The sequence below is a fragment of the Miscanthus floridulus genome, chromosome 18 (assembly GCF_019320115.1).
Source record: "Miscanthus floridulus cultivar M001 chromosome 18, ASM1932011v1, whole genome shotgun sequence".
Lineage (NCBI taxonomy): Eukaryota > Viridiplantae > Streptophyta > Magnoliopsida > Poales > Poaceae > Miscanthus > Miscanthus floridulus.
In genome coordinates, this window is record NC_089597.1 from 26,649,954 (window position 1) to 26,720,495 (window position 70,542).

A 70,542-nucleotide genomic window follows, 5' to 3' on the forward strand; every position below is an offset into this window, starting at 1 on the left:
TTCTTCAGATAGCGCCAGCGAATAATGACAAAAGTTATGATCGGCGCCAGGACGAGACATGTTTGACTCTACAAAAAGGGAAAGATTAGAGTCCAAGTTATCTTAAATTAGGAATGTTTTCTCTAGGTTTAAAAATTGTAATGAGTTGTGCTTAGATAGGAGTCATGCACAGGGCCCGGGTATAAATATCAAACCTCGGCTATTGTAAAAAGAGAACAATCAATCCAATATACAAGTCATTTACTTTTTTAGCTCCGGCCACCCCTTAGGAGTAGGAGTAGAGTAGATCTCAGTGAGTTCTTCAGCAATTATGGTTGCATCGATCCGGTCGACCTCCACTACTTGTTGTAAGTACCGTCATGGCTTATACCTCTGTTCATACGGCTGCATTAATCTGGTCGACCTCCACTACAACTCTGGTATAAGTTAGTTATCGATTCTTGCCTAGTTAAAGTATGGCTGCATCGATCCGGTCGACCCCCACTGCATGAACTAGATCAAGGTCAAGTTGTTGGCTCTACCTTAGAATGGTAGTCTTTGGTAGATTTATTAAGTTACCGATATTGCTTATTACTTTCATTATTTATCTAAATTATAGCAATATCACTCTACCCGAATAGGATTGATCTAGATTGGCATTATATATTGTTTAGCCCATCATTTGTTAATCTAAAACTAATCTAATCTGTGCATTAAATGATGAGTTATGTTTTATCGGTTGTTTTACATCAATCTTGATCGTGCATAGCGTGCGGTTAGAGCATGTTGCATCTTGAGTAGATTTATTGGCTAGCAAAAACCGTTTCGTGGCTCATTATCGAGTGCTTTCATGAATAGTCGCATCACGAGACCATTGAAGTAGAGATAGGTTGAAAGATGTGTTAGACCTATGATTTTATTATTGTATTATGGTCTGTATGATTCTGCCTCATGCTCCACTGATATTAGTAATGAGTTAGGGTTGTTAAGTCTATTGTTATTTCTACGGCCTACATAATTCTGCCTCATACCCCACTGGCTATAGCGATAGATGAGATCTAACATGTTCATTAGATTTATCTTTATTAAATGGTTAAATGGTGTTGAATTGTTTCTTTATATAAAAGTGGTTCGGTTGCTTGTAATCATTGGCTCAGCATAAACCAATCATTGTTGACATCTTATTGCCATTGATTAATATCTGCTCAAATAACGACATTTATCTTGAATGGTAGCCGATTCTTCTTATACAACCCAATGAGCTTTAACCGATTTATTCGCATGAATATGCTAGAATCGACTATTTAGTCAATCTCCTTACATATCGGCTCTCAAAGCCGTACATTCGGGACTATCTGGCAACACCGGCAAGTTCCACCCATAATTACTGATAAGCTTTCTCTCCCTGTCAATTATAGGGTCAAATTGACTGGCACATCTTGGGAGGAGTGCGCAAGATCGACCATCCCTGCGCTGAAGCTAGGCAGATCTATAGCTCCATCGGGCAGACCCTTCTGGATTGCTGCATGTGTCCTCGACATAGGACAAAAATTCTGTGTCGACACCAACCAAAAGACGATGCTGGTGAACAAGTCCAGAAGACAAAAATGATAGTTGATCGTGTCCTGAAGCTAAAGCCAATTAACTTATTGTTATGCAGTCACCCAGGCATGCCCCGGAGCATTCTAAGCCTCCTACCTCTCTTTTAAAATACACTTGAGTTTATATTTTGTATTGTGCATTAAGTATAGGTGTTGAATTGAAACCCATTGCTGCATGTCTTACCTTGTCTACAATATATATACCTGTATCCTTACTAGTATGTATAGGTCGCTCTATGCTTAGCTATGCTTAGACCGGTAGAAGTCAGGTGATTCCTGTCGCCTACGAGACATAGGTGGCTACTTTGACACGGTTGGCTATATTTGCTATCATGGAAAAGAACCAGGTGATAATGGATAACTGGAGACCAGATGGGATCCAGTGCTATTATGGTTGTTGTTGATGCCGGCTAGGCATGTATTCTTTGATCCCGTCTGTGTCATTTAAGGACTGCTTCGTTGTCGGACCTTGGTTGAGATTGAAGGTACCAAACACATAACAGGGGCCTGAGTTATAGTTGACCATGAAGCCGATTAGCTCATTCGAGCTGAGTATATTGGGCCGTTAGCATTGCTGGGAGGAGAGCCTAAAGGAAGAGGACTAGTCCAAGACCATGTTTGCTACGGGCTTCGGGCTTTGAGCAATTCATGGAGAACGCAGGATCATGAGTTTTGTGAAACAGTCCAGACTCACAGCCGAATGGAGTGAATGGTGACCCACGTGAGCTATTGTGGGCTCATACGGGTGTGTGTTTGGGATTGCCCAGCTGGATGTAATCGATTCGAATCGCCGTTTCTCTCGAATAGTGAGAAACTCATACCTTGCTCCAGTAATCGTAGTAACTGATGAAACATGATGGTTCTGTTGATCATGATAATTGAATATGGTTACTATGGTGATACTTATTAATCAAATGATAGTTACAGGATAGATGCAAACTTAGCTATAATTGGCTTCACTGAACTTGATGCTAAAATATTGAAAGTAAGGACTTACATAGTAAGCTCTTTTGCAAAAGATTATGCTATCCAACTAGCTCCATCAAATAAACCATGCATATCGTTGGAGTCTTTATTTTTCTCCTATCAGGTAAGTCTTGCTAAGTACAATTGAGTACTCAGGGTTTTATCCCACCCTGTTGCAGGTGAAGTGCCATGTCTACTGAAGGCGGTGACTAAGCACCGGTGGGCTCAGCTATTCTATATTTGCTTCTCATCTATGCTTTTGTTGGAGGGTGTCATTAGAGCGAGCTATATGATTCAAAATTATGATTTGGTAATCATTTCAAAGTTATGTTGTTTTAACCTATTGGATTTGAAACTGAACTTGTATTAATCACTTGTGACCCTATTGTAATATTATTTCCGCTACAAACTCTGTGTATGTGATATGTATTTGCTTAATCAAGTACGATCTTAGTTGTGAAGTTGATTTATTGAGGCCTTTGTGGTACTCGACGGACTACTGGGTTTATATAAATGATGGTATGCGCGTGTCAACATGTTTAACGGGGATAGTCATATTTAATCTTGTATAAATTGGGCGGTTCTGTCATAATCCTATTGTAGCAGATGATATGGTTAGTGTGTGCAGACAACGAAGGCCACTACACGAACACTTGGGTAGAGTTTTGCTTTGACGGTTGCTCCATCATCAACGTGGGTAGAGTTTTGCTTTGACGGCTGCTCCATCATCAATGTTATAGGCTGTTTAAAGGAGAACTCGTGGGGACTTGTTGTCTGCATACATCGGGGTGCTTCGGGAGACTGATCCCTCTAGTCATCAACCTGCCACGCAACACAGATGCAATGTATGGGGTGTGTTCATCGGTTGTGAGGATGACCCAAACCATCTACATGATCAGGATGTTGAAGCGCTCTGTGTGATTATTGAGTTTATGGGTGGTACCACTGCAACCAAGATTGAAGTTCCCACAAACCATTTTATGACAACTTATTGGAAATGCATTAAGGTATAAGTCGTCATCTTCTGATATGTTCCTTCAGGAATCTTTGAGTGTAATATCTTAATTTGTGCTGCAGGATCTAGCTAGTGGGGAAACTCTTTATTCTCCGATCCATCTGTTTCGATGCTGCAGAGGTAGTTACAAATCCAGTTGAAGGAGCTCTCTGAATCACCAGGTGAGAAGAAACTAAAACTTCGACATATCTTAAAATTTGTATGGTTACACTCCAATTTCATTTCTTACAATGATCCTCTGTTCATAAATTTAGTTGTCCAATAATCTTGATGTTTAAGGTCAAAAGCTCTCTATTGTAACACCAATGAGGCCATGAATGTATTGCTAGTTATTCCATGTTTAAAACATAACTACTGAGGCGATGGTGCACCCAACATTTATTCACTTCTATGCACTTGGTATAACAATGACTCACACTTGTTTTTTTGTGACTATTCTATGACACGCTACTCTTAATGGTGCCTTTATATGCTAAATGGGAGGAGGCTACCCCTGTATATATACACAACCATTGTATTGGTACAAGGTGGCAACCGTACAAACATACCACACAAAATATCCTAATTCTATAGCATTCCACACTTCACCATATATTATGGTGAACTAAATATCTATCTTCTATATTATTCCACACTTTGCCATGATCTTATCCTTATGCATGGTTAGATGTACACGTATAGTCTCCAAAGCCTTCTAAATTTCTAGTTTTTTCATCCTTTTATATGAAGTTAGCTCTAAAATTTTGCATGGTAAATATCCTTTATCTTGTAAGCTCCACATCCTTCTTTTTTTGAGGAAAATAGGAGGGGTTTCCACCTACTGGATTTTATTAAAATTTAAAAGCTCAATTCTCCAAGTGCATCTCATGAAACAAAAAATGAAACAAAGAACATAAGCAAGATTACACAAAGTTGTCTAGCCATAATTGTAATTGAAGGCCTATATCTCTCTTAGCTCTAAGCTTAACCCAAGCTAACTCCTGCTTGAAAACCAGCTTACAAGCTTGTACAGAGTGATGAAGATTCCTGAAGATGACATCATTACGAGCAGTCCAGATGGCCCAGAACATTGCAACAATGATTTCCATGAAGAAGGGTTTGTTGATTTGAGTTTTAAACAAATGAATTGAATCTAACATGTTTCCCTGATTTCCATGAAGAAAGGTCTGTTGATTTGAGTTTTAAACAAAGGAATTGAGCCTAACATGTTTCCCTGAATTAGATGTGCTAGTCCTAGCAAATTCTAGCAAGTCATGGCAAAAGGACAGTCCATGAAAAGATAATGGAGGGATTCCTCTACATCTAAATGGCATTGCTCCACATCCTTCTAGAAGCTTCCAAGTATGCATTGTTATTTTTCAATGGGAAATAAGCTCAACAGTAAGTATTCTCTACATAAACATGTCACTGTTGGATGCACTTCAAGTACCTACATACTTAAAATACTTTAAAGGTAGCATGGACAATAATAGAGAGTTGCCACCACCAAGCACATATTATATCAGAATGATAGAAGAGTGCAGTCCGTCTATCACTAATTAGTATTATCGGTGCAAAACATGAGCATACACCAAAGTGCTAAAATACACAGATCCCAAAGCAAAAAACCTTGGCCAAAATAGGGTGACCCAATTTGAACCTAATTTTCTCTCTTTGCTCCCAGGAAGGGGCAAACTTCACCCTTATCTTGCGATGGATGACTAAGTTTACAAGCAAACAAGCATGTTGCTTATAGTCAAGTTTGATGGACCCCTTAAGATATTACAACCTGTTGGCAAAGTGTCTTACAAGTTGCAGCTTCCAGAGTCATGTAAAATCTATTTGGTCATTCATGTGTCACAATGGTCCTTGTTTTAAGATCCATTTGGTTTTTTCCAAAGGCAGTTGTTGCTCATCTAAGGCTTCACTATGAGCTGACTGATGCATAGAGGCATCAATGGGTGATGTAATCTTGTACAGAGGCACACATCATGATGTCCATGAGTTTTGATGATAAAACACAGTTCATTGGAGTGATCTCAATAAACATTGTAGTTATTAATGAGCTTGATGGCCCATGTGGACTAGATATGGTCTTTCTTGATGCTCCCATGGCAGCAACAACTTAGATGGTAGTTTGAGCAACTATGGTCATCCTATGTTCAAGTGCTCAAACAACATTTGCTTCTACTTATTTGCTCATGACTCTTGAGTAGTGAATATTGTGAGTGTCACTATTTTTCTTATGAGCAACGGTGGGGTGGGGCACAATTAGGAATGACTTAAGGATAGAGGGGGCACTGGGCCACTAGCACTGCCATGCTTAGGGTTTCAAATTTTGGTTTACAAATGTATTTTTATTACCTGCGACGGCTGAAATTACCGAAGAATTCTGGTCCTAAATTTTGCTCCAAGGAAATAAAAAAATGGAGTGCGCAAAAGTCACCAAAATAGGATGGTATGAGATTTTATCCACACCCCTCAGTTTTCCACTAGACTAGACACAGTTGAGACAAAACCTATTCAACACCTAAATACTGGTATTTCTAACCGAAATCCATATTTTCGGTCACCACCGAATACATCGAATTCATGATTTTTGGCCGGTGTTTCACCAAAATCTCGAACCCTCTGTTGGTCTACCGTGTACGATAGCAGGACCTGGCACATAATTTTGGAACAATAAATCATGATTTCCTGACGAGCTTAATCATACCTTAGTAGGTTGGTTTTCTAGTGTTGGTTAAAAAAATTATATTATGCTATAGTGCGTATTACATAGCTTTAGTAGGGAAACCCCACGTTGGACGCCCCTTGCAACCTTATGGACGCACAATTCAATAATAAAGGAGTTATCGTCCCATCTCTCATGTTGGAGACACCACAATCACAAAGAGCATCTGCTGTCCAATGTTTGTGGTCATAGTCACACAGAAAGTAGATGCAATCCTCCTGAGCTCCACATTCAGAAGCAGTGAGAGACTTTGAGTGTGTGCCAACAAAGAGTGCTTGGTCACCCAAGGTATTGAACCTTCTCCACTTACGACAGGAATTGGTGGTCAAATCTAGCTCAAAGACTTGAAATGAAAGAGTACGACCATTCTCCATCCTATCTTCCTTTCAAAGAGTGGATAAGGCTCCAATTAGTCATCTTACATGCAACAATTTACCATTGGATTCAGCAAGATAACTCCAATATGTGGCTGTGTACGTCTTATCTGCAATGGATCGATATACAATCCCTGGATCCTTCATGGCTTTGGCTACGTGTTTCCTAGATGAGACTCTTGGCTTTCCTTCATAGCTCGAAACAATCTCAAAGGAGAAGAGCTTCTTGAGTGAGAGAGCATACAATTTCCCATCAAAGAATGCAATGTCAAAGATGTAATTAGGCATTCTAAGTGTAGTGACCAGGGATGAAAATGTTATATCCATAGGATCGATCTAGAGTAGAATCGAGGGACTTCTAGGTAACCAGTTAATCTAGATAAGCCCTAGTACATCTAGACGGAGAGATGGAGACAGAGAGATAGAGAGATAGGGGTTCGAACCTGAGACCGCAGGGGTGGAAGATCCAGTGGGCTCCATCAGGTTCGCTGGTGTAGGCTGCACACGGGCAGCGACGGTCGGGGAAGATGGCGGTGCCAGTGGCGCGGTGGAGCGCGGTGGAGTGCAGTGAGGCCGACGGTGATGATGGTGGCGTCTTCTCGTCGCTAGCTGCGCGCCCTTACTAGATCGGACTTAGGGTTTGTTGGTGGGGGGATTGGCTCACGGTGAACCTCACGCCTTGAGCCACTGGCCCCCACCACTTTATATAGCATAGTGCAACGGGGGCCCACCAATCATGTAGGGTTGGGCGCCCCCAATCAGGGCGCGTGACCAAGGCCCAATAGGCCATTGGGCTTATTGGCCGGGAGATCAATCTAACATTCTCCCCCTTGATCTCACACTATTACTTTTATCTTTAAAGTTTAAACTTCAATCCTTTTATCCTTACTCATTTCTTCACAGATGATGCATAGAGCATGTTTCATCGTCACAGTCAATCGCCGATAGATTTAACAGCTACAATGCACGTCTCTGATCTGAAATAGTTACTTTAACTTTTGGGCCCTTTATAGTCCAGGAATCATAGGCTTTCCCTTAAACCCATGCTGGCTATATGTTCTCTGAACACGTTAGGTGGTAAGCCTTTTGTAAGCGGATCCGCGAGCATCTTTTCGGTACTTATATGCTCAAGACTTATCATTTGATCCTAGACTTTATCCTTCACAACATAATACTTTATATCAATGTGTTTGGTAGCACCACTTGACATATTGTTGTGAGCATACTATACTGTCAGATTATTATCGTAGTATAACTTCAGTGGTCTATTGATGTTGCCAACCACCTTCAAACCGGGTATGAACTTCTTTAGCTAGTTCACCTGCCCCGTTGCCTCATAACATGCTACAAACTCGGCATACATTGTGGACGATGTAGTGACGGTTTGCTTTGAGCTTTTCTATGAAATAGCTCCCCCTGCGAGAGTGAACACATATCTAGATGTGGATTTTCTATTATTTCTTGCATAATCAGAATCTGAATATCCCACTATATGGAGTGAATCAGATCTTATATATGTCATCATGAGGCCTTTCATTCCTTGCAAATAATGCAAGACTTTCTTTACCAATTTCCAGTGTTCTATTCTAGGATTGCTCTGGAATCTGCCAAGTAACCCGGTAACAAATGCCAAGTCAGGGCGCGTGCACACTTGAGCATATTGCAAGCTTCCGACAGCTGAAGCATATGGAACCACTTTCATTTGATCAATCTCATATTGGTTCCTGGGGCATTGAAAATCCCTATATCTATCGCCCTTGACTATAGGAGCAGGTGAGGGACTACATTTGTGCATACTGAATTTCTTTAAGACTTTTTCTATGTATGCTTTTTGTGACAGTCCTAATACCCCTTTTCTTCTATCTCGGTGAATCTCGATCCCTAGAACGAACGAAGCTTCATTAAGATCTTTCATATCAAATTTTGAGGATAAAAACTTCTTTGTCTCCAGTAGTAGACTGACATCACTACTAGCAAGTAAGATATCATCCACATACAGGACAAGGAAGATAAACTTCCCATTCTTAAACTTTGCGTAGACACAATTGTCCTCAACATTATCTTTAAACTCAAAATTCTTTATTATCTGATCAAACTTCAAGTACCACTGTCTTAAGCTTATTTTAATCCATAAAAAGATTTCTTTAGGCGGCATCCCAATCGTTCTTTTCCTTCCATGACAAAACCTTTCGGTTGTGCCATGTAAACATTTTTCTCTAAGTCTCCATTGAGAAATGTCGTCTTTACATCCATCTGATGTAATTCTAAATCGTAATGTGCCACTAATGCCATTATGATTCTGAAGGAATCCTTACATGAGACTAGAATAAAGGTCTCATTGTAATCAATCCCTTCTCTTTGTGTAAAGCCTTTTGCCACAAGTCGGGCTTTATATCTCTCTATATTCCCTTGAGAGTCAAGTTTTATTTTGTAGACCCATTTACAGCCTATTATTTTGGTTCCTTTAGGAATTATCTCCAAATCCCAAACTTTATTTGCATTCATTGATTTCATTTCATCTTCCATGGCCTCAAGCCACTTTGATTAATGATCACTTTTCATGGCTTCTTCAAATGAGGTGGGATCATTGTCCATTTGAAATTCTTCAGTGTTGTACACTTCATAATCAGCAGGAATAGCTGATTTTCTAACTCTTTGAGATCTTCTAGGGGCCTCCTGATTTGGCACATTTTATATTTGAGGCTGTTGTTGCTCCCCCTCATGTGTGGCAATAGGTTCTATAGGATCCTGAGGAACAGGTTCCTCATCATCATTCATTGTTGCCACAGGCAGGATAACAACAGGTGTTGGCACCATAGTGTCTTGTACTGTCGGTGCAGCAACAGCAGGTAGTGAGAAAAATGGCTCATGAATGATCGAAGTGGGTGCATACACCCGCTTATCTTCAAGGTCAATTTCTCGAGCTACCATGCTCTCCCTCATCATTTCATCCTCTAGGAAGACAGCGTGTTTCGTTTCCACAAACTTTGTATGTCTATCTGGACAGTAGAAATGAAAACCTTTTGACTTTTCTAGGTAGCCAATGAAATGGCAACTCACTGTTTTGGGATCTAGCTTCCCAATGTTTGGGTTAAAAACTTTAGCCTCAGCAGGGCTCCCCCACACACGCAAGTGGTTAAGTGAGGGTACTCTTCCTGTCCACAATTCATACAGTGTTTTGGGCACCGACTTACTTGGTACTCTATTGAGAATATGAATGGCAGTTTTTAACGCCTCCATCCACAGACTCATCGGCAAAGTGGAGTAACTTATCATACTACGCACCATATCCATCAGGGTACGGTTACGCCTCTCAGCTACTCCATTCTGCTGAGGTTCGCCCGGTGTTGAATACTGGGCGACTATACCATTCTCCTGTAAGAACCTTACAAAAGGTCCAGGAACTTGTCCATATGGGGTATGCCGATCGTAGTACTCCCCCTCACGGTCAAACCTGACTATCTTAATCTTTAAATCATGCTGATTTTCAACTTCTGCTTTAAATATTTTGAATTTATCAAATGCTTCTGTTCTTTCTTTAATTGGATAAATGTAGCCATAACGGGAGTAATCATCTGTGAATGTTATGAATGAATCATAACCATCTACACTTTTCATAGGAAAAGGACCACAGATATCTGTGTGAATAATCTGTAGAATTCCTACGCTTCATTTGGCATCTTTCTTAATTTTCTTTACATACTTACCTTTTATGCAATCTCTACATTGTTCTAAAACTGAGAGCTCTAATGGAGGAAGAATATCATTCCTAACTAGTCTTTCTATTCTCCCCCTCGAAATATGGCCTAAACGACAGTGCCATAATTTCGACAACGCATCGTTAGCTCTCTTTCGTTTTCTGTTTGCATTGTTCGATGAGGATACATTCTCATTCACATCACATACGGAATTCACATTTTCACGAAGTGATAACAAATAAAGCTCGTCTTGTTGGAAGGCAAGACCAATACATCTATTATTAAACAATATCTGACATTTGCCATTTCCAAAATGGCAATCATAACCATCATGGTCCAACTTTGATACACTAATCAAGTTTCTTTGCAAAGAAGGTACATAAAGAACATCTCTAAGAAAAAGTATGAAGCCAGCAGCAAGCTCTAGCGGAAGATCGCCAACGGCCTCAACAGCTGCTTGTACTCCATTTGCGACTTTAATGAAACTTTCGCTTCTTTGCAAAGTTCTCATCGAACGGAATCCCTTTATTTTTCATAATCATCTTTAAGAAATCGGGACAATTCTTCTTATAATGTCCCGTCTTCTTACAGTAGAGACATTGGTCTTTATCCACTGGGAATTGCTTGTTCTAAGACTGTTGCATGGGACCTTTTCCAGATGACTTGGAGGAAGAGCTGTTATTATAGTTCTTTTTCTTATCTTTTAGGTAGTTGACAGTACCATCCTGTGAAACTTTTATTCTTTCCTCCTCCTGCACACACATAGCTATGTGCTTTTCTAAATCCTATTTTTCAGGCTATATGTTGTAATTAACAACAAAGGTGCCAAATTCTTTGGGAAAAGAAGCAAAAATCAAATGAATAAGAAACTCATCCTTGAGTGCAAAATCTATTGGTTTGAGCTTAGATGCTAAATTGCTCATTCTCAGTATGTGCTCTCTAATGGCCACTGCCATCACCAGAGTACCTTTCTGTGACCAGCTGTTTGATCAGCTGGGTTGCATATGTCTTTGAAGAGCCAATGAACTGACTCTTTATTCTTTTTAGGTACTCTGTGACCGTGTCACAGTCTAGAATTGAGCCTACTATTGCAGGCTCAATTGTATTTTTTATCATAGCTAAACATTTTTTATTGGTTGTGACCTACTTTCTATATTCAAGGTCAAAAGACATCTTTACGGGAGCAAAGTCCCGCTCTCTGTTCTGCTATGCAGCATCAGTCTCATCTGTCTCCCTCACCGGTGCCACAGGTTCTTTGGGACACGATGTGGTGACTACCCAGTCTACTTCAGCCAATATGAAGGCCAAGTCGATCTTTTTCTTTCATTCAATGTAGTTATCCCCTTTAAGAGTGGGGATCTCTTTGATACAACTCATCAAGTTGTATCCGCCTGAAAACACAATTCAAATAGTGTGAGAACACAAATAATAACAACAATAATTGCATGCCTTAGTTTAACATTGGTCAAAATTAAAACATACAATTATTTTATACATTAAATCTACATCACCGTTGGGCAGAAATAGAAATAATGCATAACAAAAAAAACCATAATAACATCAACATTATAATATTGCTATTAATCAACGTTGGTCAGAATAATAACAACATTATAATAACTGTAAAAATTATCTATGTTTCAAAATTAAATTCTCCCGTTGGTTCAAATTTAATAATGAAAGCAACAATTTTTAAGTATGCAGCGGAAACTTTAATAAATCTTTTAATTCTATTTTCCAGAAACTGTTACAACAGTTTACTATTCTCTGAACAAAATTGACGTTAGATCAAAATTGTACAGATTTCAACATCAAAATTCAATTCGAATTTATCAAATATGAATCAAAAGTTTCTGGACAAAATAAAATGAATTCAATTTCACTGTGTTCGGCAATTTTGGCCCATAGCAGCGCAACCGGCCCACGGCCCACTCCTTCTTGTGCGCTCAGGCCACACCCCGGCCGCAACCTGGGCCTGGGCCGGCAAAGTCCTGCGCGTCCGCGCGCCCGCCTGGGCCGCGACACTGGCCCATATGATCTGAGCCATCTGTTCAGATCCGACGGCCGAGCGGTGAGTTCGGACGATTAAAACCCGCCGTGGCCGCCCCGATCTGAAACCCTAGTTTCATTCTCTTTCGCTCTCTCTCTCTCTCTCTCTGACTCACAGCTCTCTCTTCTCTCCTTAGTACCGCAGCACCGAGTGACGAGCTTCGACGGCGAGAGCGAGCAGCGAGCCCCGGCGCCGTCGCCGGCCCCCTCGCCGGCGTGCACGCTCCCCAGCGGGTGAGAGCGCCGCCGTCGAGCGGCCTGGCCGCGGCGCCCCTGTGGCCTGTTCTGGCGAGAAGTACCCCAAGCCAGCCTTTCCCTTCCCCGCGCGCCGACGTGACTGCAGTTCCGCGCAACGGCGAGGTAGGCCACCCCCTTCGCTTTCTTCCCCTTTCTTTTGATTCGTTTGTTCGGATTTCATCTGATTTGCCGATTAGGGTTAGGGTTAGGGTTTGGGATGGCCACTGTTGTCTTTTCCCGAATTGATTTCTTGACGGGTTTGTCGTTCAGTTTTCAGTTGAAACCATGTTATTGTCCCAAAACCCGATCTAGGGTTTGGATGTATCTTTTCTTTTCTTTTCCCGAACCCAATCTAGAGTTAGGGTTAGATTTTCTTTCATCCGAACCTTCATCTAACCTCGATCCGAGGTTAGGGTACAACCGAAGCCCCTTTCTACATTCTAGATCCACACTGGATTTCTATTTGTTAAGCCAGATCTATACCTAAACCTTGGCTCTGATACTAATGTTATATCCATAGGATCGATCTAGAGCAGAATCGAGGGACTTCTAGGTAACCAGTTAATCTAGATAAGTCCTAGTACATCTAGACGGAGAGATGGAGACAGAGAGATAGAGAGATAGGGGTTCGAACCTGAGACCGCAGGGGTGGAAGATTCAGTGGGCTCCATCAGGTTCGCTGGTGTAGGCTGCACACGGGCAGCGACGGTCGGGGAAGATGGCGGTGCCGGCGGCGCGGTGGAGTGCAGTGAGGCCGACGGTGATGACGGTGGCGTCTTCCCGTCGCTGGCTGCGCGCCCTTACTAGATCGAACTTAGGGTTTGTTGGTGGGGGGATTGGCTCACGGTGAACCTCGTGCCTTAAGCCGCCGGCCCCCACCACTTTATATAGTGCAGTGCGACGGGGGGCCATCAACCATGTAGGGTTGGGCGCCCTCGATCAGGGCACGTGACCAAGGCCCAATAGGCCGTTGGGCTTATTGGCTGGGAGATCAATCTAACAATAAACGGTACGGATATTTTCCGACCGTATTCGAAACCGAATTCGTTTAGAGGGGTTGAGATCTGTCCGTATCCGAGTCCGGATATCCAACATCCGATACCGTATCCGTATCCGAATACTCAAATCGCATATTTATGATGTCGATATCCAATCGTATCCTATCCGATATAGTTGACACTATCCGTATTCGAACCAAATCCGGACAGAAATACGAAAACAAATGAAATATCGGTGATATCCGTCCGTATCCTATCCGTTTTCATCCCTAGTAGTGACAGCCGAGGGCCGGCGGCAAATAGAAATTACACTCTTAAAAGTCTTGGTCGTTATCAGTACAACAAAAAGGGAATCCGGTGATAGATGATCAAGAGTGGAGAGTGGAACCAGCTTGAGGAACACTAAATCTTCAGGATAGGTACAGGCTTGGTTAGGAAGTCGTCCAACATGGCTAGGAAGTTGCAGAAAAGGTCCATAAGCGCGAGCTCGCCGTGAAGGCGCTCGAGGAAGAGGCAGTTTCCTGTGGAGCTACAGAGAGAGGCATCCTTCTGTACATGCATGCGGACAAGGCCAAGAAGCTCCGGCAACAAGTCTGCCCAAGACGAGCAGTGTCAGGTAGGAATAAAAACGGTACGGATATTTTTCGATTATATTCAAAATCGAATTCGTTTAGAGGGGTTGAGATCTATCCGTATTCGAGTCCGGATATCCAACATCCGATACCGTATCCGTATCCGAATACTCAAATCGCATATTTATGATGTCGATATCCAATCGTATCCTATCCGACATAGTTGACACTATCCGTATTCGAATCCGAATCCGAATAAAAATATAAAAATAAATGTAATATTGGTGATATCCGTCCGTATCTGATCCGTTTTCATCTCAGTGTCAGGCCGCCGACGCCGTCACGGGCGAGACTGAGAGGCTCTTCTCGTTTCTCAACGAGCTGTTTCTGAGCGCGGCAAGGAACAGATCGGCAGTCGAGATGGAAACGGCGGTGGTACACGGTCCGTGTTGAGAGAAGCAGGGAGCTCCGGCCCCAACCAACCGGTGTCAGGCGGACTCGGGCGTCTCATGGAATCGGACGCTGCCGGAAAAAGTGAACCAGAACTGTGGGCGACCGATAGAAACCATCACAATTCACCGCGAACATGTGACTTGTGAGGAAGAATTAACAGGAGTTTCAGTAAGTTCAGACGTTTGCAAGAAAAACAGAACGCTGAACGCCGAACGGCACGGTTGCCGGGGATGCGCCGCCTCGAGCAAGATCCCCGAGGTGCCGGCCGTTTTTCTTTTTCGAAATCGGACTCGAACCTAGCTAGAAGATTGGAACGCACGCGTGAGTCGAGTCCGGTCTACCGTGCCGGTGCCGCTCGCGGCTCGCCCCATATTAGAACACCACGCCCCACCGTCCGCCCCTGTGTCCATCGACTCACCAAGCCTGTCTCTCGCGCGGCTCTCGTCGAAATCCGCCAGTTGCACCAAGTCGACTCCCGAAGCCCCTCTCGTCGATATCCGTCAGCTGCACCAGCGATGGGGAAGAGGAAGTCGAGGACCTCCAAGCTGATGGCACAGCCCAAGAAGAAGCCGAAGCTGGACACGGACTTCACCTGCCCCTTCTGCAACCACCCGGGCGCCGTCCAGTGCGGCATCTTCCTCAAGGGACGCCGCCCGTTCGCCGTGGCGTCGTGCAGCATCTGCAAGGAAGCCTTCGCCACCAAGGCCAATGCACTGACGGAGCCCATCGACGTCTACAGCGAGTGGATCGACTCCTGCGAGGAAGCCAACGAGGGCGTCATCGTCCGCCGGCCGCGCCTGGGCGAAGCTAGGAACTAGAGGAAGACGACTCGTGCTGAACCTGTGTTGAAGACGCATAGGTTGGTAGTACTTTTACCGTTCTGCAGGAGCCCGGAATTGCATTGCAGGGCAGGAAGGTGTAATTGTTTTGACATGTTTATCTGAAGATTTTTTTTTTTTTGAGAAACGGCAGATGTGGTTCTTGTAAGAGAAAGTGTAATTGTTATGAAAAGCTATTTTAGTTCTTGTCCACTTTTTCTTTCTTATATCCAAACTTGGTTGACATGTCCAAATTTTGTAGTCTATAACTGATGTAGTATTTCTACAAGTTACATCTCGGTTTAGATTTATATTTACACAAAATACAGGAAGTAGCAGGAACAAAACGTGGAAACCAAACCTGAGACTATTCACTACCGACTATATGAATTCTATGTGGCACTATGAATTCACTATAGACTACATACCTGAGACTATTTCATTCAAATTTTAGATTAATCCTAAGCAAACAAAGTAAACCATTACCTCCCAATCAAAAGTTCATTAAAATGAGGAAAAATCCAAGAAGAGGATACTACATTTAATATATATTCGAATCTACAGAATTTGTCTGAACAGAGCAGAGCTGCTGATTTTCTGAAACTATCTGAACAAAAATGAAAAGACAGCCAATTCTCGTGCTGTTGTTTCTGAAGCAGCAGCACTTTTGAATTCTGAAGTGATGAAATGTGAAGGGGTCGTCAGGAGTCCTGCCCTCATATACCTCTAGCTCTAGGGCTCATCAACATTCGTACCGCAACGCTTGAGCAGCTGAAATTCACAAGGGAACAAGGCAGTAAGGCAGCTACACAGCGAGCATCATGGTTACTAAACATTTGCAGATGTTCAGTTCCAGCAATCTTATTTTTACACCCGTGCACAGAAAATGAAAGAAAGACGTCTGACAAGTGAACAGCTGAAACTTGTGACCTGGGAAACAGAGAATTTGCAAATTAATTTTTTAAAGACTAATTTTCTGAACTGAAACATCTGAACATATGAATCCTGTCATTTCAATATCTGTAACATTTTAACATTTGTGGCTATTGACACACTAGGCAGTAGGCACTGTAATTGCAAGTATACTACAGACCTGAGATTATTTTCATTCGACCGTTTCTTCTTATCAACAGCATTTTCCGATCAATACAAGCCCAACAAATTATAGCATTTCAGCAAATAAGCACAACATAATGCTTGAACATAAATTTAAAAAAAAATCTGAGAAAAGGATACTGAATGCAGCAGCTATTTTATTGATCTTTTTGCGCCACAAGTTAGAACTGCACAGTTACTGCAAACTATGCTACAAATTATCAAGGTCTCAAAGTTGCTGTTTCTATGTCATTAGTATGATCAACTGAACATCTGTCACTATACGACCACTGCCAAAAAAAAAAATGCGAAGACTATCTCACCCGGTGTCCCGGCGATGAGGACGATGATGTCCAACGTCTCCTCCTTGCGAGGCAGGGGCAGGTCGACGACAAGCGGGGTCAGCCTCCCGTAGCGGCCGGCCCGGACGCACATCACGATGCGGGAGGGCACGAGCGCGTCGCCTGTGAGGCGCGCCACCTCCCATCTCAGGTAGTACACGGACCGGCCGCGGAACCGGAACGTGCCCCAGAGCATCGGGAAGTTGCCGTGATCGTCCACCAGCACGACCCGGATTGTCCGCTGCGGCTCCTCCGCTTGCGGGAGGAACAGGCCGCGGAAGACTCCTCGGTTATTCTGTTGCCAATGAATACACTTGTGTAATTGTGTTTAGGAAACCAGAACAAGTAGAGCACTAAGTTCTGAACATTGCTGGACGCACAATGTAACGGGAACGAAATGTTCAGACACAGGCAATCAGCTTTAATCGTGATCAAGTAAGAGATGACAAAATACTGAACGCAACGAAAATGGCTAAAGATTGATTCGAATATACAAATACAACACAGAACGCATCTTTATTTGACAGATCAACATTCGACAGACAGGAGATACATATATCATTGTTGGTTAGGATTCGAAGGGTCAACTCCTAAAGTTCAGACTACTGAAACGAAATGGTTAGGCGAAAAGGACTAGTATGGCCCAAAACTCCTCCCTAGGATTCAAGTGCAGGGGAGCAAGGATTCACGAAACCAGAAGTCCAGAACTCTAGCCCCTCTAGGAGCTGGACCGCCAGGAACGGGATTTAAAATTTTGAGCGAGAGAAGTGGTAATCTTGGCACAAAATTGAACCCGAGAGACTGGAGAAAGCAATAATCACATGTGGCAGTTCTTGAAAAAATCGACACAAACAAAGAAACATCCACGCCGGTGCTTCAAGGACCAAGTTCCACAAATCGGAATTGTATAGGCTCCCCTGGTCCACCCAAATCAATGCGAGGAGCCGAGGTTATAAGGGACGGGGCGGCGAGCTCACCGGAGTTGGCGCTGGAAGTACCGGCTGTGAAACAAATAGATAGATACATGTGTGTGCGTGTGTGCCATACGTGCAAGTCACGTTGTAACAAACCTGATCGAGATTTTTTTTAGACTACGTCCTTCTAGATTTAGACTGTTGCTATCTCTATAATCAAGGACGCTCTCTCAACAAATCTCGGATCACGATTGTATGCCACGGCAGAGGCTCTTTCTGCCTTATATTAACACACGCGGCCTCCACGGAGGTAAATACGCTTCCCACAAACTTTCTCATGGTATCAGAGCCAACCTCTATCCACTGCCAAGAATAATCGCCATGGCGACGAACTCTGTCGCGGGTGGTCTCCTGTCCTCGGCGCTAGGCCATCCCGTGACGGAGAAATTGACCAAGACCAACTATACCCTATGCAAGCCGCAGGTATTGCCTGCCATCCGCAGCGCCCAGTTTACTGGGCTGATCGATGGATCCAAAGCTGCCCCGGCCAAGGAGATCGAGGGCACCAACAAGGTCATGGAGCCAAATCCGGCTTATGCAACCTGGCTGGCATATGACCAGCAAGTTTTCGGCTACATCGTCAATTCGCTCTCCAAGGAGATGATGAAGCAGGTCTCTCACTGCGACACCTCGGCGTCTCTCTGGAAGGTGCTGGAGGAGCTCTGTGCGTCACAAACCAGGGCACGCGTGGTGAACACGCGTATTGCCCTGGCTACCACGAAGAAGGGGACCATGAGCATCGACGAATACGTCGGTAAGATGAAAGCGTATGCTGATGAATTAGCAACTGCAGGCAAAGCTCTTGATGATGAAGAACTCATCTCCTTCATCATTACTGGCCTCGACCTCGACTACAATCCGGTCATCTCCGCCGCCCTGGGACGTGTCGAGCCGATCAGCGTCACCGAGCTCACGTCGCAACTGCTCACCTTCGAACAACGCATGAATCTCTACCAAGGGTCATCCCCTTCGCCAAGCTTCTCCGCCAACGTGGCCTCACGGGGTCGTGGAGGCGGGCGCATGTCCCATGGTCGCGGTGCACGCGGCCGTGGCAATAACGGTGGGCGTGGACGCGGGAACTTCAACAACAACTCTAGCTCCGGCAAGCAGAAGGTCCAGTGTCAGATCTGCAAGAAGGTGGTCGTCCACACAGCATCCGAATGCTGGTACCGTTTTGATGAGAACTTTGTCCCTGAAGACAAGAGCGCCAACGTCGCCAATTATGGTGAGTATGGTGTAGATTCAAACTAGTACACAGATACTGGCGCCTCCGATCATGTCACAGGCGAGATGGACAAGATGGTGATCCGTGACCACTATCATGGTGGTGATCAAGTTCACACGGCAAATGGATCAGGTATGGACATTGAACACATTGGTCATGTCATCTGTCATGCGCCTGGAAGAAAAATTCATCTTAAAAATGTGCTACATGTTCCTAGTGCTGCTAAAAACCTTGTATCTATCCATAAACTAGCTGCGGATAACAATGCTTATCTTGAGTTTCATCCAAATTTCTTTCTTATTAAGGATCGCATCACGAAGAAAACTCTGCTGGAAGGAACGTGTAGAGGAGGACTCTACCCTATGCCTGCGGCTGCCTTCAAAAATAAACAAGCCTTTGCTGCATCCAGTAGTTCGCCGTCCCTAGAGATGTGGCACAATCGCCTAGGCCATCCTTCTTTTGATGTCGTTCAGCAAGTACTCAGTAGCAATAAATTGTCTTGTTCCTCGTACTCGAGAGAAACCATAGTCTGTGATTCTTGTCAAATGGCCAAGAGCCATCAATTGCCCTATCAAAGACCGTTGAGTAAATCTATGTCTCCGTTAGAACTTGTTCATTCGGATGTATGGGGGCATGCCATTGATTCTTTTGGGAATTATAAGTATTATGTGAGCTTTATTGATGACTATAGTAAATTCACCTGGATTTATCTTCTTAAACACAAGTCTGAGGTGTTTGATAAATTTCATGAGTTTCAACAACTTACTGAACGGCAACTCAACACAAAAAACCTAGCCATCCAATCTGATTGGGGAGGGGAGTATGAGCGCCTAAATTCCTTTTTTAGCAAGATTGGCATAGCTCATCATGTCTCTTGCCCTCACACTCATCAGCAGAACGAATCTGCTGAACGCAAACATCGACACATAGTCGAAGTTGGCCTCTCCTTAATGGCGCAAGCTTCCATGCCATTAAAATTTTGGGACCAAGCTTTTTTAGCAGCCACCTATTTGATAAATAGGATTCCAAGTCGTGTGATCAACAACATGACGCCTCTAAACAAACTTTTCCAGCAACAAGTTGATTATAACTCGCTCCGCACGTTTGGCTGCTCCTGTTGGCCAAATCTTCGTCCCTATAATACCCATAAACTTGCTTTCCGTTCGAAGCAATGTGTTTTTCTTGGGTATAGTAATCTTCATAAAGGCTTCAAGTGCCTTGATATACCCACCGGCCGCATATATATATATCTCGCGATGTCACCTTTGATGAGCATGTTTTTCCGTTCTCCAAGCTTCATTCTAATGCTGGCGCTCGATTTGCCAGTGAATCCCTGCTTCTTCCCTCTTCCAGGGGTGTGTCAATGCATGATCATGTGTCTGATGTCCTATCTGCAGGTGCTACTAATGCTGATCGAGTGTTTCAGGAACAATCAGCCGCCACTCCTACTGCAGAGGGCGGTATTTCATGTGTCCTGCCTCAGCTCCACATGGCAACACATCCCGGAGTTGATACGGCCAGTCTGCCGCTCGGAGAGTCCGGCGTATCGCTCTCCAATTCTACGCCAGCCGCTGCGCACTCAATGCGTGGCGAGAGCGCCGTCCGGCCGCCCCCAACTACTGCACCCGCCTCTCCCGCGCCAACACGTGGGGCGCGTGCCTCTGGATCCACCGGCGCCCGACTCTGGCGCGCGTGGGGGGGGGGGGGCAACGGTCTTGGGATCATCTTCTGAGAATCCCGTCCCTTCATCGCGCGCCACACACGGGGTCTCCGGATCCGGTTCACCGTCCACTTCTCACGAGGTTGATACAGGTGGGTTGAGTGTGGCTGCTGATCCTGAGGCCGCGCCTGCACCTGGAGTGCATGATGCTGTACGTGGTGCTGAAGTCCCTGTTGTCCTGCGACCACGAACGCGTCTACAAGCAGGTATTCGGTAACCCAAACAATTTAAAGATGGCACGGTAAGGTATGGCCTTCTCACCACTACAGGTGAGCCTAACAATCTAGATGAAGCTTTGGGGAATCCAAATTGGAAGAGAGCAATGGATGAAGAATTCATGGCCTTGCAAAGCAACAAGACTTGGCATCTTGTTTCACAGGTTCCAGGACAAAATGTAATTGACTGCAAGTGGGTCTATAAAATCAAGAAAAATGCCGATGGCTCTATAGAGCGCTACAAAGCCCGTCTAGTCGCCAAAGGTTTCAAGCAGAGGTATGGTCTTGACTATGAAGAAACATTTAGTCCAGTTGTTAAATCTGCAACCATTCGACTTGTATTATCTGTTGCTGTGTCTCGTGGTTGGAGTTTAAGGCAGTTGGATGTGAAGAATGTGTTTCTTCATGGCATTCTAGAGGAAGAAGTTTATATGCGACAGCCTCCTGGGTATCAAGATAAGAATCTTCCCCACTATGTGTGTAAGTTAGAGAAAGCATTGTATGGGCTAAAACAGGCACCCCGTGTCTGGTACTCTCGGCTGAGTGTGAAGCTTCAACAACTCGGTTTTAAGCCGTCTAGAGGTGATACATCACTCTTTATATTTAAGAAGGCGGAACTGACCATGTATGTTCTTGTCTATGTTGATGACATCATAGTTGCTAGCTCGGCTCCAGAGGGGATATCAAGGCTACTTCAGGCGCTCAAGTCTAAGTTTGCATTAAAAGACTTGGGTGAGCTTCATTATTTCCTTGGTGTTGAGGTATCACATATGAAAGATGGCATTCTTTTGTCACAAGGAAAATACAGTAATGATATGCTTAGAAGGACAGGAATGTTGAATTGCAAACCGTGCAGTACTCCAATGACAACTACAGAGAAGCTATCAGCTTATGCAGGGACTTCCCTTAGTGTTGATGATGTGACCAGGTATAGGAGTGTGGTAGGAGCATTGCAGTATCTCACTCTTACAAGACCGGATATTTCATTTGCTGTTAACAAAGCTTGCCAGTTCCTTCATGCACCTACTACAGATCATTGGACTGCAGTCAAAAGAATACTGAGATATATCAAGCACACTCTGCATATGGGCTTGAAAATCACCAAATCCATGTCGACTCTTGTTAGTGGTTTCTCTGATGCAGATTGGGCAGGATGCATTGATGACAGAGGGTCCACAGGTGGCTTTGCTATCTATCTTGGAAGGAACTTGGTCTCATGGAGTGCACGGAAACAACCTACAGTGGCTAGATCCAGCACTGAAGCGGAGTACAAGGCAATGGCTAATGCTACTGCCGAGATCATCTGGATTCAGTCCTTGTTACAAGAACTTGGCATACGATCTCCACCAGCTGCAGTATTATGGTGCGACAATCTTGGAGCGACTTACTTATCAGCTAACCCTGTTTTTCATGCAAGAACGAAGCATATAGAGATAGATTATCACTTTGTTAGAGAAAGAGTAGCAGACAAGAAGCTTCACATCAGACTTGTTAGCACCGGTGATCAGATAGCTGATGGATTCACGAAGCCATTGATGACCCGGAAGCATTATGAATATGTGAACAATCTCAACCTCAGAAATCCCGGTTAAGATTGAGGAAGGGTGTGAAACAGATAGATAGATACATGTGTGTGCGTGTGTGCCATACGTGCAAGTCACGTTGTAACAAACCTGACCGAGATTTTTGGTAGACTGCGTCCTTCTAGATTTAGACTGTTGCTATCCCTGTAATCAAAGACGCTCTCTCGACAAATCTCGGATCACGATTGTATGCCACGGCAGAGGTTCTTTCTGCCTTATATTAACACATGCGGCCTCCACGGAGGTAAATACGCTTCCCACAAACTTTGTCACCGGCGGCGTGGGGCTCGTGGGGACGGCCTCGACCGCCCAGTGCATCATCTTGCTGTAGTTGGCAACGTCGTCGACGGAGACGGCGTTGTTCCAGAGGGGGAGGCGGTAGTACCTGCCGTTGGCGCGGAGGAGGCGGTACGAGACGTGACGCACGACGACGTAGCCGCCGTCCGGCTTGCCGACGGCCATCCACAGGATGGGGTCCACGTTCTGGTGGTCGTCGTAGTCGCCCTGGACGACGCGGTGGTCGGGCGAGGCCGCGACCGCGAGGTACCGGCATTAGGCGGCGCCGTGGAGGAGGACGTAGGTGGAGTCGTCGTCGTGCAGGATCCGATGCACCCTCCATGCCGCGTTCATCGACGACCGCGCGCGGCGCCAGCCCAGGGAGAGGGAGACCCCTACCCCGTCCTCGTCGGCTTGGAGGTACCCTCCGAGCACGCGGCTCCGCAGCCGCACCATCGCCGCCTCTGTTGCGAGGGTACGGGTCACGGACTCACGGTGCGGGTGCGGCGGCGAGCGAGAAGCTAGCTTTTGTTGCGAGGGGAAGACGGTGGGGGAATTGGGAGAGGAGCAGAGGAAGTTCGTTGCGACGGTTGCGTTTGGGCGCCGAGGCGGGGCGGGCAATTTCAAGGCTATTTTCTCTCTGGGTGCGGTGGAGTGGAGTCGCAAGTCGCAACTGGCGAAGGGCGATAGCGATAGGTCGGTTGGCTGCGGAGCATGCCACATTGCCATCTGTGTGCTGGCGGGTGGGGCCACTCAAGGCGATGGACACTGGTGGAGTGGCAAGCGCAGCCGCGCAGGTTGTTTCCCGCATCCTGTCGCCACTGGCACGTAGGGCCCACAGAAGAATCCGACTCAATCTCTGGAGAGGAAAACATCATGTTTCTCTACCCATTTTCTCCTTAAAAACATCATGTTTTTCAACTCCTAAAAAGATACAGGGAGAGGAAAAAAGAAGCTCATCTCCAAGAGTACGCCACTGTAAACAAATTGGTCGGTCTCAGGATGTTTTGTATCAGGAACCTTGAATTTGTTTCTATACCCATTTAAACTATCCCACAACATTTTTCTCTCTTGCGCTTTTCTCACTTAACCCTGTCTTTCCTCATTTTTCCTTTCCCACTCCCTTCTTCTTCTCAGCCTCGCAATCGCAACAGAGCAGATCGCATGTGCGCGTGCCACCAAGCAACGGCCGCCGCCGACCACGCCCAGCCGCCCACTAGGCCCTCTCATCCGGCCGCCAGCCACCCCAAGCCAACCCGCAGCATCCCTCTAGCTTTATACTAGGTTTTACTACTTGATGGAAGAACCTACAGGAGACAGGGAGGATGGAAACGCGGCGACTGCGGTGCAGCTTGCTTTGCCGGCGTCCATGGCGGGCGGAGAGGGAGAAAGCGCGAGGGTGAGCGAGCCGGGGTCACGAGGCATATACGCGGCGGAGGAATCGCGTGTATCTTTACTCGCAAAGGGCTATGTTTTTAAAGTCCTAAAAGATTAGGAGGTGGTATTAGGAACTGATGGAGATGTATTTTTTCAATCTTGCTAAAAATTAAAGGATTAGAAGAGTGTTTTGGGAACTCTTGGAGATGCTTTTACGCCGGCAGCTAGCTATGAGGGCTTTGCGTGCTGCTGTCCTGGTGTTTACCTATGCATCAAGGTTTTATGTCATATAGGTTGGTGATCTTACGTACTCCCACTGTCCTAGAATAGAGGTCGTCGTAGCATTCGAAAAAAGTATCAGAAATGAAGACGTTTTAGCTTCTGTAGCTCTTATAGCAGAGTACAACACCAGTCATCCACCGCTTCTTGTCGTTCACTATGAATAAAAAAAAAAACAGACGGTGTGTGAGGAGGCTCCCAGCCAGAGCGCTGATCCCAAGCAACATGCTGCTGCATACGTCCGTTAGGTGCTAGATTCCGTAGAGGTTTCAGAGTCATTTTCCATCCACACTGTGTTCACTTGCTCGTGAGTCATACTTTTTTAGTTAATAAACAGTAGCCATGGCTTATCAGCCGAGCGAACAGGACACTTATCTCTGTAACAGCTTTGGAGACGTCTTTTAATACGGGACATAGGGAGTATGATCATGGTAGTATATAAAAGGACTATTGTCTTAACTAACAAAGTGCATAAGCTAACGTCAAAAAAACACATGAGAAAGTGGTGGCCCGAGAGATGAGAGGAGAAAAGCTGCCACATGTAGTGACATGCATGCACTTTTTCTCTGCAGGAGCAGGGGGAGAAAAACGAGAATGGATAGACGGTAGTCTTGACTTTTTTTTAATCGTGGAACTAACTTTAACAAGGGACTAATGCCGATGTATGTCTGCGTTATGCGTGCCCTCAGGATGATCACAGTATGGATGTATTTGGTTCCCTGGCTCACTCCCTATCTAGATCCATGGAGCCAGATTTGTTTGGTAGGCTAGACAAACCTCCTAACAAGTCCACAACTAGCCACCCATGGGCTCTAAGCCTGGCTTGCTAGAAAATAAAGGAGGTGGGCATGAAGAAGAGCAAGAACAACAAAGGGGTGAGGGGAGGTGATTTGAGCTAAAACCCACCTTCACCAGAAAATAGGTGAGGGAATCCAAGCTAAACAAGCATCCAAACACAATTTAGGCAAACGAGACTTCTTTGGTACAAGTAAACCAAACATAAGCATCTTGCATTGTGGGAGCCAGGCTAGAAATGTCCTGACTTAGCTTGCTAGCCATGCTAGGTCTTAAACACGAACCAACCAACACATCCTATGTGTCATCGTGTGCTGTGTGATGCATAGGTCGTTACGTTTTTACCATCCCGACGGAGCCCAGAACATAATCTCTTATTATCAAACCGGGGGAGTTTGGCCACCAGCCAGGGTGCCCACGTCGCCCGAAATCCCGCTCGCCGTCCGATCCAGCGATCCACGGTCCAGACTGCCTCCGCCGTTCGCTACAGTGCGCACCGCCCGCGACGAAACCCTCGCCTTCTCTCACCGACCCCGACGCCCTCCTCCTCTCCGCTCTCTCTCTCTCTCTCTCTCTCTCTCTCTCTCTCTCTCTCTCTCTCTCTCTCTCTCGATCCATGCCGCCATGGCGAAGCGCACGGAGCGCACGCCCCGGCCGGAGCAGCTGCGGCCGCCCTCCTCCTCCCCCTCCCCCCCACACTCCCACGACGTGCCCTCCCCCCCTCTCTCTCCTCTCCACTCGCTACCTATCTCTCCCGATGCGGCCAGGCCGCGCAGCCGGGGGCGACGCAGGCCGCAACCGCCGCCGGCACTTCCGCGGGAGGCCTGGCCACTGCCCTCTGCTGCCCGGCCGCTGCGCAGGTTAAGGTTCGCTCTCTCCCTTCCTCCCCCTCCCCTTCCCACGCCGGCGCCGGGGACGGACGTCCATGTAGCCTCGTCGGCTCGGTCTTCCTTGCTGGCGGAGGCCCAAACCGGCCGATCTGTCGGATCCGGTGCCTCCATGGCCGGATCCGTCTGTACTCCCGTCCGATCTGTGCAGGCAATAGCCTTCCGGAGGCCATGCCCGTTGGTGCCATGGTGGACGACCGTGGGCCAACGACGGCACTGACCACTGCCTCCGCGGCGGCGGCGCACGTCCTCCTCCTCCTCCTCCTCTGCCCTCTCTCCCCTTACTCTCCCTCTCTCCCCTTCCCTCCCGAGGCGGCGGTGAGCGTGAGGCGATTGCTTTCTACACTTCGGCTGCAGTTGGCATGAGCTCAGGGTGGCATAGTCCCACCCGCCAAGCAGGCTGCAAGCCTCCTAAGGGCACACATGGTCTTAAACATTTGATTTGATACATTCATGTCTTAATTCGATGGAACTCAAATTTGATTTCATACTCACCATTTATCTAGATGTTTGAGTTACTTTATAGAATAGTCTTCGCATTGATATACTCGGACTATATGCTGCATTCTGAAACCAATTCGCTACTTCAAATTGAGCTCAACACTGTTTCGTCATCATTTCCTGGCCTTGCCTCCCTTGTCAGTGAACTTCACAGGTCAATTTACTATCCATTCTTCCTATCTCAGCCCGCCTGGCAACCTCTTTTGACCATAATAGGTCTACTCACTATGATGATTGTTGACATATTTTAAAGATACAATTGTAGACTTTTTCAATAGTGGTACAGTAGTAGATGGAAAACTTGGTGCCCATTTCAGTTCTCCCTTGAGCTTATAAGAAAATCCGAGATGAATGCCTTTTACTTAGTCAGCCAAAGTGCTAAAAAGATCTGTTGTGTTTACATAAACGTTACCTACATTTAAATTCCAGACTATGGGTTATTGGAAGCTTCAGCTTATCACTACAACCATGAACCATGATTTTTTCATATTAGTTTTTAAGTCTCTAACTGTAACCTGTAACGGTGTGCCGCTTCAAAAATAGTCAGTATCTGTTGCAATGCTGCTTAGTTTCGCTTGCCTTGTTGAAGCAGTGAGCTTCTTTTGTGCATGGATTCCAGTCTCTATTGGAAATCTATTCTTACCCAAATGGTTTTATTGCCTGGTTGAGGATGTATAATAGTTTATTTTGTTATGATAATACACCACTTTTCCACCTTGACATAATACTGTCGTATTCTAGGAATGGAGAGCGAGGTTTCTGATGGAACAATCATCTGCAGTAAGCTGCCCTTCAATATCCTATCATTTAGTAGGAACCAAAAAGATCCAGCAAGAACTAGCAAAACCTAATGTTCTTCAAAGGTGATTTCGGTTTTCTCAGTACTAATGGGTGATTGGCTGGTTCATGTTCCGATGTTTCACAGGTGCACTAGGTTTTCAACAAAACAGATTACAGCATCATTGATCAACTGCCATTTTACCTGATAGTGTTGTAGCCTATACTTCAAATGTGTTGACCAACTCTAGGAACGGTCCCAGGGGTTGGTCTGGTTCACGCTCCATTCTCGCTGCTCCCAGCGCATTTTCCGGCGTCGTTCTGGAAACAAGCGTGCGAGCTGGCTCCTATCTTCAATGAGCTCGTGGATCGTGTCAGCTTTGATGGGGAGTTCTTGCAGGCTGCTTTGTCTAGGCAAGTTTTGAATTCTATACACTAGATTCTTTTGGTACCAATGTGGTGTACATATCTACAGTGAACTCCTAATATTATTTCCATGCAAATATTAAACATATTTTTTACATGCGCCTTAACCAGGTGATTTGCCGACGCGCGCGAGGGCGCGCGTAATGGAAAAATGGTACGTTTCTCCACCTCTTTTCCCTTTATGGAATTATATGTGTGTTTGGTTTACCTGAAATACAAAGCGACTACCAATGGCCACATGATGGCTTCTAGAGGTTGTATACTAAAATAGCCGCTTTTTGGGTTCTAATCCTACCTCTTAGGATTTTGACCGACATTGGGAAAGAGGTTTCTCAACTGACTTTGGAGAGATTTAGTCATCTATATTTCTTTTTGGTATTTGAACTAGATTTCGGTCCTTGATTTGTAGTTCCTATTCTTTTATTGTTGTTTGGCCACAACATATTCCTCGTGTTCCCAACTAAAGCTGCTTATTTCCTCCTAATTGTGCACTGTGTCAATTTTCCTTTTTCGTCTTATTTATCTTTTGCTGAACTTTTTCCACCGTATTTCCTTGGAATGGCTCAGTGCCCTGTACTTTTCATATATGACGGCAGTTGTTGCCGGTAATTTTTTTTTGGAGTTATCATGGACTGTGAGGGAAATTTCATTTGTCGATGTAGACATATTACTGACCACCTCTTTTGTAGTTCATAACATGCTGCAGCCTGCAGGTAATTTTCTTGCCAGGCTACTAACAAAAATGCAGCTACCTCCAACAAGGAAGATAGATAGGTAAAACAAAATAGAAATCATACTGTCGGGTACCTTACAACGGGGTACCCCGAGCGAACATCAAATGGGTCACTAAAGTCCCATTTGATAAATAAAGCTAGAAGGTAAGTCGTGGGCCCCTCACCCGCCACGACCGAGCCCACTGGGCCCTCCTCCTCCTCGCCTCGAGCCTCGAGCAGGAGGTCTCGGCATCCTGACGTGAACTCCGCCTCACGCGAGGCTCTCCACGGAAGGCCTCGGCAGGGGGCACATTCTCCGTATCGCGCGAGGCCTCTCGCGGCATGCCTCGGCAAGGAGTCCGATCTCCGTCTCGCGCGAGGCCTCATTCTCCGTGTCGCTCGAGGCCGGCTCGCCCGTAGTCCGTCGCCCCCCGCCTCGACCGACCCTCCCAACAGCGCGTCATGTCTCATTAATGCTCCAACCACTCCCACAATCTCAGCCGGACGATGGCTCAACGCCACAGAATGACCGACGGGACCCGAGGTCGCATCAGCGCCATACCGGCCGGGACAGGGCACGGCGGGGATTACCGGCCACTGTGTCCTAACGCTGTGTCCACGATCAGCGCCATACCGGCTGGGACAGGGTACGGCGGGGATTACCGGCCACTGTGTCCTAACGCTGTGCCCACGATCAGCCGCCCACTCGAGGCCTCGGCACTGTACACCAAGGTCTCGGCTATCTTGGGGTTCGCGCCTGCCGAGACCCCTCCACTGCGATGCAGCCTCGGCACCGACCAAGTCCCGGCCTCACGCACAGTCCGTCCACAGTGGTTTGCACGCTCACCGCCGCACCCACTCCGAGGCAGTCCCAGGGCTCCCACGACGCACAGGATCGGATGGGACGACCATGCCGCCCCAGTGCTCCAAGGACGGACCACTCCGACGACCACGCCGCCTCTGTTCACACGACACCGTATAGTTAGCCCATGTACCGTCCTTGTCCTCCCTTCAGGCTATAAAAGGAGAGGACTTGGGCCGTTTTAGAGGGGGGAGGAGACCCGGTAACACATTGTAACACACGCACACATCCCAGCCGCCTGAGAGCAACGTCTCAAGCGGCCCACACGACACCTTGCCGAGACCTGGGACTAGCTCCCTCTCTCACCTAGCTTGTAACCCCCTACTACGAGCACTTCGGTGCAAGGAATACAAGATCGATCTCTCAGACTGGACGTAGGGCATCGATTGCCTAAACCAGTATAAACCTTGTGTCTCTTTGCATCACCATCCGGGATTGGGAATACGTAGAACAAATTCACTGGTTGGTTGAGGACCCTCCGGTCTGAAACACCGACACATACCTGTCTTAGGATCTGCAATATCGGGCCCATACCCTGTTTTATGTATGTTTGGTGCCTCGACATAGCAAGATGAAGCAAATATTAGAAGAATAAAATAATTTCGAGCTTGTGAATGTGGAAGATAGCCTACCTTTCTTGCCATATCTCTACAGTTAATAGATACTTAGCAAAATAATATATGGCGCCCAAAGCATGTGTTAGTAGTTCAGATGCCTTTTTTCTGTGCTCTTATTTTCTATGGCCGAACTGTCATCTATCTTACAAATGGGTTCTTGATTGTGTGCAGAGATAGTGCCATTGCGGTTTTGGACAGATCTCAGCAAGAGCACAAACGGTCCACCAAACAACAATATGACAATGTCTTCTTTGAGCCTTATCAAGGTTAGCGAACATAGAGGCAGTTCTATTGTGTTCATAGTCTCCGCTGTTAGCTTGCCTACAGTATGCTCCTTATTACGCTTCAATAAAAAATGTTTTGGATTTAGCTCTCATAGACTATCAGTGCCAATTTATGCATAGTAGATGTCTCCTGCACCATTAAAAAAAGCTCCAACCTTTCGGTTTTTGTGCATGACATATCTACGTTAAGCTCCTAATATTGTTTCCATGCAAACATTAAACATGTCTTTTACCTGCACCTTAACCAGATGATTTGCCGGCGCGCGCGATGGCGCGCGTAATGGACTAGTGGCATACAAACAGACATGCACTCATTGTTTCCTGAAATTGTGCCGATGATTAGAAAAAATCTCTGTTCTGAGAGCTGAAGATAGCAAAAAAGTTCAAGCATCCGCTTCTTGTTATAAAAGGAAAAAAGTTGAGGCACCCTGATGTCGCTTCTTGGTCATGCTGGGCCGTTGGCCGTTGGGGCTCCCCTGCCGAACAAAACGTTCACAAACTGCAAACACAGGAGCACAGCTCAACCATACACTGAAAGTCTTCTCAGAAAGCATATCCTGACGCATTTGCTCGATATATCAAGAAACGGGGAGAATGAAGTTCTGTGCAGAGCATCATCTCACACAAATATGACATAACCATGATTTTCAATTCTTTTTTTGCGGGTAACCATGATTTTCAATTCATGGCTAAAGCTCTTCTGATTCTGAAAGTTAAACTCAATAAACACGGACTCTATTCGTTTTATGTTTCAGGATTCTGAGCAAGGTACATACAAAAGCAGGAACATGTGTTCTCCTTATCACGCAAAAAACCTGGTAAGTAGAATCCGTGTTGCATTGCAAATGCAAACCATTCTCCATTACTTCCACATATTCTTTCAGCATTTTATAAGCTCTGAAACAAAGGCCAACTCAAACCGCTTCTAGTCCTACAGAATGTATCAAATCTAAGCACCAAATTCAAAAGGGTTGTTGAGTTTTCTGAAACTTTGTGAACAAAAGAAGACAAGCCGATCCTCAACTCATTGTTCTTCACAGAGTAATGGGACTTCTGATTTCTGAAAAGATGTATTGGGAAGTTGTTGTCAGCTCTATGCATCAACATCTGGGTACACCAATGCCTCAGCAGCTGTATTTTAAACACAACCAGTAGACAATGGGATAATTAGGAATCCAGTCATGGGTGTCGCAACAGAGAGCAGCATTTTGACACTTAAACATCAGATTATTGGAAAACTAAAAGTGCAGACTGAGCATCACAGTAATAAGAAATAAAACCGGACATTTTTTTGTAACCACGTACCAATTTTAGGATATGTCAAAGGACTGCTAAACCCACAAGGCACTAACTAGTTCCATTCAATATTCTGCTTACTCTAAAGCAGGTTTTAGATTAGCCCACACCAGACAAAAGTTGATCACCTGATTAGAATTAAAACCCAACAAGAGGACTGAACATACTTTCACAATCAGAAGAAGAGGAACAGATAACAAGCCCTGAACATGCCACTGAGAGAATAAGATGACTGCTGGATAACAAGTTGTCACCTGGTGATCCGGTAGTGAGGACGACGACGTCCATGGGCTCTTCGCTGCGAGGCAGGTCGGTGACCAGAGGGGTCAGCCGCCCGCAGAGGCCGGCCCGAACGCACAGCGTCATGCCGATGCTGGCGAACGGCTCGGCCAGTTGGATCGCCACCTCGCCCCTCAGGCGGTACACGGACTGGCCGTAGAAGTCGTACGTGCCCCAGCCGATCTGGGCGAAGTTGCCGTGGTCGTCCGCCCGCACGTACCGGATCCTCCGTAGCCGGCCCCATACGGGGCCGGTGCTTCGCCGGAGCAGGCCACTGAAGCCTCCTACACTCTGTTGCGACAGTAGCAGGATTTCAAAAATAAGGAGACATGGCCGGTAACTGAACGAACAAATCTGTATGCATATCGTAACAAGAACAAAACACTCAGAAGTCGCAGACAACAGAGGATAGCAAGAACTTGAACGCAGTTGATCTGATGCAGATTAACCAATGGCAGACTGAAAATCACACAAACTAGAATAGGCAATGATGTTTGGATAACCAATAGGAATGGGAAGGCGAATAAGATTAATGTAGTGCAACCAGAATTATCCAGTAACTCATGATCATGGTTTCCAATATCGGCCGAAATCTCCTGATATTTCCGATATATCCTCTTTATCCGTAGGTGCCGATAAGGAAATATCTATCTTTTTCGTACAAATTTTGTTTAAATTTATTTAAACTTATTTAAATTTAAATTAAATTTTATTTGAATTTGGTCCGATATTTCCGATATATCATGTTTATCCTCTATATCTGTCATCCCCGATAAATTTTAATTTCCGAAAATGAAAACCTTGCTCATGATTACGGAATTAGAACTTCTGAACAGAGAAGTAGTAGTAACCTAAACCAAAAATGCCCTCAACGTAAACTTATCTAGCAGAACTGAGTAACTACTACTACTCCGTAGTACGGGCAGCGTGCATACTTTTGGTAAGAAGCAACAACGGATTCAAACAGCTTTCGAGAATCGACGCAGAAAAAAAAGGAACATACAGGATTGGTGTTCCAAGTAACCCGTTCAGGTAACCGATCTACAGGCTCCAATAGTCCTGCTCCCTCCAAATCGAATTCGTGGACGGAGTGCATGGAGAAGAGAAGGCGAACTCACGGGAGAAGGAGCTGGAAGTGCTGGCGGCTCCGGTCTCGGGGGAATGGCCTCGATCACCCAACGCATCGCCTTGCTCGGGTCGCCGTTGTCGTACCAGAGGCCGTACCTGTGGTGGCGCATGAGGACGTCGCCGCCCCTCGCCTCGACGGCCTCCCAGAGGACGTCGTCCTGCTCGGGGGCATCGTAGACGCACTGGACCGCGTGGCAGGCGCGGATGCCCTGCGGCGGTGCGGTCTCGGGCCTGACGGCGAGGTACCGGCCGTAGGCGGCGCCGTAGAGGAGGACGCGGGTGGCGCCGCCGTGGAGGACCCGGTGCACCCGCCACGCCACGCTCAGCGAGCCGCGGTGCCCGCGCAGGGACACCCCCACCCCGTCCTCGTCGGCGTGGAGGTAGAGGCACCCGCCTCCTCCGTGCACGCGGCTCCGCAGCCGCACGTGCGCCCCGTCGGGGAACTGCTCCATCGCCACCTCCGGTGGTGCGGCGCGGCGTCGGGAAGGCGGTGGGAGAGGAGAGAGCAGAGCGAGTCGGTTGGGATGGGACGGTTACGTTTGGGCGCCGAGGCGAGGCGGGGACGAGCCGGGGAATTTCAAGGCGCTGCTCTCCTCTGGATGGTGGGCTGCCTCCTGCCTGCGCTGCGCAGGTTATTTGGTCCACGTGCCAATGACACTGACAGTGGGGCCATTGAGCTTGTTGCTTTGGTTGATTATGCTTCCGCCATTGAGCTTGTTGCCGAGTAGGGCCGTTGCTTGTTACCTGCCATGTACTGGTGGCAGCAATGTGCTATGTCTGCTCTTGTGCAATTGACTCACAGGACTGAGTTTTTTTTAGTAGTTATGTTATGTGTCAGAGACACAGCCTATTTAAAAAAAAACAAGCACGAGACTGTGCTTATTTCATTTAAACAGAAGCAGAGTTTTTACAGAAATTATTCAGATGAGGATCGCAAGATGAGGGATCGCAGGTGTCGTGATCCAGCCAGCGCCGAGGCAGCTATTACTGAGTTCAGTTTCTCCATTCTCGCCTCCGTTAGGGCAATGAATCCAACTTTTCTGCTGCGAGAAGGTTGCAAGATGCACATGATCGAATTAAAACTGTTCACAAGGAATACATACATCAATTCTGAATATATTTTACCTTTTCTTGTCAAATGTGGCCGTTCGTTCAGTTTCAGTAGCGAGGATACTGAAATAGAATTGCATCAGAGACTTTCAGCAGACAACTCTGCATGGTCTTCCTTCCCAAACTGCAGCCAATCTAATGAAATGGGCGTTGCCAATCTTTACAATGTTTGGTGACCGCAAGTCTCTGTCGTTCTGCCAATGACGAAGCTTTTGTGATTGCGCTCTTTTGGGCATACTCACTTTCCGTTTCCATCAGTGAAAGGTTTGAGCACTACAGTACATTTCATGCTTTCCTCAGTCAGGTTTGGTCAAATTTTGGAAGGGTCCTCCGATGATGCTATGCATTCAGCTCACTGCCAAGCTCGTTAGTAGCAGCAGTATAAACGATAAAACGAAAGATGCCGGCGAGTCTCTGACAACAAAGCGCAGACGCTGGAACAGTTGCTCAGCAGCAGATCCCTCTTAGATACCAGACCCTGCTGAACAAATGACTCGCAAACACGGAAGGGGATGAGATATACATCTTGTGATGCGCAAAGGCAGCAAAGCAGGAAGGATTGTTTTAACCCACAATGGAGTGGCCTTTCTCCAACCTAAACTTACACTCCTTTGCTGAAAATATCGAGAAACGAACAGAAGTTCTGTTTTTGGCTTTAGCACAAAAATGACGTGAGTAAACATGATTTTCAACAAACATGGACTCTATTTTTTTTATGTATACTCAGGAGCAAGGTACAGACAAAATCAGTAGCATCTATTCTTGCCATCAGTCCATCACGCAACAGAGATCAAGATGCTGGTAACTACAATCGATATTACTTCGCAGAACCATTCATCATTTACTTCCATATAATGCTTTCAAAAGTTTTTAAGGTCAACTCAAACTACTCCCAGTCAGTAGAACACATCAAATCTAGCCACCATTACAGAAGAGTTGCTGAATTTTCAGAAACTATCTTAACTAAAGACGACAGCCAATTCTCATGTCACTATCTCGGGGACACCAATGCTTAAATGCTTTTGATTGCCGAAGAGATGATTTGCGGAGTTGTCAGAATTTCTGCTCTCGTAGTCCTCTAGGGTATATCTGGGTACACTAAATTCTGAGCACCTGAATACGAAGGGAACAAGAAAAATAATGAGATAATTAGGCAGCATGTCATCGGTGTTCCATCAGAGAGAAGTAATCAACACTGAACAAAAATAAAAAACAGTAATCAGTTCCAAGATCAACAGATAACACTATTGGCTAACAAGTGGAAGGATAGAATCATCTGAATGGGGATGAAGAATCTGTCAAAGGACTCGTAAGTCCTAAGTGGCACTATGAATAATACTGATCTGAGAAATGAAATCCTACAATTTAAGAACTGGATCAAATTAAGGTTCTGTCAAATGACTCCTAAGTCCTTGTCACTTCGAATATTACACACCTGAGAGTATGAGACTATTTCACTAGAATGCATCTGCTTGTCTACAACGTGCTTTGGATTAATCCAAGCCAAAAGAACTAAACCATTACCTGAAGCACAAGTTGGCTAAAATGCAAAAGGCCAAAAAGCCAAGAAGAGGATACTAAATACACCAAGTATTCAAAACTAAAGAATTTCTCTGAACATCTGGGCTATGGGAAAAACAGGCAAGTTACATTTCCTGTTGTCAGTATGATTTTAGGACCTACTCAACATATATCATGCTGATACTTCTACTGATCTCTTTTTGCATAGCAAATTCTGAACTGTAGATTACAGAACTACAGTCAGCTACAGACAATGTTACAAACTGTGCATGTCACACTGCCATTACTTAGCTTGCTGATAACTTTAAACATCGCACAAGCTGAAACGGTAAGATCAACAGATAACAAGTGCTGCACAGAGCACTGAGAGAAATGCAGAGTTTCTCACCTTGTGATCCGGTGTTGAAGACGACGATGTCCATGGAATCTACGCTGCGAGGCAGGTCGGTGACCAGAGGGGTTAGCCGCCCTTGCAAGCCGGGCCGCACGGCCAGTCTGATGCCTCCCCCGACTTCCCCGCCGGGCTGACGTGCCCCCACCTGGACCCTCAGGTTGAACACGGAGCGGCCGTAGTAAGGGAATGTGGGCCAGTTATCGGAGTTCTGATCGAAGTCCCCTTCGTCGTTCGCCCGCACGTGCCGGATTGTCCGCCGTTCATCCGCCTCGGGCCTGCGACGCCGGAACAGGCTACTGCGGCCTCCTAGATTCTGGAGAAACGTAACACTTTGTGTTTAGGAAAAATCAAACAGCTAGACAGCAGCGGTGCTGGTAACTGAATGAACAAGTATGAACACACAATTAGAACGAAATGTTCAGAGACAAAATAATAGAACAAAATGTTCAGAGACCAAAATAACGCCAATTCATGTGATCTGGCAAGAAATGGCCTCCACCAAAGAGCTCAAATCATTCAAGTACACGGCATGACAAAGAACTCCAATGGTGACCTTGACTACACTTTCCAGATATCATGATCAGATTCAGATTGTCGAAGGACAGAGGAAATCGTAAAGCAACCACAATCTAGAATAGACGACAGTTTCTAAATAACTGGCTGCAAATAGGAAGCCGAACAGGACTAATATGGTAAAGAAACATCTCCCTAAAGCGAATACAAATATTGCACCCTAGGAGCGTGGGCTACATAATCAGATCGAACTTTCGGGCGACTGACAGCGACCATCACCGAGAACTCGTCAGGAAAAATTAAGTGATTAACAGGTTCAGTCTTCTAGTGAAAGAAGTTGACAGTTCCATTAAGCGTTGACTTCGGTCAAAATAAACTCAAGGATTGCGGGCAGGAGAACGCAACAATCAGACTGTGCAGTTGTTGCGAAAAATGACGCCACGAAGAAACCCGTTCGAACTTCCCAGTAAGCCCTTCACAAGACGAGGAGCCGAGGGGTTCCAACTTCCAAGGAGAAAGGATAGGGAACTCACCACAGTCGGACGTGGAAGGGGTGGCAGCCCCGGTCCCAGCTGGAATGTGCCGACCGTCCACTGTATCATCGTGCTCCACCTGCCTTCGTTGTTATCGACGGTGACGGCGGTGTGCCAGAAGCGGTACCTGCCGTTGGCGCGGAGGTTGCGGTCGAAGTCGTGGCGCAGGCTGATGTATCTCTCGTCGTCGACCATCCTGAAGGGCCTCCACATGACGGCGCCCACGTTGGACGCACCATAGTCACGCTGGACGGCGCGGCTGCCGCGGTAGCCGGACGGCGCCCTGCCGGGAGCGATCGCGAGGTAGCGGCCGTACACGGCGCCCTGGAGGAGGACGAAGGTGTCCCCGTCGATCAGGACGCGGTGCACCCGCCACACTGCGTTCAGGGAGAAGACGCGGCCGTGCGGGCGCAGGGAGACCCCCTCCCCGTCGTCGTCGGCGTGGAGGTACGTCTGCTGCGCGCGGTTCCGCAGCCGCACGAAGGCCCCGTCGGGGAAGAGGTCCATCGCGGAGACTGCCGGCAGGCCGGGGTGCTGCAACACCTGCTGACGACCGGCGGCGGCCTGCATTTCCGGAGGGGGATTGGGAGCGGGAGGCCAGAGGCGAGAGCAGAGCAGGTGTTCGTTGGGACGGGACGGTTACGTTTGGGCGCCACGCCAAGGCGGAGGTGTGGGGTATTTCAAGTTAAGGCGTGGCTTCTGGAGTCTGGACTCGCGAGCGCAGGTCGGTTGCGCTTAAAGATATCAACGGGTTCCCCAGGGAATTCTTCCATTAGGGGATACGAATGAGGAGAAATTAACCTCCACAGAGAAACATTTGGTAGGAAGACTTTCCCCATCGAGAATGGTGGGGACGGGGATGGTTGCCTGGTCCCCAACCCCGATCCCCGCCAATCCGCTCCACGAGGCCGCGAAGCACGCAGCAGGCAGCGGTGCCGGCCCATGTAAAGGCCCAGTAAGTCGCGGACATATATAACGCGTCGTCGGCCGTCCAAACCCTAATTCCTCGCTCCCCAATTCCCCATCCGGTCATCGACTCATCCCGTCCTCTAGCCGAGCATGAGCACGGGAGGCGGCAGCGTCCGCGAGCTGACGGTCCTCCTCTCCGCGCTGCGACTTGCGCGCCCTCTGGCCTCTCCCTCCCTCCAGCGCTCTCCTCCTGGCTCCCTCCCTCTTGCGCGCCCTCTCCTCCCTCCTTCACGGCGCCGTCCTCCCTCCTTCACGGCGCCGTCCTCCCTCCGGCGCGGATCATGGCGGAGCAGCCCTCACAGCACTCAGCGGCGCAGATCCATGCCGAGGCTGGGTGGATCTATGGCGGGGCAACGCGGATCCAGGCCGGGCCCGGGCGGATCCTTGGTGTGGTGGCCCACCCATGGCGGCATCGCGCGGGGCGGCACGACCTCCCTCTTGTGGTCGCGGGTGCGGGCGGCGGCGTACCCCGGCGGTGGATCCTCCCTCTCCCTCGAGCTCTGCGGCGGATCTAGCCAAGGAGCACCTCCAGGCTCCAGCGGCGGCGGATCCTCCCTCTCCCTTGAGCTCGGCAGTGGATCTAGCCGAGGAGCACCTCTAGCGACGGCGGATTTGGTCGAGGAGCACCTCCAGTGGCTTCTCCAGGCGGATCTGTGACCGTGATGGTCAGATCTGCGGGCGAGGTGGCCGCTCCTAGCCGCGTGCTCGTCGATGGCGTCCACGGCAGCGGCGGCCAGCGTGCTTCACGTGTTGCGGGGATGGGGATCCCCGCGGGGATTAAATCCCCGAGCAGGGACGGGGATGGGGAAGAAGTGCTCTTCGTGAGCCTTTACGGGGACGGGGACAGGGGAAATTTGCCCCCGCGGGGACGGGGATGGGGCGGTAACCCCCGACGGGGAATTCCCTGTTGACATTTCGAGTTGCGCTCGACGGCCGCTCGTGCCTCCTTTCACCGACATGTGGGGCCATTGCTGGGCCCGAATACGAGGCGGCCAGCCCGTGCCTCCCCTCAGTCGCCAGCTGGCGAATACGCCTGGGTTGCTGCTCCCATAATCTCCCTATAATGATTTGAGAAAAAACAATATATTATTAATGAACACAGTTAAGATAGTAAGCACATATTCATTATTACTGTGGGCCGTGGCACAAGAGCAAAGAGATATCATACGATACTTAGCACATGTCATGAAGCATTCGCAAACAACACATGTTGTATAGCCATCGCAGCCATTATGATTCTATTCAGCCATAGAGTAGCCATTATGGTTCTATCCAGTCATACATTACATGCACATCAATTACAGTTCACGATCAAAATTCATGACCATACCGAACACTATAGCCGGTAGCTTAGAATGCCGATCCAAATATACCGCAACAATTAGAGTAGAAATATAATGCTATAGGCAAACTAAAAGAGTACTGAACTTCAGTTGTAAATGAGGATTCAGATACATGTAAATCATCACTCCACTGCAACCGGTAGAGGCAAAAGCACTGTGACCTTCCTTCGATGATTAGTTCTCTTCGATCGCACTGCAAACAGGAGAGGTAAAGAGTTATTATGTTTAGAGGGATCAAGAAAATCAGGTACACATGTAAGGTCAACAAGTTTTAGACTAATAAATATAAAGCTCCAAATGATGCTCACATGGCTATCTAGACAAAAACATGGAGTTTTTCTTTTTTACGTGTGCACTCAAATTTCACCAAAAATTATAAACATGAGATGTCAAACATGGCCTATTCAAAAGAGGCAATTGCATATATTGTCTACCAACTAACTGTTACACTGGGCCAGAAATCTATGCCAAGCAAAAGAGCTTTCACATAACTAATTGAATTATTGGTGACCACAGCTAGGGTGCAACCACGGAAATTCAGATACACATGTAAGGTCAATGACTTTCAAGTTTCAACTTAGGGCGTCCCCAACAGAGCGATGCAAATCACCAGCAACGTGGAAGAGAGAGAGAGAGAGTAAACAAAGTAGAAAATGTTTGCTGCACATAGTAAAAGAAAGGGAGGACCACAAGTTCATAGACTGTGAGTTACTTGGGCCCCGTGCGAGCATAGCGCTTGACATCTCGCTGGCGACTGTGAATTTTGCATTTTCTTTCCTCCACCTGGACTAAAATATATTATTTGCTAGCGTTTTGCACCCTTGTTGGGGATGCCCTTATCTAAGTGTGTGGGGCAGGGAGCAGCAGCAATCGAAAAGAAAAAATGTATAGCAAGAAAGCATAAATGTCTAATCTACAGCCAACTTGAGTTTGCAGTCAGATCTCAGAATGAAAGTACTTTGAAATTACTGGTGCCAGGAAAATGAGTGTATCAAATTTTAAAAACTGTATTTTCACGCCTGCAATTATACTTTGGTTTACTTTAGCTTGGTTCATTTTATGGTGGGGAGCTCTCTTCTCCTCCATTTACAATAAAAGAAGGGACTTATTTACTGAATCTGAATTGTGCCGCTGAAATGTTTGTTACCCACTTGTAATTTTGGCATGCCTAAGAAAAGGACCAGCCATGACATCACACACTGCACGATGTCAAGAAGCAGTATAGAAAAGAAGGTACCACTACAACATGTATCATAACTACAACAAGATTTGGTAGACAAATGACAAGCACACATGAACAAGCAACACATGTCGCGAACAGACATATCCTTGTAAAAGAGTAGGCCATAGAGAGAGCAACAATCCCCTTACCATAGTGCCATATATGTCAACCACCAGAATAGATGTGCAAAGCCAATACAGCTAGGAAGGAGCAATGGAGAAGTATAGAAGAGATGCTATGATCGAGGGAAGAAATTAGGAAATGAACAAAGCAGGTAAGTGTGAGAGTGCACCTAGTTTGTTAGTTTCCCCCATGCCTATTTTCTAACAGCTAGAAACCTAAGAATATAGTAGCAGGGATCGAGGAAAGAAATTAGGAAATGCCTAATTAGTAATTCAAACCTAAAGGTTAGTATGCCGATGAAGCATTGTTTCGTGCTTCAACCAACAAATTATGAAAGCTCAATGGCTTAACAATACCACATCGCAAAACCCATAAAAAAGCATAGATCCACAAGAGCAACACCATACTTAAATCCCATGATGTTACATGTCTTCAAGCGGAAATAATGTACCGAACAAGTAGCTCAATTACTTTCAGATAGATAGATACCTACAGTTCACAGTTGTGTTTCAATCTAACATTGTATTAATTAGAAATATATGTAAGTTATGCACAAAATAATATCATATACTATGAAAGGGAGTTTCACATACTTGACAACCCATGATGGCTCCATCACTTCAGCTCTGCCTTCAATACTAACCGCACCCCATATCCTGTTTTGCCCAATTAGTGTTCCATGGATCCATGTTGTTTCAAAGCTGCAAAACTACCGCAACTAACATCAACTTGAACACTAATATGTGTTTTACTCTTTGTATCGACCAAACTGATAAACATTAATTATATACAACATCAACATTCGGCCTCACAATCAGATTTTACAAATAGCTAAGGGAACCTTTTTTTGAGGACAAGTTAATCAATTTGAATCTAAAAAGGTCAAGATGGATGGATGAGAAGCGATGACCACCTGCGTTCAAACAAATGCAGCCTGGTCAACAATCTATATAGAAACCTTAGTAAGCTCTTCGTAGAAGAAAACAAAGGATTGAATGTGCTAAAAACTATTTTATAATTGTTGAGAACATAACTCAGGGATGAAATTTGGTTGAAACAGTTGATAGTTAAGATGCATAGTACTTAACTAAAAATATGTATCAACCAATGTAGTAATTATTTAGTAATGCAAATAGATATGTCAAGATCCGTTTATAGTTTATCTTTTTTCATCAAGCAAGATATTGAACATTTGAAAAATCTATTTGAACCAAATAGGGTGGGAAAGCATAGAAAATCGGTAAAAGAAAAAGAATGAGACCTTGCTGGCTTGTGATAAAGCTTGCAGAAGCCATGGTATTGGTTATGGCTTCCTGCCATGGTGATTATGCCCACCTAGACACTTCAGTACAGTTGTCCCTGCCATCATCAAACTCTGCAGTGAATGCTAACTAAATAAAAAATCTTGAACAAACAAATAATTTTGAGTTAGGTAAATAAGAAAGTTGGTATACAATATGCTCAAGAGAGCCTGAGTGATGGAGAAGGGAAAAGAATAAGTTGCTCGGCTGATTCGCTTTGTTGCCTTCGGGCTGTTGCTCAGCACGAGAGCACCCGAGGCCATATTTTTCTCCAGAGCAACAACGAAGAACGAAGCACGCAACGAGAGCGGATCTAAGCAGTAGGAATGGGGAACAGAAGTTTACTGGCACCACTCGCGAATAAAGATTCCCTGCTTGTGCACTATATTGCTGGGATTGTAATGGAAGAAAACGACGGCTTTAGAAGAGGCGGGCAAGACCGTAGTGTGTTGTTGGGTCCAAGGACGCGATGAGGAAGGCGGAGATCCCTCTCTCATGGATCGAGGAGCAACAATGTAACACCTCTGGTGTTACGAGCTCACTTAGCACCTAGATTAAGGCCTAAGAGAAATTATCAAAGCAAGTTTCTCAGGTGTTAGAGTTAAAACTCGCATAAAGGTGCTAATGAAAATCCTGACAAGGAAATAGACGGGTAGATTTAATCGTTGGCACGAAAAACAATTTTTGTAAACAACATAAAATATAACTTGTATTTAGTACTTAAATAAAAATTTGAAGTGCAAGTTAGTAGATGAGAATGCAACTTTTACTTTAGTGAGTGGAAGTTGTTTAATAGTAAATCTAATAGCTTGGGAATCAAACCCGAAACTTAGAACGAGAGCTCATCGAGAATCAGCAGGAACTTGAGTTTATGTTAAAAGTATCGATCTTTGGCGAATTACTAAACAAACAGGTTAAATAATTCCTAGATGTTTATTTCTATGAGTTAGCATGAAGTCTGCGCTAGGTCATGACATGTTGTTTAGTTGAGGTTGACGAGGCTTAGACCGTTTAAAATTTTAACCAAAAGTGTTAATGGTTGTTTAGTTCAAACGGGACTCTCGTCCTTTCTAAGTCTGAAACGATGATAGACAATGCCGTTTTGGCACTTAGATTTCAACAAAAACGGATTAAGCAATATATCTATGTTTCTACACGATTGGTTGCATCAAGGTGTGTACTTGAACGTGGTGCAAGTTGTAGTTGCGATAGAGGTTACGATGTTCACTCAACAGCTGCCAAACTTCACTAGAACGCGCTGTAACCATGTCGTTAGCACTCCGTTCGTGAACTGGGGTTCAGGGCGACGAACTCATCTTGGCATACTTGTGTCTTTTCCCCTATTCATTCGTTAGAGTTATCTCGTTAGCTTGTGAGGCGTAATCGAATTTCTAAGAGTTTCGGTTGTCGTTGATTATTTACATCTATGCGTTGCATCCACGTATATCATAATAGGAACAACGATGGATCATGGAGATGACCGAAGTAGTGAAAAATACGGTGCCTTGATGATTGTGTCGCCAAGATAGAAAGTTAACTTGGTTATATTTTTTCTAGGCTAGCCCCGGTGCATAACCCTTATTTTAAATAATCACTGGATATATATGTGATGTGCATTTACGTTACAGGCATTTTATGAAAACTACATGCATAGATATACCTACCTATGAGTCCTACTAGCATAGGTCGAGTAGCTGCTATGCTAAGGATTTTCGGTAGCATGAGTAACCTGCCATTACTCACAATAGGTGATTATTATTACCACTCTTATGATAAAATGGTGAAAGAAAAATGGAGATCGAGCAGGGATATGGTATGGGTATTGGTGGGTGTGAAGGGTTATGTCCCGCAGCCAACAGGTGAAAGGTCCTAATATGGCTAGAGGGGGGTGAATAGCCTATTTAAATTCTACAAATCAACTAGAGCAATTTGATTAGTATGACAAATGGCGAAATGCAAACTTACTCTAGCTCTACAAGGGTTGCAAGCCACCTATCCAACAATTCTAGTAGCAACAATCACTTAACACAACACTTGCAATCCTACTTGCTAGATGAACTTGAATAACAATGCAATCTCTCAATACTAATTACACTAAAGAGCTTGCTACAGCTAGTTTGTAAGAATATAAATGAGTGAGTAGGATGATTATACCGCTGTGTAGAGGAATGAACCAATCACAAGATGGAGATTAAGCCAATCATCGGGAGAATGCAAATGACAAGAGACAACCGATTTTCTCCCGAGGTTCACGTGCTTGCCAACACGCTAGTCCCCGTTGTGTCGACCAACACTTGGTGGTTCGGTGGCTAAGAGGTGTTTCACAAACCTCGTCCACATGATTGGACACCGCAAGAACCTACCCACAAGTGAGGTAACTCAATGACACGAGCAATTTACTAGAGTTACCTTTCGGCACTCTACCAGGGAAGGTACAACTCCCCTCACAATCACCGGAGATGGCCACGAACAATCATCAACTCGTGCCGATCCTCCACCGCCGCACCAAGCCGTCTAGGTGGTGGCAACTACCAAGAGTAACAAGCGAAATTCGCAGCGCAACACAAATACCAAGTGCCTCTAGATGTAATCACTCAAGCAATGCACTTGGATTCTCTCCCAATCTCACAAAGATGATGGATCATTGATGGAGATGAGTGGGAGGACTTTGGCTAAACTCACAAGATTGCTATGTCACTGAAAATATGCAAGACAGTGAGTTTGAGCCGGCCATGGGGCTTAAATAGAAGCCCCCACGAAATAGAGCTGTTGTACCCCTTCACTGGGCACAACACGGGGTGACCGGACGCTCCGGTCCTACTAACCGGATGCTGGACCCAGCGTCCGATCGCCCGATGTCAGCCACGTGTCAAACTTATTTTAACTATGACTGCCAGATCTCAATGGTCGACAGTTGACCGGACGCTCCGCCACAAGTGACCGGACGCTGAACCCCCAGCGTCCGGTCGTTTACAGTAAGGTTCCAAAACCGATTTTCTTCGACCGGACACGTCCGGTGGCACTTGACCGAACACAGCCAGCGTCTGGTCAGTTACCCTAATTTCTGTGCAGCTACATCAGCTCTGACCGAACGCTGCCTTCCAGCGTCCGGTCAGTTAGAGCCCCAGCGTTTGGTCGCTTGACCGATGCCAGGTTATCACTGCCACTCCTAACTGGACGAGTCGGTCCCTCTGAGACCAGCATCCGGTCAGTTGTAAAACAGCGAGACTGACCCTCTATCATCTCTATCTCCTTCACCCTTGCTTAAATGTGCCAACCACCAAGTGTATCACCTTGTGCACATGTGTTAGCATATTTTCACAAATATTATCAAGGGTGTTAGCACTCCACTAGATCCTAAATGCGTGTGAAATGAATTAGAGCATCTAGTGGCACTTTGATAACCGCATTTTGATACGAGTTTCACTCCTCTTAATAGTACGGCTATCTATTCTAAATATGATCACACTCACTAAGTGTCTTGATTACTAAAACAAAATGGCTCCTACATTTTATATATTTGCCTTGAGCCTTTTGTTTTTCTCTTTCTTCTTTTCTAAGTTCAAGCCTTCGATTATAACCATGCCATCACTATTGTCATGATCTTCGTCATTGCTTCATCACTTGGAGTAGTGCTACCTATCTTATGATCACTTTGATAAACTAGGTTAGCACTTAGGGTTTCATCAATTAATCAAAACCAAACTAGAGCTTTCAACAGGGCATAGCTTGGTTACACTGTTTTCTCTGTTCGTGTCGGTTAAGGACCGGCCGTTGCATTGGATTATAGTAAGGTCACAGACTTATTATCCTAAGCACATACTTGTTTATGGGAGCATGGAAGGCTCGTTGCTCTCTTGTCGTGAGTTTCGGCTCTTTCTAGACCGACTGATTAGAGGCAGGGATGGTGGAGGTCTAAGCACCACACTAAGTCTAGGACTCAGGTGTGGAGGCTTGGAGTCCAAGTTTGACGGGGACCTGGACCCCTTGATAGGAGAGTGATGGGTTGGTCCTGCTTGTGCCTAGGGTGCAAGCGGGGCATTTGTTTCGGGGTACACAGCTGGGCACATTGGTTCGCGAATCGCCAAATAATCCGATACGACTTGTCTACAATCTAGCGTCGTAGTATGAACTGGAAAATAAAAGGTGGTAAAATGGATCTGTTTGCTCAACTCTTGCTTGAAAGTGGAATAGGTGCTTACCTAGAATGGTTGGATAATAAACTAAGCATGACTGCTAATAAGAAATCTACATAAGGATTCACTACTAGTATTGCTTTTCGCAAAAAGAAAATCCAGCAAACCAATAAGCCTATCATATCCTTTGGAGTCAGAAAATTATTTCTACTAGTCGGGTAAGTCTTGCGGAGTATAATTGAGTACTCAGGGTTTGTTCTACCCTGTTGTAGGTGGCAGAAACATGTGGAGCTGACACTTATGTGTGGAAACCTCCTGGTGGGCTCAGCGAGGATTTCCTTAACGTTGCGAACATAGAGTTTATTTGAAACTTTCACCCAAAATGTTTTACAATGGAAAAAGCTTATAACGAATCACATGCTAATGTTTAATTTGTCATTAAATGATTTTATTTTCGCTAAAACTCTTATAACATGATCATATTTCGATGTTATAAACAATAAATATTATACTCTGACGTTGCATAAAAAGTGATGTAAGAAATGACTAAATGTTGTAAGCTTTATTCTCTCATTCGTGATCCCGATAGAAAAATGTGGATTTTCGGGTTCTCCCGTAGGGTGTGTCCGACGGAACTGCGTAATTTAGTGTCCTCCCTTGAATGCTTAGTGTCTAATGGAAGACAAGTACTCCTGGGAGACATTAGATTAGGTGGTTCTGCCACAAACAACGGCGCTCATGCCGGCATGGAGGCGGCGAGGGGAGGAGAGGGTAGGGAGGGTCCAACGCTACCTCCTCTTCCCCGATTAGGCGCCTGCTGATCTTGTGCACCCCCATGCCACAGAGGCCATGCGGCTTCCATCTCGAGCGACGACTGTGTGGATGTTGCGCAGGAGGGTGGAGGTGCGGAGGAGGAGGCGGCGGCGGGGAGAGGAGAGAAACGCGAGAGGGATCGAGAGGTCAGGCTAGGACTGTGGGGTGGGAAGGGGTTGGACTGCAGGTTGATTCTAAGAATCATAAGGGTTTTTTTGGAAAATACAGGACGACAGATGTCAGCACGCGAAGAAACCACCAATACTCCGAATTCTGTGGTTGAAGATGAGTCAAGTGGGTTTTAATCAACCCCGATTTCTTCTCGCGGTCAGGTGGTGTTCCGACGACCCTGCGTTCAAAAGGTTGAGAACTTTTTAGACCATGCGAGTTACCTCAGGCTCACATGTCTATCTGTACCACTACAGTTTTATACGCTCCATAAGGCCAGTCTCAGTGGGGGTTTCATCTCCCAGTTTTCAACACACCCATATTTTGGAAACAGTGCAGAAGAGTTTCATCCCTACGAAACTCTCTCTACTCCCATGAAACTTTTATCTTCTCTCTCTTCATTAAGACAGTGCCATGTCAGTATATTTAATGCCCATAAAACTCTATAAAATCCCCATTGAGACTGACCTAACACTATTTCTCTCACCTTGGAGTTACCTCCAGCTCACATGTCTATATATGCCACTGCACTTTATACGCTCCATAATATTGTATATATAAATAAAATTGTATGTTATCACGCTGTTTTTGATGGCCACATACCTACTGCCAAGTGCGGTAGTGTCTATTTCCTGGTAACGCTGTAGTAACTTCATATCCTGTAGTATTATTAAAAACAACATAGTACTATAGCACAGATGGAAAGCTCAGAAACTCAGAACCGCAATGGCATGCGGCCGCCTCCCCTATCTCCCACTGCTCATTCCTCTTTAAGATTCGCGCTGCCCAATGCGGAGCTAAAAACGCGAGCGCTGCTGGCTGCGGCTTTCACCGGCGCAAATCTCGAAGCAGTGCTGGCCGCAGGATTGCGCAGGCGGCCGCATACCATTGTGGAAAAACCGGGTTGATGGAAAGCTCGCGCTTATGCACCTATCCTCCCCGTAGGAATCCCCTCGCCCTCGTCCAACAAGTTGCCATCCTTGACGGTTTTTGTCCCGCCCGAACATCTCTATGTTTGTTCAAAAAATGGCAATAAGTCTTTACTCGTAATACAATATACAGGCAGATTAGTTCATGACAACCTCCGCCACAACGAAAAAATAAAACCAGTTAAAACCAGTGACTTTGTAAAATAAGAAAGGGGGACAGTTGATTTCTCATTTTGGATCTTTTGAGATGATCTTTTATTATGGTTGTCACTTTGCCTTTGATTGAAAATAATTTAGTGGATGTGAATGCCAATGTTCATTATTTATATGGTGTTGCCAATATTTTCATTAAGGGGGAGATTGTGAGATCATATGATGAAAATTTTGTTTGATATGAAATTGGCATTGTAAAGTGATTTGAATTATGGCATAGGGTGATATATGCACGTACTCCCTCTGTCCCGTTTTGTGAGTCGTCCTGGGAACGCTGCAAACTGTCTGCATTCAATGTCTCTTCCATTCACATAGACACAGGCAGCGTCCAAGTCCGTAGCATCTTGGATGCACCAGCTTCAAGGCCAAAACGACTCTGAAAAAGGGACAGAGGGAGTACTACTTATTTATGCTTGTGATAGCACGATGGTTGGATACAATCGTGGTTGTGGTGAATTCGTATTGTTGCATGACATGCTTGTGTGAGGTATCGTGCGGATTGATTTGAGTCAAGTCGTGGACTTATGCTCGGATGCAGTTGTGTGTATGTGTTGTTTGAGGCGAAACGTGGTTGATGACAGAGTGGAACTAGGTTTAAGGAGGAATTAAGGTTTCGAGACTAAGTTTAGGAGGAACTAAGATCATAAATATTGCCATAGAAGCTAGAAACGAGAAGTATCTAGGTATTCCTATATATATGGATCAATCAAGAGCAAGAACCTTTACTTACTTGAAAGACTAGGTATAGAAATGAATACAAGGTTGGAAGGAGAAGCTGCTCTCAAAAGTAGGAAAAGGAATAAAGGGGATGGTCCAAGCTATACCATCGCATGCTATGTCTTGTTTTGATCTTACAAGATCATTATGTGATGAAATTAGTACCATGATCTGTTGTTACTGGTGGTCACAACAAGACAATGAAAACAAAATGCATTGGCTTTCATGGGACACCATGTGTAAGAGGAAAGATCAAGGAGGTTTGGGGTTCCGTGATTTACACTTATTCAACTTGGCTATGTTGGCTAGGCAAGCCTGGAGACTGGCGGTGGCGCCAGACTCATTATGTGCCCAGGTGCTCGGTGCCAAGTATTACAGGCATGGTGATTTGTTGAACGCTGAAGAGGGCCCTGGTATTTCGTACACTTGGAGAAGCATAGTGAGGGGAATCAAAGCCCTGAAGGAAGGCATGGTATGGAGAGTTGGTGATGGAAATATCATTAACATCTGGCTTGACCCTTGGATTCCTAGAGATGTGACAAGAAAGCTAATTACTCCAAAAAGACAGACCCTAGTCACACGTGTTTGTGAGCTGATCGATGCAGTGATGGGTGATTGGGACCAAGCTATGATTAGAGACATTTTTTGAGTTGAAGAAGTGCAAGACATTTTGGCTATTCCGATTGATCTAAGCAGGGGATCTAATTGTGTGGCATTTTGATAAGAAAGGGTTTTTTAGTGCAGTCGTCCTATCCCACTTTACATGACCGATTAATACAGAAAAGCCTGGAAACAAAAGGGAGAGTCGTCGGGTGCTCAACCGGAAAATAAGCTAGAGTGGAAGCACATCTAGCGTTTGGATTGTGCACCAAAGATTAAGCAATCCATGTGGCGTTTGACACATAATAGCCTCCCATTGCAAATGAACATCAAGCGGAGGGGGATGGATAAAGGTAGACGATACCAGTATGCTGGAGACCGGCGGCGGATCCAAAGGGGGGGCTGGGGGGGCTCCAGCCCCCCTAATGGCTTGATTTCAAGCCTAATCACGGTAGCAAAAGCTTGATTTCACCATTAAATCTTCATGCAAATCAACATCTCCATTGTTTTAGCCTCCCCTTATCCCGCATCATGCATCCGCCACTGCTGGAGACTCAACGAAGATGGGGGTCACTGCTTCCTAAAGTGCAAATATGATGTGGTGATAGACACAATGTCATCGAGTGAAGAGACTTGACTTACAGTTATTATGCTATCGTATGCATGGTGGGAGACCAGAAGCAAAGCAAACGCAGGAGAGGGAGTGAGGTAGCCACGACAAGTCATCCATCGTGCAACAATGCTAGATGTGGAGGCAATGCCATCGAAGGAGGAGCTGAGGAGATGTTTGCCAAAGCATAGAAGTGGACTCGGCCTCCACCGGGTACATTCAAAGTGAATTGTGATGGTGCTTTCTTTTCTGAGTCAAAAACGGGCGGCTCAGGCTTCGTGGACCACAATGGTCGAGCTGCTATGGCAGGATCTGGCTCTCTTGTTCTCGTCCATGATGCTGATTGTATTGAAGCCCAGTCTTGTGTTGCTGCACTACAAAGGGCATCAAACCACGACATGGTCAGAATCATCTTAGAGACTGATTCGTTGAACACGGTGAAGGCCCTGCAGTCAGATGCTCTTGATCTATGACCTGCCTCTGTCCTCTACAGAGAAGCGCGGGATTTAATTCAGTTGTATTTTGAGTCGGTGCAAGTTTTACATATATCAAAAATCATGCAATAGGTGTGCGCATGAACTAGCTCGCTTGAGTCTCCTGGTTAGGACCTGGATCAACCCCATATGGGGCTTGATCCCCTCTCTAGCTTTGTAACTGACTTGTTGCTTCGCGATTATGCAGTGAGCGTGATGATAAAAAAAAACTGGTCAGATCTTGAGGGAATCTCATCGAGCTAAGAAACTTTTCTTCCTTCTTTGGATTCTATGGCGCATGTAAAAATGCAGTGGTACACATAGATATATGAGCCGGAGGTAACTTGCACGAGCCGTGCCACTGGGCCACCCTCCGTCCAGCACGCCTACCACGTGGAACAGAGCCAGCGAGCGACGTCATCTGGCAGGCCGTCAGGCCGGGGGAGGACGACGACTGCGTCCGCCGTAGCTTCACTCGCACCTCTGCACCAACAGCAGGTACCGGCACTGGAACACCGGCGCCTCCGTCGGTCTGGATTCCAACAACCAAAGCACGATGATGCGCTGGGTCTTCGGGCCCGTCACCCCGAGACCGGAGCCTCCAGTCCTTCCAGATCTAGTTCGGTTGAGCTCGCTGTTTCCTCTGACTCCTGGTCCTGGGAGCAAGCTTCTTCGAATCCAGCGATTTTGTGGTTCAATGCTCTGTTGCTTTGTTGATTATGCTTCCGCCATTGAGCTTGTTGCCGAGTTGGGCTGTTGCTTGTTTGCTACCAGCAGAGACTGTAGATCATTGGAACAGCAATGTGCTATGTCTGCTCTTGTGCAATTGACTCACACGACCGAATTTTTTTCTTTTTGAGTAGTTATGTTATGTGTAAGAGACACATCTTTTTTTAACTTAAAAAAAAACAAGCACGAGACTGTGCTTATTTCATCGAAAAAGAAACGCAGTTTTAAGTTTATATACAGAAAAATTTCAGATGAGGATTAAAAAAAACTATTATCGCGAGATAAGGAATCACATGTGTCGTGCTCCAGCAGCGCCAAGGCGGCTACGAATGAGTTCAGTTTCTCGATTTTTGCCTCCTTTAGGGCAATGAATGAATGAATCCGACTTTTCTGATGCGAGAAGGTTGCAAGATGCACATGATCGAATCAAAACTGTTCACAGGGAATACATACATCAGTTCTGAATATCTTTTACCTTTTCATGTTCATATGCGGCCGTTCGTTCAGTAGCGAGGATACTGAAACTAGAGTTGCATCAGAAACTTTCAGCACACAACTCTGCGTTGTCTTCCCAAACTACACCCAATCTAGTGAAATTGGTATTGCCGATCTCACAATGTTTGGTGCCCGCAAGTCTCTATCGTTCTGCCAACGATGAAACCTTTTGTAATCGCGCTTTTCTGGGCATACTCACTTTCCGTTTCCATCAGTGAAAGGTTTTGAGCGGCAGCAGTTCATGCTTTGTTCATTTGGTATTCTGTTCGTTTTGAAATTCTTGCCAGTTTATTAGTCGTTACGGTTTTATCAGTCGGGGCTACCATTCATTGATCAATTTTTGGAAGGGTCCTCCAATGATGCGATCCATTCAGCTCACAGCCAAACTCGTTAGTAGCAGTAGCATAGACAAAAGATGCTGGCGAGTCTTTCACGACAAGGCGCAGACGCTGGAACAGCTGCTCAACACCATCATGCAAGACACTCAGGCTTATCGACTAACAAGTTGTGAGATCAAACAAATAAAAGTTGCGACTAACAACTGTCTTAGGTACCTGACCCTGCTGAACAAATGACTCGCAAAAACACGGAAGGGGATGAGAAATACATCTTGTGATGCGCAAAGGCAGCAAAACTGGAAGGATCGTTTTAAAGACCCACAGTGGAGTGGCCTTTCTCCAACCTAAACTTACCCTCCTTTGCTGAAAATATCAAGAAACGAATAGAAATAAGTTATGTTTTTAGCTTTAGCATTAGCACAAAAATGACGTAAGTAAACATGATTTTCCACAAACATGGACACAGGAGTAAGGTACAGACAAAATCAGCAGCATCTATTCTTGCCATCAGTCCATCACCCAACAGAGATGAAGATGCTGATAACTACAATCAATATTACTTCGCAGAACCATTCATCATTTACTTCCATATAATGCTTTCAAACGTTTTTAAGTACTGAACTTGAGAAGTCAATTCAAACTACTCCCAGGCAGTAGAACACATCAAATCTAACCACCATTACAGAAGAGTTGCTGAATTTTCAGAAACTATCTTAACAAAAGACGACAGCCAATTCTCATGTCACTGTCTCGGGGACACCAATGCTTAAATGCTTTTGATTGCCGGAGAGATGATTTGCGAAGTTGTCAGAATTTCTGCTCTCGTAGTCCTCTACGCTATATCTGGGTACACTAAATTCTGAGCACCTGAATACGAAGGGAACAAGAAAATGAGATAATTAGGCAGCATGTCACCGGTGTTCCATCAGAGAGAAGTAATCAACACAGAACGAAAATAAAAAACAGTAGACAATCAGTTCCAAGATCAACAGATAACACTATTGGCTAACATGTGGAAGGATTGAATCATCTGAACGGGGATTAAGAATCTGTCAAAGGACTCATAAGTCCTAAGTCGCACTATGAATACTACTGACCTGAGAAATGAATCCTACAATTTAAGAACCTGATCAAATTAAGGTTCTGTCAAATGACTCCTAAGTGCTACATGTCACTCTGAATATTACAGACCTGAGAGTCTGAGATTATTTCACTAGAATGCATCTGCTTGTCTACAACCTGCTTTAGATTATTCTAAACCAAAAGACGTAAAACAATTACCTGAAGCACAAGTTGGCTAAAATGTAAAAAAAAGGCCAAAAAGCCAAGAAGGATACTAAATACACCAACTATTCAAAACTAAAGAATTTCTCTGAACATCTGGGCTATGGGAAAAACAGGCAAGTTACATTTCCTGTTGTCAGTATGATTTTACGACCTACTCAACATATATCATGCAGATACTTCTACTGATCTCTTTGCATAGCAAATTATGAACTACAGATTACAGAGCTACAGTGAACTACAGACAATGTTACAAACTGTACATGTCACACTGCCATTACTTAGCTTGCTGATAAGTTTAAACATCGCACAAGCTGAAACGGTAAGATCAACAGATAACAAGTGCTGCACAGACCACTGAGAGAACTGCAAAGTTTCTCACCTTGTGATCCGGTGTTGAAGACGACGATGTCCATGGTATCTACGGTGCGAGGCAGGTCGGTGACCAGAGGGGTTAGCCGCCCTTGCAAGCCGGGCCGCACGGCCAGTGTGATGCCGTCCCCGTATTCCCCGCCAGGCTGGCGTATCCCCACCTGCATCCTCAGGTTGAACACGGAGCGGCCGTAGAAATGGAATGTGGGCCAATTATTATAGTTCTGGTTGAACTCCCCTTCGTCGTTCGCCCGCACGTGCCGGATCGTCCGCCGTTCATCCGCCTCGGGCCTGCGCCGCCGGAAGAGGCCACTGAGGCCTCCTAGATTCTGTAGAAACGTAACATTTTGTGTTTAGGAAAAATCAAACAGCTAGACAACAGCGGTGCTAGTAACTGAATGAACAAGTCTGAATACACAATTAGAACAAAATAAATGTTCAGAGACCAAATAGCTCCAGTTATTGGTCGGAGACCAAATAACAGAATGAAATGTTCAGAAATCAAAATAACCCTAATTCATGTGATCTGGCAACTGGCAAGAAATGACCTCCACCAAAGAGCTCAAATCATTCAAGTACACGTCATGACAAAGAACTCCAATGGTGACCTTGACTAGACTTTCCAGATATCATGATCAGATCCAAATTGACGAAGGACAGAGAAAATCTTAAAGCAACCACAATCTAGAATAGACGGTAGTTTCTGGATAACTGGCTGCAAATAGGAAGGCGAACAGGATTAATATGGTAAAAAAACATCTCCCTAAAGCGAACCAAATTAATGCAGAGGCTCCCTAAAGCGAATACAAATATGGCACCCTAGGAGCGTGGGCTACAGAATCAGATCGAACTTTCGGGCGACTGACAGCAACCATCACCGTGAACTCGTCAGGAAAAATTAAGTGATTAACAGGTTCAATCTTCTTGTGAAAGAAGTTGATAGTTCCAGTTCTAGTAAGCGCTGAATTCGATCAAAATGAACGGAAGGATTGCGCCCAGGAGAACGCAACAATCATACTGTGCTGTTGTTGCGAAAATCGACGCCACGAAGAAACCCGTTCCAACTTCCAAGTAACCCGTTCACGGAATCAAGGCGAGGGGTTCCAACTTCCAAGGAGAAAGGATAGCGAACTCACCACAGTCGGACGTGGAAGGGGTGGCAGCCCCGGTCCCAGCTGGAATCTGCCGACCGTCCACTGCATCATCGTGGTCCACCTGCCTTCGTTGGTATCGACGGTGACGGCGGTGTGCCAGAAGCGGAACCTGCCGTTGGCGCGGAGGTTGCGGTTGAAGTCGTGGCGCAGGCGGACATATCTCGCGTCGTCGACCATCCTGAAGGGCCTCCACATGAGGGCGCCCACGTCGGCCCCTTCGTAGTCGCGCTGGACGGCGCGGTTGCCGCGGTTGCCGGGCGGCGCCTCGGCTGGCGAGATCGCGAGGTAGCGGCCGTAGGCGGCGCCCTGGAGGAGGACGAAGGTGGCCCCGTCGACCTCGACGCGGTGCACACGCCACACCGCGTTCAGGGAGAAGGCGGGGCCGTGCGGGCGCAGGGAGACCCCCTCCCCGTCGTGGTCGGCGTGGAGGTACGTCTGCTGCGCGCGGTTCCGCAGCCGCACGAAGGCCCCGTCGGGGAAGAGGTCCATCGCAGAGACTGCCGCCGGCAACTGCCGACGACCGGCGGCGGCCTGCATTTCCGGAGGGGATTGGGACGGGGAGGGGGAGGCGAGAGCAGAGCAGGTGTTCGTTGGGATGGGACGGTTACGTTTGGGTTTGGGCGCCACGCCGAGGCGGAGGTGGGGTATTTCAAGTTCAAGGCGTGGCTTCTGGAGTCTGGACTCGCGAGCGCAGGTCGGTTGCGCTCGTGCCTCCTTTCACCGACATGTGGGGCCACTGCTGGGCCCGGATACGAGGTGGCCAGCCGTCGCCTCCCCCAGTCGCCAGCTGGCGAATACGCCTTGGCTGCTGCCGCAAACTCAGTTAGGCCGTTCTTCACCCGGCCCGGCGGCCGCACGCGCTCACCAAGCTCACCGCCTCACCGGCGTCTACCACGAGTGGGTCCGCTTCCGCTGGTGTGAGCAAGGCAAACGAGGGTTTCGTCGCGCGCCGGCGTGCTGCGGCTACGGCGACGCCACCAACGGCTATGACGGTTGACGATGTCATCGACTCATCTCGTGTCCTGTGCTCGTGTAACAGTTCCGTTTCCATCTTTAGGGAGTCCACGCGCTGTAGCTCATAAATCTGCGTTGCCTAATATCAACGGTGCACTTCCTCATTAAAACAAAAATTAGGTAGTAACTACAACCAGTGTTACTGTGCAAAATTTTTAAGGCATTATTCCCGCTGCATGCTTTCACCTATCTGCAAGTTCCGAAATTAAGGCATGTTCGCTTGAACTTATCAGCCGGCTTATCAGCTAGAATCTACAGTATTTTTCTCTAACAACAAAACAGCTTTCGTCAGCTTATCAGCCGGCTTTTAATACCAGCCGAACAGCCGAAAAGGCCAGTTCAAACCGCCTCCAGGCAGTAAATATTTTGAATCAAATGGGAAAGGTATTTCAAGTGTTTCAACTCTTCGTGCTAAATCAGACAATAGTAATTCAGTACGGAGTAGTAATCCACCGTCTGCTTTCAGTTGCGAGGGTGCTGAAAGTAGGAAACGTCCAAGATATTTGAGTACAACTCTCCCACCAGAACTTCTCAGATCAGTTCTAGGAGCAAGCAACCTGTATCTGATCCTGAATTTTTTATTTTTTAACCCTTTTTTGAAAAAAATCACAAATATGTCTCTGGATGTATGATTTGGCGCCATCGTTGCTGACGCCGAGGTCTTGAGCTCGACGCAGACGTGGCGGTGACTTGACAGGCAGCTCGACGCCGTAGATCTTGGCACCGAGCTTGGCGCCATGGTTATTGGCGTCAAGCCTATCTTACGTATGGGACCTCCCTTCCTTTCTCTCTTCCTCTCTCTCGCGCCCCGAACCAGCGCGCCGCCACCGGCGCCCGCGCCCGCGGCAGCCACACCGCGTGGAGCGCCAGTAAGGCTGGACGAAAAACTCGAAGCTCGTTAGCTCGCTCGGCTCGTGGCTGGCTCGGCTCGGCTCATTATGATAACGAGCCGAACCGAGCCAAGATTTTAGCTCGTTAGCTATAACAAGCCAACTCGAGCCAGCTCACGAGCCGCTCTTGAGCTAAACGAGCCAAGCTTCCAGAAAAAAAATATCAAAACTTATATTAGTTTTTGTATTACTTCATGTCTTGCACTTTACAATTGCTGGTAACTAGTCTAGACCATATAGATTGACTGGTAACTGGTCTATATGCATTTCTTTTATATTATTATTATTATTCTCAAACTTTAAATAAATGCAAATATTATATTTTGTGTATTTTTATACCTGGCTCACGAGCTTAACGAGCCACCTCGAGCTTTTAACGAGCCAAGCCGAGCTGGCTTTCTGGCTCGTTAGGATAACGAGCCGAACCGAGCTAGCTCGTTATCTTAACGAGTCAGCTTGTTATCCAGCCTTAAGCGCCGGCCATCCCGCGCCCGCCGCGCGCCACCACCGACCTCGGCCCCTACAGCGCCCGGTCGTGCCACCGTCGGCCCGGCTCATCGGCCTCACCCACGCTCGGCGTCCGCTACGACTCCGTCATGGGGCCATCGATCTCGACGTCCGCTGCGACTCCGTCGACATCCGCGACTCCATCGTCGGATAGGTAAAAATTATGAATATGCAATATACGTATTTAGTTAGCTTTGATTGTAGTGTAGTAGTTTTGGCATTTGTTATTTATTAGTTAATGTGATGACTCAGGCAATTGATTTAGTTAGTGATCTAGTGAGATAGATATGTAGATAGATAGAAACATAGATATATAGGTACATAGATATAGTTTGATAGCTACTTAGATAGGTAGTTATATATTTAGTTAACTAAATAGGATCTAGCTATTTAGTGAGTACATCGTATCTATGTACATAGTTATTATCTTATTAACTTAGTTTGTAGTTAGAAAGTACTTGTTAGGTACTATCTATCGTCTAATTTGGACTAAAGGACATGCGTTTCGTTACGTGTTTGAACTAGATAGACAATCTAGTGAGCATATATCATGGAGGCACTGTGGAAAAAGATCGCTATAGATATATGGAGGCACCGTGGAAAAAGAGCGTGGAAAAATAGACTTTTTAGTTACAAGGACGAGGAGTACGATGACAGCAGTGATTTATCACTTCACTTACATAGTACACATATAGCATCTAGGCTTTTCAGTGATTTATCATGTCAACGACGAATAGACTTTTCAGGAAACGAATGTAGGTTTTTCAGTGTCCATTGAAATAGGCTCTTCAGTGAAACTAATTAGGCTTCTTGTGACCAGTTATAACACATTGAAACGGTAACTAAACCTGCCTCTGCCTATATATACGCAATGTTGGATACATTGCTACTTACTTCCCAACTAGTATTTTCTTTCGTTGAAATACCAAAATCTAGAGAGTCATCCAGAGGGAGAGAAAATGGGAAGGGAAATACCATTGTGTGGGAGGGTTCTCTTGTCCCAATTTCTTTGAGGAAGCTCTTTATGAGAGATTCCCAGTTGAGAGTAAAAGTGATTTTACCAAAGAGGCACCACTGAGATGATACGATGAACGGAAAGAAGAGTGACCAAAATGCATGCATGGTGAGGACTGCCTAGTGCAGATGTTCACCAAGGGAATAGATGGAGGTCGTCGTTTCTTCAAATGCTCACGAGCATGGGTAATTGCTATTACCCATTAGTTTTTTCAATATGTTTCTCTTCTATACAACTTACATGATATATTTATTGTAGTCTTCCTTAGTCGAAGAAAACTGTGGGTTCACTAGGTGGGTCGATCATCGATCTATTTATCCACATGCGGAGTACATCTACTACCTGTAGGACCGTATTGTTGGTCTAGAAAGGGAAGTTAGCAGCGGTTACAAGAACGACGAACAGGACGACAACAACAATGGTGTCGATTCATAGGAGGCACTCTGCAATGATCCATATTGCACTTGCCCTAATCATAAGAACAAGGGCCTCTGCCGTCACCCCAGCCACCACCACCACCAACAATGGGAGGCTACTGTAGAGAAGGTGCAACACAATTTGCTATGTGGCCACACTACTAGGACGACCATATCTTATTCACATGGCACATATATGTGTTTGTTGTTTAGTTTAATTATCTAAGGCATGTTAGGTTTAGTAAAAAAAAAACTCTGTACCCAAGTTCGGTACATGTTCTCACATGCTATTTTATGTGTTTTGTGTGTTGAATTATATAATGTCCTACTTTATTAGGTTGTGTTTGCAGCACGTGATCACATTTCACTACATCCGCAACATTATACTGAATATTATGACCACAAATAATAAAAACAACTACATAATGAAAAGTCCAATACTATGCCACATTAAACAACACAATAATACTAGAAGTACGTGCCGACAGTAGACAACATTGTTCATGAATAAACCATAGAACTAGCAGGTCATGAAGACTACTGAATGCAACGAGGCCACTTTTCCTTCCTCAGGGCATCGGGATTCTCCACCATCGCTGCTTTCGCTCGGCGTGCACGCTCAAGCTTCTTCTCCCTCTCTTCCCTATATGCAGCAACACGCCTCCTTTCATCCTCTTTCTTGTACTCTTTTTTTGCAGCCTCCTCTCCGCGTCTCTTCTCCATCATATCCGTGTCCTCTGCCTCCCACCGCAACAGTTTCTGCATCCATTCCTTGTCTTCAAGCTTGATCTCAGTGTCGATCCACTGCTCAAAATCATAGAGCGGTGGAGGGGTCTGTAAAAATGCAATTGTTACAAAACATTGGGGGCCGGGTTAAAACACCACATCGGCGCCATAGATATTGACGCCAAGCTCGGCGTCAAGATCTACGGCACCAGGATCTACGGCGCCGAGGCGTCAAGATCTATGGCGCCAGGATCTACGGCGCCGAGCTGCCTGTCAAGTCACCGCCACGTCTACGTCGAGCCCAAGACCTCGGCGTCAGCAATGATGGCGCCGAGCTAAGGGTCCATATTTTGAAATCATATCTCCAGGGACATATTTGTAAAAATTTTTTAAAAGGGGGCTAAAAAATAAAAAAAATTTGGTATCTGAACAGTTATATGAGCAACAGCAACAGGCTATCTTCTACTGGTTCCTTGGAGGCCAGAACAAATCTTGCCAGTATAGGTCAAGCTCGCACGAACGTCGAGATGAACCCGAGCACCAGAACTCTTGCCCTGCCGTGAACGCTGGCTGGACTCTGGGTTCTGACAGTGACCACTCCTATGGCACGAACTGCAAGCCTGAAACAGGACCTCCGCCGCCCAGCAGGCTAGAAAACCAGAAAACGAGTTCCAGAAAGAGTAGTTATGCTGGAAGTTTCCCAGAATACACGAAGACGCTCCTGTGGCCTATGAAACCAGAGAAACGGAGTAACCGCCACGCTATTGCTCAATGGAAGCCTGAAAGGCTTGAACGTGAACGTTTGGCAGACCACAGAAAGCACAAAGCTCGAGCCATTAATGCAACTATCAATTTATGAAGCCGCTTGAACGTGGAAGTTTGTGATGAAATACAGAGTCTTAGAATAACATAGGCCATGTTTAGTTCATCAAAAATCCAAACTTTGACACTATGCAAAAAGAAGATTCCCCATCACATCAAACTTACGGTATATGCATGGAGTACTAAATGTTGACGAAATCAAAAACTAATTGCACAGTTTGGTTGTACTTTGCGAGATGAACGTTTTGAGCCTAATTAGTAACGGTTGGACAATTATTATCAAATAAAAACAAAATGCTACAGTGTAGCTACAGTGCGGCCAAAATCGGCCGGCGCCGAATCCGGCCTCAACTAAACGCGGCCATAGCTACTAAGCAAAATCTTTACTGTTACCATGGCGTGCACTTACAATTTCAACCCCTCTCTCCAGGGCTGTCTTACAACAAAAAGGTAGTACAATACAGGCTTAAGCAACAGGCGAACAACAGATGACACCCGTCGAGTCAGGTTACAGCTTCACACATTGCCGTTCAAAACAGAGCTAAGTGCGTTTGAGATACAGTTTCTAACAGGCGCCTACGTGAATGTGTCCTCCCTATCACCTTCAGCGACCTCTCCCTCCTCGATGTTGCTGAACTCAAGGAAGTGCGTCGGCCTGTGGTCCTCGTGATAGAAGTCCCGGGGCATGCCCAGCTTCATGTTGTACTTCATCTGTGGGTCGTGCTTCACTCCCATGAAGTTGAAGTTCCAAGGGGCGTTATCCGGAATCTGGTTCGAACAAAAACATCAAAGTGAATGTTTGAGCTAATCTGCCAAACGACTAAACACCCAAGAGGAAGGTTTGCAAAATGTTGAAACAAATACGTACCATGTAGAAACCAAGGAAGCGGTCGCTCAGAAGCATCTGGACCTTCTCGTAATGAGTTGGGAGGTATCCATGTGGGTTGCTTCCGTTGTCCTTGTTGCTGCGTCCCCACTCGTAACCGCTTGGTGTCAACTTGTATGCAGTCAACGAGCAAGATCCTGGGGTGAAGCTGCATGTCAGAATGATGCACTTCTCACCATCCCATTGTTTGTTATTCTCCAGAATCTTGGCATGTGATGTCAGGTCCTGCAAGAACAATGCAGTTAGTCCCATGAATTTGGTCCATAAGAAGCCAGAAAGAAACTAAAAAAAATGCTAAATAGACTTCAAACCTGTGGCGATAGCTGTGGAGCTTCATTTGGCTGTGTATGCATCCATCCCAAGGGTTCGAGATCATTAAGGAACTCATGCTCAGGAAGATTTGCTGGCAGAGTCACCATCTGGTGTGTTCCATGCTGCGGAGGAATGGCTATACACCTAATCTCTTTTACTTGAGGATTGTCCTGTGGACTCAACCCATACAAGAATCCAGCAATTTGTGTCCGCAGATCTGCTATGCATATGAATTTCTTCAATATGTTCTTTGGCATAATGTAAGTGTAGCCAGTCTCCTGCAATCAGAATGAATGCCAGTCAGTAATCATTCAACATTTATTATGTGAACTTACTGGAGTTAGAGATGCTATCACTATACTGACCTTTATATCATCAGAATTGACATAAATGTGATTTACACGAAGATACAAGTTTGTGGCAGAGATGGCTCTGACACGCCAATCAGTCTTTGATGCAAATGCTTGTTGCTCGTATGGACTTGTGGTTGTGATAATGAGTTCGTCTCCATGAACATTTGTAGTCCTTGTGGTTACAGCAGTTAACTGAGTCGTCTCTCTTGACTGCAAAAACAAGGTAAAAATCAAGAGTGATCAAACTGGCAAAAGTATCTCTGAAAACAAAAACACAAGTGCAATTATTTATGCTTTACCTGTTTCTCAATTTCAGCAATCTGTTGCCTCTGCTGTGATGGTGGAGCAATTTCAGCACCAAGGATGATATCTCGCATTTCAGATTGTGTGAGTGCAGAAGTATTAACATTGTTTTTCTTTGCATAATCAGAAAGAATGAGGTCCCTTAGTGCACACTCAACCTTCAACCACTGTTCATCATTCAGAGTTGGCCATATATGATGTGGTTCAGTAACAATTGTTTTGTCAGGTTTGAGCAACATCTTTGCCTTCTCATTATTCACATGAAGTGCACGTAGAATAAGCACAATGCGAGAGAATGCTGTGTATGATGAGATACTTTTCAACCAATCATCATATATATTATAAAGAACCATCTGTGGTTCAGTTGCCTTCAGTATAAGATCACCAAACTTCTCAATCTTCAAGCAAGCCTGGAAAGGAAGCTGCAGCTCGCTGCCCTTGATAACAATGTTAGGGAAGTCAAGTAGATGGACCTCCAAGGGATCCAACATGCCCTTCCTTGTCACAATAATTTGCTTTGGCTGCTCTTCAACAGGAAGAGATCGAACTAATGCAGCAACCTCCTCAGCTGTTTTCCACTTGGCCAGCTGCCCAAGACGTTTTTGCCCCGCCCATACACTTGTGTGGATAACCTGCACATTATGATCCATACTCAGTTTAAACCTACCATGTTTATGGCTTCACAGGAAAACCAAAATCATATGATAACTAGAGCAGAAATTCGAAAAGAACAAACCTTAAGAAAAAGTTGACCCGTTCTTGGATTGAAAATGAAAATAGCACCATTGATTGGTTTGGTGGTCAAGTTACCCTCAAATGTTTTGTGAATAGTGACTCGATACACATTTGTATCATCCACGAACCATATGATTTGATTGCTGAATATCTCTCCATAGTTCTGTGAAGACAGGTATGGTTCAGTGGGTTCAGAAGAGTACAACTGCAGACCCTTCCTTATTCTCTCCCTCAGGACATACAGAGCAGGATTTGACTGAAAAAGAAAGATCAAGAATATTATTCAAATTGGACATCGATTACAGTAGTGTGGTCATCAAGTCAGAGAGATTTTAACATCATTATATACCTTCATGATCTTGTTCATTGCCTGCTGAAGTAGTGGCTTTGATCCAGGAAACCAGTTGCCAAAAGCAGAGTGCAAATTATACGCTAGATCGATTCCAATCATCACACCTGCAACAGATGTCAATGAACATTAGCTATATTCAATTCGAATCAAACAAGTAAAAAGGATAAGAAAATGGAAGTTCATGGATATTCAGAAACATACCAGTTGGCGATGGGTATATGGACATATTGTCTGTTGTGTAATCCATGAACTTGGCTCTTGTATAACGTTCTATGTCATGTGAATCATAGTCTCCCCAACGCAGTTGCACATCAATCCAGTATTTGTTACTTGCTTTCTGATCAAAGAGATCCTTCGACTCAGAAACTAAGCTTGGTTTGGACATCGTCCATCTGTGTGCAGCAAAGAGAAGTACATCTGCACAGGAGCTGTTCATCTTGTAACTCTTCCTGGGATGTATTGTCTCCTTCTGCACAGTCTCAATCTCAAGTGCATCCAACTCCTGGTCTAAAACTTGGCAAAGATCCATAACAACACTTTCATGGATCTTTTGCCACAGATGTGCACGGAAGATCTGGATCAGAGAAATCTTCAATGTCGGGATTTTCCCATGCATGAATATCCCCGTAAGATCTAGCTGGACCTGGAAACCAACATACACATTTGCACGATTGATGGTTGGTGACCACCACAGGGTAAATCTTCGATTAGGGATTTGATTGAGACCAGAACGCTGTGCATTTGTCAGCTTCTTGTATTTCATTGACTCTTCGAAACCTGATGCCTTCTCCCAAAACAGACCCTCCCAAGTAGGGAAATAAGTCCCTTTAAATAATGTATGCTCCAGGATGCCTTCTACACCACCAAGTGCTTGAATAACATCAGTTCTGTAGTTATTTAGATTCCAAAGCTTCCCATCATGCCGCTGATGTGTCCACCAGAATGGGTTCTGTTTCAGCACTTGATATTGCTTAAAATCCGTTCTCACTCTCCATCCTTTGTCATAGGCCAGCGTATGGCGGTCTTTTTGGAAAAGAGTGTTGATACGAGGTATACCTCGATCCCACGAGTCTTCAAGATCCTCAAGAGTTAATCGTCTGTTCTGTGATTGTGCTTCCTGCCTCTTCAAAGCATACTCAGCCCAACACCGCTGTGAATCAATGAACTCACTCTCCCATGGCTGGATGTAGCGGTACAAGTTTGGAATAAGCTGGTCCTCTTCATGGCTCATACCACTTCTAAAATGTGTTACACCAACATCTGTCTGCTTGCTATACCTAAGATCGCTCTGCGGTATAAGAATATGGCCCATTGATAACATTCCAAGACCTCCAATCTCCTTGGGAGTATAGAAGATAACTGGAGGAAACCTGCTAGGCATCTTTGAATTCAGGCCAATCTTTATACGAGTCTGGATCTTGTTTTCACATTTGACTAGCAAATCCAAAAGCTCCTGGGTATGGACAGTTGCTTCACGAAAATATGTCATAAGACCAATGAGAGCCGTATTCCACTTATTGACTATCTTCGTGAATGTTGTTGACCCTGATGACATTAGAATTTGCCGGACACGGTTCTCAACACTTTCATATGTTCATCATCAACCCTCAGGAAGGCAATTGCTGTCCTTTCTTTTGTCTGTTCATTCTGCAAATTCCATACTCCATCTTTTGTGTTGCTGAACGCCTCCTGAGTCATCCGTATCTTTGGCAGTATCCGGACTTCAAAGCCACACATGCTAAAAAGCAGGTTTGGATTGTCCTTGCTGTAAACAGAGACAAAGCTATTCTCCCATTCTAAAGTTGTAATGCTCCTTGGAAGACGGTTCTTCATATCCCAGAACACACTTCTTCCAAGATTCACATCATGTTTCATAAGCCTCATTCTTGCATCTCTGGGCCAACATTTCTTGTTATTGTAACCAACCATGTTCTCATTGTTAGGATCAGGATGTTCTGTCAAGTAACGCTGAATCAGATCTCGTGCTTCCTCATGGGTGAACCGGAACAATATATGCACCTTGTCAATATATCGAGAATACAATCTGATGGGATGCCTTGTCTCAACTTTTGTGTCAGCGTATGTAAGGAACTCATTTGGCATTTGAGGTGGCCCAGCAATCTCACTTGCACGAGTTAGACCAAGAATCAGGAGATCCAGCACAAGGCCATAATACTGAACAACAAAAGATGCAAATTGAAGCCCTCGAATGAGACCATAAGAATTTGTGTGACTCATGTCCTTGTAAGACAACACTACATTGTTCTTTGCAGTGACATAGTCAGCTATGTTATGATCCAAGACCAACCGCAGAAGCCTGTTCAACAGAGTCAGATCAATTTTTTCAAAGAACTTCTCAAACTTCGTCTGGAGCATCACAACACACTGTCCATCACTTGTGTCCCATATATCCAGTAAATTATTTATGCCCTGGCACCATTTATAAACAAGAAGAGGTGGTGGTTCTGAATCAGCAGGTTTAACCCAATTTGGGAAGAGGTGTCGTTTGTCCCCCTCGTACCACAGGTACTGGTCAAGGTATGCATCAGTGATCTTTTCAAGAGGTTCAATTTCATATACCGGAATCAAGTAGCTGTACAGGTCCATGAATTCTATACCGACTTCTTTGAAAGCTCGCTGAGTAAGGAGATGCCTTTTTATCCTTGACAGTGCTTCATGTGGATTATCATACGCTTGTTCAATCAACCCAAGCTCCTCTCGTTGCAATTGGTTCAATCTAACTGCTACACTGTATGACTCCTTCAGCCTTTCCAGTGCAAGTATAAGAAGTTTAGTGTCATGCTTGTATGACAACGGCGGAAAAGGAATTGGCGAGAACTTTCTTGATTCCAGCCAATGAACAGTTGTTGTATAGATAGCAACAGCTTCTTCAGGAGTTACATATGGCCCATCTTTCAAGTAATTGTGTTGCCTCTCTTGCTCTGCCTTCAGCCACAGACGAGTTAACCTTCCTAGATTTTTCCGACAAACAGTTTTGTCAACTGTAGCACCACGCCTGATACGCTCACGATTGTAGTGGGCAACATTTGTCCACCAGTCTGCCTTTGACTTCACATAACGAAGAATCATGTTCTCAATAGGCACAGGCAGACCAGGGACTTTCCATGGGATATTTGCCTTCCAGCATCGCCATGCCTCACTAAGATGCTGTAATATAGTTCGAGCCTTGTTTTGCTTGATGCCTTCTGGCATAGCATCTAGAACATCATGCATAACTGCAGCACGAAGTTCTAAATCAAAGTGAGACTCAACACGTTGCTTTGTTACAGTTTTGGCCACACCCTTGGAATGACGACCCTCAAACTGCCGTGCCAAAAGATTACCCAACCAGCGCTCCAATAGTGGGACGATACCTCGAAGGAAGAAGAGCCACACTCTCCACATTGGAGCCCAAAACCCACAACCAGGTCCTTTACCAACAGGACCAGTGTTGAAACGGTAATATATCAAGTGCTTCAGATCTTTGCACATCCTAATCTGCCTCATCAATCGGTACTTGTACCTATACATACCAGTTAACTGCCCAACATGAGAAAATATATATTGCAGACCATCTGCCAACTGGAAGGCATCGACATTTCCCAGACGGAACTGTATGTTAGCATCAACAACCAACTTTGTAAGTCGTAAAATCTCACGACACAGATGAAATGCATTTCCAAAACGAGACTTCTTCCTTTCCTTTGTCGTAAGAGTCTTCACAGGCTTCAAATTGAAATTGTAATCTAAATGAAGATAGTTAAGATTCTTCCTGTGAATCAACAAGTTCAGCATGTTGTACCCCTGCTTGCAAACTTGCAAGCCTGCTTCTGCCCAGTCAAGCTCAGTAGTTTGGAAAAACTTAGTTGCTTGGAGTGAACGGAACAGATGCTTCTTTTTCTGAGCCTTGGGAGGCCTATGATGTAGCTGATTGAGCACATAACACTTCAATAGCTTCTGATAGCTCACACGAACTTTCACAGGATAAGCTGGAGGGCTGAAAAGAGGTGTCAAGAAAAATGTAGTCAGCTGGGCAGTAATAGGCAACGAGTAGAAATACAAAAAAAAAAATGACGACGAACGAATTTGTAAGGTATCAAACCAGCACTCACCAATGTTCCTTGAACCAATCAGATACAAGAGGAATATCCTCTGCACGACGTGTCCGACCAGATCTCATGTTAAAAGGCTTTGGAGCAAAAAGTAATGATATACCAGCAGCTGTTGTATCAGTGTAGAGTTCAGTCTGTTTCAAGAGAGGCTCTACATCTTCTGGGAGACAAAAATCTTCATCATCATCCTCTTCAATTGCTTTCCTCTCCCGACGATCAACCTTGTTGGTTGAAGTGATAGGGTTTATCAGAGGATCATAGTAGAACGCTGGCAAGTCTGGATCTTCAGTCTTGATATACATTATCATGGGGGTATGATAGATACCAAGTTTCACTTTCCTTGGCCTGTTGTTATATAGGTGAGGGAAAGCAATCCTGTACTCAGTTCGAAGTGGCTGACGTATGATGAGCTTATTTATGTCATTAAACTCATTCCAGTCCTCATCACCCTTCTCCATATCACGGTATAATGGCTCAAACTTCGGACCCCCTGACAAGACATAGATCTAAAGTTAGTGCTTGATAGGGAAAACAATTAGCACAAGACGTACTCCCTCCGTACTCAAAAATAAAGTCGTTTTGGACAAGGCTTGGGTCAAACATTGGGAATATAAATCATGAATAACTTTTAAGTTGTTGAGTTTGGAAATGTGAAAGCCATATAAATAGATTTGTCTTGAAAAATACTTTCATAAAAATATACATATATCACTTTTTGATAAATATTTTTATAAAAACAAGGAGTCAAAGTAATACTTTGGAGACCGTGTTGCTGTCCAAAACGACTTTATTTTTTAGTATGGAGGGAGTACAGAAGTAACAGTAGGCAGAGGTTCCCTATTTTCACAAAGTATATGACAACTACATATTCCCTCTGTCCTGGATCCTGAAATATAAGGAATCCAGTTTTATCATAAGTCAAATTATACCAACTTTGACTAAGTTTATAGAAATGAAGAAAAATATGTAGGGCTTCAAATTAGCTTAATTGGATATTATGAAATATATTATTTTTATAATATCCCTCTTTGATGTGGTAAATGTTAGTACTCTTCTCTATAAAGCATAAATTGGTCAAACTTAGCATAGTTTGACTTAGGACGAACTTAGATGCCTCATATTTTATAGGACAGAGGGAGTAAATGAAAAGAAAATGATTTATCACATGCATTATCCAAAGCTCTTGCCAGTATGGCAAGATCTTTGGATAACGCATGTGATAAAGAATTTACTTTTGGTGTAACCATTAACTTGAAAGCTGCAAAGCCCACAAAAGCCTATGAACTCTGTGATAACCCCTCTGAAATGCAAGGTGACCAAAAGCATGACAGTGACCATAGCTTACAGAACTTAAAACAATCATAAATACCTGGAATGCACATATTAAGGGCCTTGGCAGTAAAGAAGGACTCCATATCAAATAGGTAGAAATAATTCCTATCGATCAGATCTGACAACAGCTGGCCAGCAAGGCGATATAGTGTTGCCATAATGGGAAGAGATAGATGCCATTTCCTGTAACTGGGGCCATTTATAAGTTTTGTCTTCATCAGAGGTTTGTGATCATAGAACCATTCATAGACAGCTGCATCTTCCTCCTCATCCAAGTCCAACTGTATAGCTTCAAGTGGTTCAACATCCAACAAATTATCAGCATAGTCCAGTGGGGGCTCCTCGTCATCAAATGGAGGAAAGCGCATTCGTTTAAAATGACGTCTATCCCTCTTCTCTCGACGCATCATAATCCACATTGTACCCCACTGTGAAAGCACATTAAACAGAGAGGTTTATAAGCACAAAAGAAGACAGAATGTACATGAAACAAAAGATTGTACAGATGCACAAAGAATAGCAGTTGCAACCATGTAACCGCAGCTGGGTATGTCGTTATAGAAGGATACAAGAAAGTCTGTAGATTGTTACCTGTGCAAGGTATATGGGTTCAACAACCCATGGGATTTCATTTACGAAAGTGATAGCCCCAGTGATATGATACAAGATTTTCACATGGCGAACCTGAAAACAAGTGTGCATTAATCAAAAAGAATGCCACACGTAAACACAAAGGATAAGCTATTTTGCCATACATCTAAGGACATGAAAAATTATGTACCTGCTCCCAAGGCATCGGCATGTTCTCCAGCAGTTTGTAGACAGCGTGGGGCACAAATTTGAGTGCTCCAAGATAAACACGCTTGTCGTGCCTGTACTTCTTGGAAGACATGTCTCCATGGTCTCTGTTAAATAAAATAAGGATAAATGAAGCACATCAAAAATAGGATACACTCTACAAAGCAAATAGGTGTCACTGAAACTGCTAATTCTGCTGGATGGATGACAAATGCATCTATGTAGAAAGAAGGTAGAACCAGCTTGCAAATGAAAGCTAAATGCATCTATTTTGGAGTTTCTCCTCCAGGGATGCCTGCTTTACAGGCAGGAACCAGAAACTCAGATCCCACAACAGTAATGGAAACAGCAATGAACACCCAACCTAAGCATACCGGCAACGAGGAATGGAACCCTAAGAATCCCACACAAACAGAAGCGTATAACCTATCAACTGCCTATATAGAATCTCATTCTTAAATCTGCTGAACTCGTTGATAGAGTTGCTTCTCCAATCATTGGTCAAAACTGAACTCAAACTCACTCAAGGATAATTAACTTCCAAACACTGACTCGTGTCACAGATAATTGTTAAAATAATACTTCAGATTTTCCAAGAGAAGGTATAAATAAACAACAAACGGAAATTGATACACCAAAAGCAACAATGAATTGGCTAGCTTAACTAGAATCATCTGCGGGTGCCTGCTGTGACAACGAAATCAAAAAGATGATCCCATAACTTGAGATGGTGATCTAAAGCTAGCGCTGCGTCACAAACCAAAACAGCTAAGGCTACTACCATAT

General features: G+C 45.3%; 6 protein-coding genes and 1 non-coding gene across 7 annotated transcripts in view; 2 read left to right on the forward strand and 5 right to left on the reverse strand.

Moving 5' to 3' along the window:
• Positions 1–15,170: 15,170 nt before the first annotated feature.
• LOC136523536 (transcription elongation factor 1 homolog) lies at positions 15,171–15,473 on the forward strand. The gene has a single exon (XM_066517188.1). The coding sequence runs from the start codon at positions 15,171–15,173 to the stop codon at positions 15,471–15,473; it is 303 nt and encodes a 100-aa protein (XP_066373285.1).
• Positions 15,474–16,104: 631 nt separating this feature from the next.
• Positions 16,105–23,476, reverse strand: LOC136523537 (uncharacterized). The gene is made up of 4 exons (XM_066517190.1): positions 22,879–23,476; positions 17,887–17,910; positions 16,892–17,204; positions 16,105–16,244 (listed from the first exon to the last, which is right to left on the reverse strand). Exons 1-4 carry the CDS (start codon positions 23,086–23,088, stop codon positions 16,216–16,218), a joined length of 576 nt encoding a protein of 191 aa, XP_066373287.1. The 5' UTR covers positions 23,089–23,476; the 3' UTR covers positions 16,105–16,215.
• On the forward strand, positions 18,682–18,820 carry LOC136525004 (small nucleolar RNA Z247). The gene has a single exon (XR_010776339.1). It is a non-coding gene; the product is annotated as a small nucleolar RNA Z247 (small nucleolar RNA).
• Positions 23,477–31,296: 7,820 nt separating the features above from the next.
• Positions 31,297–33,641, reverse strand: LOC136519759 (uncharacterized). Its single transcript, XM_066513130.1, has 3 exons — positions 33,114–33,641; positions 31,971–32,286; positions 31,297–31,551 (listed from the first exon to the last, which is right to left on the reverse strand). Exons 1-3 carry the CDS (start codon positions 33,573–33,575, stop codon positions 31,514–31,516), a joined length of 816 nt encoding a protein of 271 aa, XP_066369227.1. The 5' UTR covers positions 33,576–33,641; the 3' UTR covers positions 31,297–31,513.
• A 1,540-nt stretch (positions 33,642–35,181) lies between these two features.
• On the reverse strand, positions 35,182–37,713 carry LOC136519808 (uncharacterized). Its single transcript, XM_066513180.1, has 3 exons — positions 37,195–37,713; positions 36,143–36,461; positions 35,182–35,346 (listed from the first exon to the last, which is right to left on the reverse strand). The coding sequence occupies exons 1-3, from the start codon at positions 37,699–37,701 to the stop codon at positions 35,312–35,314; spliced, it is 861 nt and encodes a 286-aa protein (XP_066369277.1). The 5' UTR covers positions 37,702–37,713; the 3' UTR covers positions 35,182–35,311.
• A 15,260-nt stretch (positions 37,714–52,973) lies between these two features.
• On the reverse strand, positions 52,974–55,757 carry LOC136523120 (uncharacterized). Its single transcript, XM_066516903.1, has 3 exons — positions 55,166–55,757; positions 54,040–54,358; positions 52,974–53,240 (listed from the first exon to the last, which is right to left on the reverse strand). Exons 1-3 carry the CDS (start codon positions 55,718–55,720, stop codon positions 53,206–53,208), a joined length of 909 nt encoding a protein of 302 aa, XP_066373000.1. The 5' UTR covers positions 55,721–55,757; the 3' UTR covers positions 52,974–53,205.
• Positions 55,758–60,937: 5,180 nt separating this feature from the next.
• The window catches only part of LOC136520087 (pre-mRNA-processing-splicing factor 8A-like), a 10,408-nt gene continuing 803 nt past the window's right edge, over positions 60,938–70,542 (reverse strand). The window contains 13 exon segments of the mRNA XM_066513487.1: positions 60,938–61,341; positions 61,442–61,684; positions 61,771–62,049; positions 62,137–62,334; positions 62,424–63,059; positions 63,164–63,418; positions 63,512–63,618; positions 63,716–65,095; positions 65,098–67,511; positions 67,627–68,116; positions 68,996–69,386; positions 69,550–69,642; positions 69,740–69,863. Coding sequence (XP_066369584.1) covers positions 61,150–61,341; positions 61,442–61,684; positions 61,771–62,049; positions 62,137–62,334; positions 62,424–63,059; positions 63,164–63,418; positions 63,512–63,618; positions 63,716–65,095; positions 65,098–67,511; positions 67,627–68,116; positions 68,996–69,386; positions 69,550–69,642; positions 69,740–69,863 — 6,802 coding nt within the window. The 3' untranslated portion in view covers positions 60,938–61,149.

What these genes read in the sequence shown, in the direction of transcription:
- LOC136523536 (XM_066517188.1), top strand. Translation starts at nt 15,171, where the DNA reads ATGGGGAAGAGGAAGTCGAGGACCTCCAAGCTGATGGCACAGCCCAAG.
- LOC136523537 (XM_066517190.1), bottom strand. Translation starts at nt 23,088, where the DNA reads ATGGCCGTCGGCAAGCCGGACGGCGGCTACGTCGTCGTGCGTCACGTC. An exon ending in TGACAAAGTTTGTGGGAAGC is followed by an intron (nt 17,911 to 22,878) that starts GTATTTACCTCC and finishes TTTGTTTCACAG; the next exon opens with CCGGTACTTCCAGCGCCAAC. An exon ending in TACTTCCAGCGCCAACTCCG is followed by an intron (nt 17,205 to 17,886) that starts GTGAGCTCGCCG and finishes CATTGGCAACAG; the next exon opens with AATAACCGAGGAGTCTTCCG.
- LOC136519759 (XM_066513130.1), bottom strand. Translation starts at nt 33,575, where the DNA reads ATGGAGCAGTTCCCCGACGGGGCGCACGTGCGGCTGCGGAGCCGCGTG. An exon ending in CACTTCCAGCTCCTTCTCCC is followed by an intron (nt 32,287 to 33,113) that starts GTGAGTTCGCCT and finishes CTGTCGCAACAG; the next exon opens with AGTGTAGGAGGCTTCAGTGG. An exon ending in CCTCACTACCGGATCACCAG is followed by an intron (nt 31,552 to 31,970) that starts GTGACAACTTGT and finishes TTTAAAATACAG; the next exon opens with CTGCTGAGGCATTGGTGTAC.
- LOC136519808 (XM_066513180.1), bottom strand. Translation starts at nt 37,701, where the DNA reads ATGGACCTCTTCCCCGACGGGGCCTTCGTGCGGCTGCGGAACCGCGCG. An exon ending in CCCTTCCACGTCCGACTGTG is followed by an intron (nt 36,462 to 37,194) that starts GTGAGTTCCCTA and finishes ACGTTTCTCCAG; the next exon opens with AATCTAGGAGGCCGCAGTAG. An exon ending in CTTCAACACCGGATCACAAG is followed by an intron (nt 35,347 to 36,142) that starts GTGAGAAACTCT and finishes CTTCGTATTCAG; the next exon opens with GTGCTCAGAATTTAGTGTAC.
- LOC136523120 (XM_066516903.1), bottom strand. Translation starts at nt 55,720, where the DNA reads ATGCAGGCCGCCGCCGGTCGTCGGCAGTTGCCGGCGGCAGTCTCTGCG. An exon ending in CCCTTCCACGTCCGACTGTG is followed by an intron (nt 54,359 to 55,165) that starts GTGAGTTCGCTA and finishes ACGTTTCTACAG; the next exon opens with AATCTAGGAGGCCTCAGTGG. An exon ending in CTTCAACACCGGATCACAAG is followed by an intron (nt 53,241 to 54,039) that starts GTGAGAAACTTT and finishes CTTCGTATTCAG; the next exon opens with GTGCTCAGAATTTAGTGTAC.